Source organism: Daphnia pulex, chromosome 2 (genome assembly GCF_021134715.1).
Source record: "Daphnia pulex isolate KAP4 chromosome 2, ASM2113471v1".
NCBI lineage: Eukaryota > Metazoa > Arthropoda > Branchiopoda > Diplostraca > Daphniidae > Daphnia > Daphnia pulex.
In genome coordinates this window covers 8,853,297-8,913,546 of record NC_060018.1, presented here as the reverse complement: position 1 = coordinate 8,913,546, position 60,250 = coordinate 8,853,297, and the positions used below count along the sequence as shown (strand labels likewise).

Here is a 60,250-nt window from a genome sequence, read left to right as displayed (position 1 = left end):
TCAGTGTGTTTAATTCATCTCTTCTTCTTCTTCTCTTTATTCCCTGCTCAGATTGGAATGTCGATATGAACGTCTATTTAATATTACGTTACATCCGACTTGATCCCGCCCGCTAACAAAGAAAAATTCCCGTCCTACCCTTAAAGCATGATGTGCTTTCCTCCCTCGCGCCAGTAGTATACAATATATAAGGGAAAAGGCACCGTAATATATATATGGGATATAGCAGTATAGGCCTTTGGCTCTATGGCAACCAAACTATTTGAGGAGGGTCGTAGAGTACATTTTGAGGCTTCGGGAAAAAAGTTGAAGAATTTCACCGTTATGTGTTAAGCTAGTTAGCCTACTTTATAGACTTCGTGCAATGTTTTTTTTTGTGTGTGGTGTGTGTGTGGTGGAGAGGAAGCTGACATGCGACAATGTATGATTTTTTTTGTTATTCAATAACCTTTTCGTCCTACTTTTTTTTAAACTGTGTGTGAGAGTTTTTTTATTATTATTTCAAAAAAATGTTGTTGTCTGGCCATGGGGGGCCGTGTGTCTAACCTTTTGTGTCCGTTGTTATTATTATTTTTTTACAGGTCCAGTCTGCTTACTAATAGTGTTCCGGTGGTCTGCTGCTCCTGCAACATAGGACGAGCTTTTTTGTCTGGTTGGGTGGGCTGTCTAGTCTCTCCCTTTGTGTCCGGGACCTTTTGGCGAATTTGATCACGAATTGGGAGATGAAACAATAGATTTTTTGTTTTTTTCGTTTTATTTTTGGCTTGGACTGTACCGACTCCTTGATTGTGTTTTATGTTGTTGCTTTATTCTCTGGAAAATAAATTTTGGAAAAAAAAAAGAAAAATTCCGATCGTTACTAGTCTACCGTTTATTTAAAAAAAAAGGAGAATGGCACAGGAAAAGTGTACCTCCACGCCATCTAGCGGCGGGATTTCAACAGATGTACGAACGTTTGTTCACCTGCGTGCAAAACTTTTGTGGGGTGTGTACTCAACTGTCATTCACGGTCACTACTGTTCCCATATTTACTTTTCAGTGAACAAAAAGAAAATGATACATGACATATATCTTAATGCAACATGACACTTTCATGACTCATGTAGTACTAGTAGACAATTGAACTTTCCTCTTGTTTTTTTTTGCCTTTTCCTTTATCGGCGTTTGCCGATCTATTGCTGCCGCTTCCAAGCTGGATTTAACCAATGATGACGTAAATGCGTTCGACATCTGCAACAAGTTCTAAAGCTTAGAAGCGGGCGTGTATACATACACTGATATATATAAGCCTCTTGCATCCTTTTCTCTCGATTTTTGAAATTTTTCCTTTGGTAAAATTTTCAGCACCATCTATTGGAATACAATTATTTGGCCGATAGATGGCCTCAATTCCACGTGCTTCAAACGTCGTCTACATCACACATTCACACGCATCAGCCACTATTCGAGATTCTTTCACTAGTAATACTTGTTCGTAGTTTAATTCAGTGTGAATTTTGATTGACATCTTTTCAAGTTAATATAAAATGGCCAAGAGTTTAAGGAGCAAATGGAAGAGGAAGATGAGGGCCATTAAACGAGAAAAAATGGACGTCAAAGTGCTAACCCGAATGAATAAAATGCTGGTCGCTTCTGTGGCTGAGCAAAAGTTAGATGCACAGGAAGAAAAACTTATGCAGAAACGCAAGCTACAGAAAGAAGGTGTTGCTGAAGAAGTGATTGAGGCCAAACTTGCTGCTATTGACCCTCCTATTGGTAAAGCTCGTAAAAAGTTTCAGATATATTTCATTCAGTATATTTATTCGGACTTTGTCTTATTTAGATGCCACAGCGGTGTCCATGGAAGTTCAAGAGGAATCAGATTATGTGACCACAGATGAGGATGCAGAATCAGTAACATCAGACCACGGTAGACCCAGGAAACTTCAAAAGCCGAACATGAAAACCATGCGAAATGAGAAATATCAATTCCCTGTGTGGATGTCTACCAAGAAGATCAAGTACACAAAGAGGCTGCTTAAGAAGACTGAGAAGCGTACCAGCAAGGAAGCCAAGAAGATAAAGCAATGGAAGAGAGCTTGTGCATCATAGAACTGCATGCAGTTCAACAATGTATTTTTTGTTCACATTACACACACTTACACAAACATTCAACACATTAAAATCTGCGCTTCTGGACTAATTAATTCACCTTTTTAAGAAATATTATTCATTTTTCTTCTCTTCTGGTGCTTTCGGCTCAGCCGCAGCTATTTCTTCTTCTGCGGCCAGAGCCGGCTCTATGGCGTTGACAGATCCGTTTTGTTGTTGGTGAACTTCGAGCATCTCTTGAGAAACACCATACTCGTTCACTCTCGAAGGATCGACTCGGTAAATCCAACGTTGGTACAAGAAAATAAAGAAAATTATATCTATCGCAGGAAATGAAAAAGAAAATCATTAAAATAAGGGGTAAAGGAGAAATTATACAACTAAAAAAAGCTCACCATCACGCAGGCATCCAATTCTGTAAAGTGTGGGCATCTTGATTACGAAAGCGAAAATATCATCAATGAAAGTGTTGAGAGCCTTGTAAGTCATCATGCGCCACGGTAAATGAGCTACAGACTTGAGTTTATAGTTAATGAAGAGCTGAGGTGTCATCATAATGAATCCTAAAACAGATATGATAACATTAGCTTTTAATTTAATAAGGGTAAAATATTTAATGTCATACCAAACGTCAAGAGGAAGCCGTAAAGCATGGAGAGTACCCACGAGTACCAACCTTTGTGTTCCTCGTACACAAGCGAATATATAGCATACCCAATGAGAAGTGGATAAAGAGCCCATGACAGATATTTGAATGCAAGTGCATCATATTCCTTTGTGTGAGAGTGAACGTACGAACTTTTATCAGCAAAGCGAACAGGGAAGAATCCCCAGACGGGGTTCTCTCGATCGATCTTTACGTCGACCACCTTAATTTCAAGTCGATGAAATTAGTGATCCATTTAATCGATAACAATTCGACTTTTTAAAATTCATTTTACCTTGTGAATTTTCCAAACTTCTATCCCAAGACCGATGAAACAACTAATACGAATCATCATATTGGTTTCATTGTCTAGCACATACAGCAAAACAATTAAGGATTGAAATACGTTGAAGAAGACGGAACGAACTGAAAGACCCTCCAGTGATTCTCTTTGGCGCCAAAACTGAATGTCTACAAACGTTTTAAAATATTAGTTAAGGAATCGTCTGTTTCTGAATTATTTCTGACAAACCGTTTTTGAAAGCGAGAAACTCGAAAATACTGTGCACCACAGACACAATAAATGTCATGCCCAACAGGTATGGATTGGTGTCGAGCATGGCTTCTTTCAATGAATCTTGTTCTTCATCCATGACTTCATCATTTACTTCGCCATACAACAGAGATCCTAATGGTCCACCTTGTGCCCATTGATTCTTCATCGACTGTGCAGCGTAAACCTGCCACTTAATCATCGAAAGCGGCTGCCACGTTAAACGCAAAGGAATTGTCCTAGTTCAATAAAAAAAAATTACACTTGTAAAAAGGATACTTTGTTTTAACATTTAATAAAATCCTACTTGACAGTGGTATTGAATGGCTGGTAGTCTTTGACTAGGTTCCAATAATCATTGAAGTAAACTATAGGCTTATAATATTCCCCACTGTTTGAAAACTCAATAACTGTAAAAGGTCAAAGAAAAATTAAAAACGAACTTTGGAGTAAGGTTCAATATAGCTTACATTGATCAATTGGAGAAGGAATGGCTCCTTTGGTCCAAGCAGTATAGTCAAATATAATGTTAATAGTTAAATTTGGATGCCAATGTGATAAAATTTCTTCCTTGACAGTTTCGGCTTTCTGAAAACGCAAAAAGAATTAGATTAGAATTAGATAGAAGCATTTTTCAGTTGGCAAAATTGATTTGTACCATAATTTCTTCTTCAGTTGCTACAGTGGTCCCAGTCAACAAATTATGGGTTTTACCATATTTCCTTTTTTTAAGTCGGTTCATTTTCCTTGTTCTGTGCACTGTATAATCAGGTCTATAAGGTCCATTAACACCGCTAGGATCGGGGGAATCACCCGAACGGACGAGGAAGGTGTGTAGGTAAAAAGACCCGTTATTTTGAACCACTTCAGGAACAGGGATCTCAAGTTCCTGGGTAAATATTCCATTATTCTCTGGTCCACTATACCAGTCCCCATACATCAAGTTTGGCAGTGTCCACACATGCTGACTGGGATCATTAAAGTCTGGTAGGTTGGAGTCTTCTGATATATAAACACAAAGATCCTAAGATATGGATGAAAAATTGAAGTCACGCAAGTTGTAAATGAATTGGGCTGTGAAAGAATCCACATACAAAAGTTGTGCCATTGGCATAGATCTGGGTTGAGGCTGTTTTAACTGATTGGGGTATTCCGCCTGCCTTCTCCACAGGAACAGAGGGTCTTCTGAACATTGATGTGATGAAGTAGATGATCAGAGCTCGAACCATGAGTGATTTTGCTATAGCAAAGAAAGATTCTCCCCTGTGTGGTGGCGGAGGACCGGCTCCAGGGTTATTCTGGGATATTCGGATATAATTATTAGTAGCCGGATCAGATGCGATACCCATGGGACCCACAAGGTATGAATCATCTTATCTTTTTTGGGAAAAAAAACCCTATTTATGAAACGGAAATGTAAATACCACAGCATTATCCGCATTCGCAGCTGCTGCAATCTGTTGCTCTTCCATTTTGACTAATTTGTTCCGACAGAAAGGAAATCCGCAACAATGAAGAGATGACGGTTCTCTTCGGTCTTCGGTCGCTTTTAGTAGCAGAAGACTACAGACTACAGAATGACGTTTTTTTAGTCGATATTCTCGAAGTCTCGCGCGAGTAAAACGGGTTAAGCAACCGTCAAATTTGTTTCCAAGCATTTAATATTTAATAATGAAATGAAGTACTTTCTCAAAACTTGCATGAACTTTAATGAACTTTAGCCCAGAAATTGTTTAAGATGGTTTGGTTTCAACTAAGGAAATTAAGATTCAGATAAATTTAAAAGATAATTAAATTTAAAAGAGAGCTCCCGGTGTCACAGGTTGCGGAAACCTTGCGTAAGGCCTTCTAAAAAGAAGGTGAGTTGTTTTTGGTTGTTTCATGATGAAAAAAATTTTCAACTAAAAAGAGTAATCTTTTATATTGTTTAATGAGAAATGATTTACTTACTAGATTAAAAGTTTTAATTTCCTAAAAGTAAAATGAATCAATAATTCATTTTTTTTCATCAATTGCCCAGAGATGGATTACCCGTTACAGTGTTGAAGCAACCAAAACGTGTCGAAAACGCGTGTAAAAAATCTCCAGTCAAGAGTCATTATCATCCTCAGATCCGCTTCAGTTTTGAAATGGCCTCATCGTCGGTAGTAATCAAGAAAGAGAAAGTTGATGATCCAAGACCGGGACAATCTGCAAAACATGACGAACAAACCGAAGCCGAAATTGAAGCTCGAATGCTTGAACTTTTAAGGGAATTTCCAAAAGGAATTAATTACAAAATCCTAGAGACTGACATGCCCAATGTGGACAAGATAATTAAAGTTAATACTCTAAATCGACTGCTCAGTCAGGTAAACGTTTTAATGGAACTACCAATTTTCCATTAACCAACCTTGTTTTTTTGCTATTTAGGAGAAAGTGAATATGTTTCAAGCACCAGGAACGAAGGAATTGTTTTGGTGCCTCAAACAGCAACCTGCTAGTAAACTAAAGGGAGTTGACAGTGAGGAGAAAATTGTTATGAGGATTATTGAAGAGGCAGGAAACAAGGGAATTTGGAATAGAGACATACGCACCAAGTCTAGCTTGAATCAGACAACCCTCAACAAGATACTCAAAGCTCTTGAAGGGAAGAAATTAATCAAATCTGTCTCATCTGTTTCAGTAAGTTAAAGGAAGTTTTTTTTTTTTTCAAGTTTTTTTAATTTTGCTGTTTTTTTCTAGGCTGCAAAGAAAAAAGTTTACATGCTATTCAACTTACAACCTGACAGATCAGTAACAGGAGGTTCATGGTATTCAGACAATGAATTTGAATCAGAGCTGGTGGATATTCTCAATCAGCAGTGCTACAGGATATTGCAACAGAAATCTGAAGCAGCCAAACAAAAATCTGTAAGTACATTTTTTTAACTGACTAAAAATTGTTGAATCCTTTTAACGAACATTTGTGATTCCGAATCAGATGGACGGACCCTTTGTAGTGCGCAACTCTTCGTTTCTCTCTTCCAAAGAGATATGCCAAATTATTTCAGATATGAAAATTGTCAAGTTTAATTTAACCGTTGAAGATATCGAAACGATTCTCGATACGCTTATCTATGACGGTAAAATAGAAATGTGTACGATGTCCGATGGACAAGTCAAAACGTACAGAACTGTTGAAAAGCTCCTGTCCTCTGCTGGAATTGTTCGAATCCCCTGCGGAGTTTGTCCAGTAAAAAAAATCTTATTATGTTTAGTTCTCATCACTTTTATTAAGCAAACAATTTTATTAGGTCATTAAGATGTGCGGTACTGTAGGTGCGGTTCAACCGAAGAATTGCGTCTATTATGATCAATGGTTGGATTAAAAGAATGAAATTGATAGACACTACTTACACACATTGAACCAAGGGAGGATACTTTAAATTTAAGAGCAAAGTAAAATTTGTAACTAAAAAAAAACGGTGGAATAAATTATGTATTAAAACTGTCATCACATCTCATCCATTTCCTCGTCAAAGAGCTCTGGAAAATCACCCATACAGACATGAGCAGGTTTAACAAACGCTCCGTACTTGGCTGGGCATGTGAAGTAACGCGTACCTTCCACACTGCCATCATTTTTTCCAACAGGTTCATCATAATGAATACCTATCCACCATCCAGGCTTAAAACTAGTGTTTCCAATAAACTTGATCACTCCGCGACGACGTGCTTGCCCTGCCACGGTGACTTCGCATCTTTCATCGACTTTAAGAGCTTTTGCTACTTTTTCCTCTTCAGCCTCCTTAGTCTGTTGTTCTTCTGCCTTCTTTTTGACCTCATCTTCATTGTATTTTCCAAGCCGATTGCGTTCAAGAAATGCCTTAACTGAATCTAAAAAAGGGAAAAGAAACAGATGAATTTCAAGTTTCAAGTAAAGTGTAATAAATTCAACAGAAAACTTTTGATAACCAACCTGATCGTTTGGAGTAGTCTTCCTGACTCAATTCAAACTTTGCTACTTTAGAAACATCTTCAAATTCTCCTTTTTTAAGTTGGCTGTCATTCACCTAGATATTTTCATATGCAAATTATTTTAAGGTTTTATATTATGAAGATAATAAAATTATACATGAATTCTCATTCCATCATCTATGGGAAATGATCCAAGCAAAGAATTATCATTAGTTAATGCACAAACAAACTCCTTTTCTTTGTTATAGACTTCTAACATCATAGAGCCAGCATTAGCTCCAGTGACAAGTTCCAATTTCCCCTAGAAAAGTGATAAGAAGAAAAATAATTTAAATAAATATTAAACCATTACCAAGCTCCAATATAATGAATGCTGAATATACTTTCAGTTCTCCAATTGTAAGATTTTTTGGATATCTCTTCTCAACAGCAAAACTAGAGATACTGCTTGTAATTGCCACATTGACTGTGGACTGGGTGATTACTTCAAAGTTTGCCATTTTAACAGTATGCGAAATGAACACCGCCCTTTTTGACAACTAATTGACAGACAAACACTGAAAACGACAACATGAACACCGAAAAATTCGTCTGCATCTTTTGATCAGGAGGGTCGGACCTATTGCCATGCCGGTCCGACAGGACAATAGCCATAGAGGCGAGGGCTATTGCCCTGTCAGTGTTAATAACCCCATCTAGCGACGACTATTGCATTTTGCTTTGTGTATGTACATTTTTACTTTAGTCAAGGTCTATTGCACCTTCTTAAATTGATTGTATCGGCATGAAGAAGAATGACAGGAGAAACAACGGAATAGGCTAACAGACCAAAATCTGATATCATGCTGAAGCCTGGCTGGAACTAAACCGCTTGGCGGCGCTGTGCGGTGGTAGGGCAGTTTTGCAAAGCAGTGGGAACTGCGAAGGGAAATAAAAATTCAAATAGGCATTTCGAGAACATAAATTCACTTCTTCATAAAATAAATTCACTGAAGCTATGTTGAAAATTCAATAAAACTTTGCTACAGTAGCTAACTTCTACTAATGTTGTAAACACAAAAAGTAAAACTGCCCTACCACCAGTCGTTAATTCTACATTGTATTCATATGGATTCAGAAACGCTACCATTTTTTTTACTTTGATAGTTCATCTTTCTCATATGCTATTTGATTGTTTATTATGAAAAAAACATCCCTTCGGATACCTTGTTAATAACGCAGGTAGCTGACATCATGTCATGACATGTGTTTTTCGTAAATAAAAGCTTTTGTCATAAAATTGGTTTGTAATTTTACCCTATGCATCTGATTTAAACCAAAATCTAAAAGTTTTACCATTAAAGTTGTTCTTGATTCAGAAAGACTACCAATAGCCGTCGCTAGATGGGGGTTTTAGCACTGACAGGGTAATAGCTCTCTATGGCTATTGCCCTGTCGGACCGGCATGACAATAGATTTCACGGATCAGGAGTCAGGACTACTCTAATTGAGGACGAGATTCTTCGGTATTCCCTATGTCGGCTATGTAATCTTGTTTCCAGGAGAATCGGAATACGAATTAAAAAATAAGTATTAAATTAACTAATGTTCCTATAGCTAAAATTTATTTAATTAGAGATATTTAAATATATTTTTGGAATTAATGGAAACAATGGTGCCATCTAGAAAACAAACATCATAAGCTCTTGTAAGTTTGCAAGCAGATACCCATGCCAGAGCTATAGATGCCTGGTCGGTTCACGGCTGTGTTGGCTTCCCTATCCCGGTTTCAGGGTAAACGTAGTCCGATTTGGAAACTGGAATGAGCGCTCTAGTGAGTGTGTCAGCTACTTTTGAGAGCCTAGATGGCTCTGTTTCCAGTTTCCACTTAACAATTCTGACAGGCCCCGCCCTAAAATGTTTGAAAATCGGGGATACGTTTACCCTGAAACCGGGATGATCGCGTCATTTTTTCTCTTTCACGCTTTCAATGTTATTTCAAAAGCAAATGCAAACCAACATCTCACAGCAAGTGTGACTTCTATTGAGCAGCAATAAGGGGGGCACAAGATTCAATCAATTATATTATCTTAAACTTCGCCATCAGAGATATCCAATCTAATCCGTGTTCTGTTTCTATTTTTCAAAGATACGTCTTCTCCAACCACCAGAGTAAAACATTCCTCGTGACAAATTCGCTGGCAAAACTCATCACGTCCAACGACACGACCATGAGCTTCCTTCGACAGGATCACATTGGTCACCTTCAGAGTCACCGGCGGAGGCAGTTTAGTTCTACTGTCATTTTACGTAAAGAGAAGAGAGAAATTTCCACATACACAGTTTTTTAGAAATCGATCAGACACCGAAACATTTTCAAATGAAAGGATTTTAACTATTACCCTTCACTAACGAGGCGCCAAAAAACAATTTGATGGCATAGCTTTAAACAAATGTGTGTGTAAAAAATATGTTCTTCGTCTGAGTGTGTAGGGACGATTGATCTAAAATGTAAGAACAACAAAATTGTAAAAACGTATTAAATAAAAAAAATTATAAAAACTTACTTAAGAGTTGAACGTTTCTCTTAGGGAGGCGGGGGTAGCAACAGAAAAAGGTCAATGCATTTTTTTCTGAAATCTGGTCTTGACCTAGAGGGAATGCTACCCGCCACCCTCTAGAAAAAATGAGCTGATCCTACTACTACTACTACTACTACTACTACCCTACCATAACGTTTTCTTGTTTCCTGTTTGTGTGTTGACCTAATTTGAGAAGCGCGGAATTCATTTGAGTGTCTGGGAGTAGACTGGTAGTAATATTCTGCACTAGCTGCTACTACGTCAATGTCATTGGTAGCGTCTTATGAGTTGCTAAAAACCCCGAAACGTTCAGTCCCGACGTGGACACTAATAGTAGTGATTCCATCCATTTTAGGCCACGTACAAGACAGATTTGGTTGTATTTTTGCGGTTCTTGATCACGGTATAGTTGTATAGTCTATCGCGTCGTTTCCTGCATCACATCCTCACTTTTTCAAGGGAAAAAAATTCCTTTGATGCTACGGTAATAAGACAGGAAATTTTAAAATTTCAATTAGCATGCTGACTAAATATTTCCTCAGTCTCGTTAAATTCACTAACAATAAATTCCTAGTTATTTTCAATGTCATCAGTAACAAGTCTTCTAACGGAAAGGTGATCCTCAATGATGCAAACATTTTATGGAGCAAACAGATTCTACAACATCGAAAACATAAAATTTTTTAAATTTTCAGGGCAATGTAGCAGTAAACTTTAGTTTCTTACCCATCATCAGCATGAACGTTAATCAACGACGAATGTTGGACTTTTAAATTGTTTTCCAACTGTTGCACCACAAGATTAACGACTTGCGTTAACCCTTCTGGTATGTAGCAAGTGGATCGTTTTCAACACCCTTCGACATATAACTGTCGTCGTGTAGCTCGTCATTTACACACTTGTAAATATCCATCATAGACTCTAGACAAGGTGATTCTTTTTTGTCAGCAAAACTTTTAAATGCCCTTTGTCTTTTTCTAAAATACCATTTGTGGATACTTTGTACAACATTAGTAACAGAGCACTTCGTTTTTTCGTCCCAAATTATAAAAATTTTGTCGTTGATATCTTTCTCCTTCCCCTGAGAACACAGGGAAACACGTTTTTTAACTCCCTTTTTCTTTCATTTCCAAATTGTTTGTTTTTTTGTACAGCTGATTTTGTTTTTTTACCATGATATACTGGTGTGGTGTTTGTTTCGGGCCGTGTTTCCGCCTAGCCGTATAAAAGAGTTTTCCATTCTCTCCACGTATTTCAGAGAGATTTACTATTAATCACGGCGAAGCGAATACTATGGAAAAAGTACGAAAACTGATTAAAAATTAAAAAGAGATTGATTTGGTGTATGAATTGTCACTCAATACGTGCCCTACATTACAAAAAAATTTGTTTTTAAGGGTTTAGTTGTCGAACGGTACCTCGACCAAACTCGACGGGTAAGTATTTCGTCTGCGGTCAATATTACTTGATGATTTTTGCCTGTTATTGAGACAACACAATTGTTATTGCGTTTTCCTTCCAATATTGTTTCCAAGAATGGGAACGCTGACTAAAGCTTGGTTCCAGTATCATCAACCGATGAATTGCTTGGAGATAATCGCCATTATTCGGTTTTCCCTTTGACCACTCGAACTTCCTTGCTCACTCTTCCTGTTTTCCTCCGATGACGAAATTTTGTTTTTTAGCAGAACGTTTTCTCCCAGGAATAAGTGAGTGGGAGTTAAAACTTAGTTCACGCGTCCCAGAAAAAATTTGCCATCTTTTTTACGTAGCACTTATGATCTCTAGGAGGCGTTCCACCGACGACAGACGGCTGGAAGATCCGAGTTTGGTGCAAGATTCAGAAAATCTCTCCAAGTAATTAGTCGGAAATCTTCGGAATTTTAGCTGGAAAGCGTCAAGGGGCGACTATCAAATTGACCAGAAACTTCTTTTAACAGCGTCCTCAGCATCCTTCGGAAATCTCAAGCCGGCATTTTCGGTATCTTAAGGTTGATAAAGCTTCCGTTTGCTGATTTTACCAATTACTCATGGTATCCAAACAAATACGGCGCACTCGGAGCTTGGAATTTGGTTGAAAAATTCTCGAAATTTCTTATCCCTCTGAAGACTGCGAACTATCAAATTCTTGTTGTTGACCTCTTTTCCTTTTGCACCGAACAAATATCGAATCAGCACCTCTCTCCCACGAACGGTGGAAACAGTTAAGGAGATCAGAGGTCACCTGAGACAGGGATAGATCTAAATAGATCTATTTTGCCGTGACACAGCAAACAAATGGTAAGTCTTATTACCACTTTGTAATTCTCTATTTTTAAGTTGAAGTCTCTATCGGACCAAAACAGTCATAACAGTGTATAACTGGGTCGCTCTTTCAACGAATTTTCACGAATCCATGGATGGATGAATTTCTTTTTAGGGCTGCCGCTTTTTCTTATGCCACATTCTGTTAATTCTATTTCTCGACAATGGATTAAACTTAGTAATATTTAGTACCTGAGATGTATTCAAGATGAGATTAGAGTAGGACACATTAATAATACAGAAAATACTTCCGACAGAGACCAAAAACAAGAAGGAAAACGTCATGAAGGACGCTATGAATGCAACGACGGTAAGACGACGCAACGACGATCACTCATCACACATCACCACTTCATGAAGAGGTGGAATAGGAGATTGGTTTGTGTGACGCTAGATGTCGCAGAAACTCAACACACCTCCTCAAACCAAGCGATAGGTAAATAAGAATAACAAAAAAGATTTAGAGAAAGGGAACAACGCCGATTCGAGCCCTGATGAAGTTAAATTGGGGAGTCGGCAGGGGCTTCGTGAAAATATCGGCAAGTTGATGTTGAGTGTCGATATACATTATTTCAATGAAATGGGAAGCCTGCTTCTCTCTGATAAAATGAAACTTGACATCGATGTGCTTCGTTCGCTGATGATGACCCGGATTATGGACTAGACTTATGGCGCTCTGATTATCGCATAAAATACCTATAGGGCCAGGTGGTAGTTGTCCGATCTGACTAAGAAGGCGTTGAATCCAAATGTCTTCCTGGGTGGCGTTGCTGGCTGCCACGTATTCAGCCTCTGTTGTGGAGATTGCGGTACAGGATTGTCTTTTACTTCCCCAGGATATGGCGCCACTGAGGAGTAGAAAAATGTACCAGGATGTGGATCGACGGGTGTCCATGTCACCGGCGTAATCGAAATCAGTGTATCCGACCAGATTGGTGCGTCCTTCTCCTGAGAAAATAATTCCGTGTGTTGTAGTCACTGCTAGATATGACAGAATTCGCTTGACGGTGGCCCAATTAGCCTTGCCAGGATTCTTGCAGAAACGGTCGGCCTGGCCTACTGCGAAAGAAATATCGGGGCGAGTGCAGACAGAAGCGTAAGTGAGGAATCCAATCGCTTCGTCATATGGTGTGCTGGACATCATCTGGATGTCTTCAGGAGTAGAGGGAGACTTGGAGGAATCAAGCCTTGCGTTTGGATCCGCCGGAACGGTGATGGCATGACACTTTTCCATATGGAAGCGCTTTAGTACTCGAAGGATGTATTGCGGTTGAGATAACAGCAGCTTTTTCTTAGGTCGGTCACGGGATTTTTGAAGTCCAATGAAGAAATGAGCTGGACCTGAAGTCATAGAGAAGTGAGATTCTAGGTATGACAATATCTCGTCGTTTGTTGAGGACTTCGTGCTACACATGAGACCGTCGTCTGCCCAGACGGCAACGATAGTAAATTCTGAGGCCGTTTCATGATAATAGACGCAAGGGCTGCTGAGCTGCTTATGAATCCAAATTTAGTAATAAACGAATCAAATGTGATGTTCCACAATGGGTATCTTAAAACCATAGAGTCCTTTGTGTAGGCGACAAACTAGAGATTCGTTTCCACCAGCGATGAAACCTTCAGGTTGACTGACATAGAGCTCTTCCGTTACTTCGCCATGTAGGAATGCCGTCTGCACATCTAGTTTCATCATGTCAAGATCACGATGTGAAGCAATGGAGAGTATACAGCGGAGAGAATCGAGTTTAACCACTGGCGAGTACGTCTCCAAGTAGTCGACACCTGGTCGTTGGCTATAGCCTTTGGCCACGAAACAAGCCTTGTGACGTTTGATTTATCCATCTGGTCCTCGTTTAAGTGTGTATGTCCATCGACACCCAATTGCTGACCGGCCGGTTGGAAGGGAAACTAGAAAACCACGTTTTGTTAACCATAAGGGATTGATATTCTTTGTCCATGGCAGCTTTCCATTTCACTGAGTCGGGACCGGAGATGGCTGACTGAAAATTGATTGGTTCTTTTATCTCTTCTTCGGTCGCCAACTTGGCCCATAGTCGTTTAGGTTGTGGTTTTCTGCTGGAATGACGTGGTGGGACTGCGATAGGAGGGACCACAAAAGAGTTTTTGTCGAGTTCTTGTGAATCAAAGGAGTCTGGATGAGTCGGCTGGATAGTTTCGTTGAACAGAACATCGCGACTAATTTTGATTCTGCGGTTCGTTGCGTCCCATAGCCGGTACGCTTTCGTGGTGTCGCAATATCCAACGAATGTACACTTGATACTCTTTGGGTCTAGTTTGCTCCGATTGCAGTCTGGAATGTGCATATAAGCTTCACATCCAAAGATTCGTAAATGATCAAGTTTAGGTTTACGTCCGAACCATAATTCGTAGTGAGTGGCCGAAATACTGCTGGATAAAGTCCGGTTGAGAGTGTAGACTGCACAATTATAAGATTCCACCCACAGCTCCTGGAGAATATTCTTCATGTGTAGCATTGCACTCCTTTCTGCTTCGCCTATTGTGCGGTGATCACGCTCTTTTACGCCGTTTTGTTGCGGGGTGTGAGCTACGGTTGTTTCGTGACGAATGCATTTTTCGGTGAGCCAATTGACAAACTCTGTGCTGATGAATTCGCCGCCCCCATCTGATCGGATTGTATGAATGTTGTGATCCGCCTCGCTTTTCATTTTGCAAACAAATAGCTTGAAATGGTCGAAGACATCTGATTTCAACTTCAGAAAGTAGATTGCGCGATATCCTGAAAAATCGTCTTTGAATGTAACATAATATCTGGATCCGTTTGGTGAAGGTTGTTGCATAGGTCCACAGACATTAGTATGCACAAGTCGCCGATCTGCTTGGCTCGTTCGTGACCTTTCTTGAATGGTAGCAGGTGCATCTTTCCCAGGGCGCACCCCGAGCACACTTCGGTTGGGATTGAGTAATCATTCAGTCTTATGCCGTGCACCATGTCGCCGGATACCATCTTGACAATAGTCTTGTAGTTGGTGTGTGATAAACATTTGTGCCACACCGAGAGGGGTAACTTGTACTCTGGCGGTGCATGTGATGGTCTCGTTTCTGATGACGGGAACTGTTTTCATGTTGAGACGATATAGGTCCTTCCCACTGCGATTTCCTGTCATTACAAAAAATCCGTTTTTCGTAAATGACACCATCTGCTTCGTGAAATTAACGTCTATTCCACGGTCGGTGGTTGATGCTATGGATAATAAATTCGTACCAAGGCCTGGGACGTGAAAAACGTCGAGAAGTGTAGCATTTTGCTGAATACCGTTGATTTCCATAACTACACGAACATCTCCTTTTCCTCGTACAGTTAGTTTGACTCCACGGATTCCTTTAACAGTCCGGTGTGATAAGATCGTGGAGTAGTTGCTCATACAGGTATGGTCGTCACACATGTGGTGACTTGCTCCAGAATCTGCATACCAGGTTTCTTTTTCCATAGAGACTGAGCTGGCGCCAAATGCCACACCATTTTGATCTTCGTCGTCTTCATTTGACTTGTCCAAGGTCGCTGATTTAGCAAACTTAACTCTAGACGATATCTTAGATTTGTTCCTTTCGTCACGTTTGTGTTAGTTGCAGTCGATTGCAGAGTGATTATAATTTCTGCAGTATTCGCATTGAATGTCTGGATGATCGGCTTCTGCATTAATGCGTCTGGTGCAAGTTGATTCTGAGTGGTTGCATTTTCCGCAATATTCACACTCTTCTCGCTTTCGTTTTCTGTCTGCATTTTCTGATGGTCTATACGGTTTGTAATCAGGTCTTCCTGACCTAGCTTTAAAAGCTTGTGCTGGTTGTACGACTGGATTTGATGGTGGAGTGGAGCTGCTGTTCCTGTGTTCTTCGTTCATCAGTTTTGTGATGAGCTACGGAATTGTTTTTTCAGTTTCAGGGAGATTATCCCATACTGTTGTGAAGTGTCTTGTGACTTGAAGTGTTGACACGATTTTAGTCATGATCTGGGATTGTGACATTGAACTTCCAAGATCTTCGAGTTGTTGGGCAATACCTTCAATGGCTGTGATGTGAGACATCATATTGTTTCCTTTGACATATTGGTAGTGAAAGAAACGGGCCTGCAACACATGAGTGTTTGCTGAGGCATTTTGTAGATACTGGGCTGCGAGTTTTGTCCAAATGGCAAATGCAGTTTTGCAGTTGACGAATGCTTGTTTTTCTTTGGGAGTGATGGTAGACATAAGGATCATTCTAGCGTCAGTGTCTTGTTTCTTCCATTTCTTGATCTCTTTTAAGTTTGAGATGCTTCCGGAAACCATGTGAGGTTCTGGTTCCTTAGATCTTCCCTGTTAGGAAAAAGGTTACGTTTAGTACGATCTGAAAATGATAAAATATGATTCATTTTCAGTGTAAGTTACCTCTACGATTTCGAGTAACTCATGTTGTTCAAGGATTAGCCAGCAATTGTATTTCCACAATTGAAAATTCGTGCCATTGAATTGTTCGATATGGCTCAGCTTAGATTTCTCAGACAGGTCGGAAATTTGTTCAACCTGGGTCCATAACCTGTTAATTCTATTTCTCGACAATGGAATAAACTTAGTAATATTTAGTACCTGAGATGTATTCAAGATGAGATGAGAGGAGGGCACATTGATAATACAGAAAAGACTTCAGAAAAAGACCAAAGACAAGAAGGAAAACGTCGTGAAGGACGCTATGAATGCAGCGAAGGTAAGACGACGCAACGACGATCTAGATTACTTCATGAAGAGGTGGAATAGGAGATTGGTTTGTGTGACGTTAGATGTCGCAGAAACTAAACACATTCTTCCGTCTACCAGGGGACAGCCGGTTTGTAATTCCGTGTTTCTTTGTGAGGGATAGATTTTTCCAAACATTTCATAGCTGGGCATTCCACATGAAGTCAACCCATGACAGTGACGGCCATTTCGCCAATTTTAATTTTGTGTGTGTGTTTTATTGGTTATATACAGTCACGTTTTTATTTATTTTTTTTTTAAATTTTAGGTGTTGCTGCAGACGAAGCCGCGCGGTGGCGCGGGTGTTGCAGACGTTGGACTGTTGTCCATTATCACCACCAAGGTTTGGTTTGGGCTGTTGCTGTGCTTGGCTTTGTTGTTTGGGTGTGTTTTTTCAATGGCCTTGTGCCGGCGTTGTTGTTGTTGTTGTTGTTGTTTTTTTTTTTTAAATTAAGGTGAGTTGTGACGATGATTATTTGCTTTAGTGATTGTTTTGGTAATGGTTTTTGTTTTGTTGGCTTTGTTGGCTGTGTTTTTAGGGCTGAGGTCATAAGATGAGGTGGATTTTGGATGAGAGGTTGAATTGAACAAAGAGATCTCTGATTTCTATTTGTTTGAGTTTGCTGAGTGATGGGTTGAGGCATAGTAGATTGGTGCTGCACCAGGTAAGGTTGTTTTTCTGAAAGAATTCTTTAATTGGGATGTAATCTTCTGAATATTTTTCACAGGTGGTAAGGACATGGTTTGCGTGAAAAACAGCCATGTCGACACATTGGGTCAGTGTCCATGTCCAGCTTGCTCTTGAAGGCGTTCAGTCTGTTGTGGCCAGTCCTTAAGTGGTGGAGTGATGTGTTGATGAGTCTGTGTTGATGGTGCAGCCATTCGATGATGCCTAGTCTGCTTTTGAATGTGACAAAAGGTTTGCCGCATTTTTAAAAGTCGCTGAGAATTGCCAGTGACCATTTCTTATTGTATAGGGCTGTCATTTCGTTGGATGTGAGCGGATTACGGATTTGGTTTTGGAAAGGAATTTTTTCCTCGTTATTGGCAAGTTTACCCGCTGCCTCATTGCCTGTGATACCTACATGGCTTAAGATGGAGATGCTTTAAGGCTGAGAAGGAGATTCCAGATGTCCAGTTGGACTGGGTTGTGCACTATTTTGGTGGTTGCGTCTATGGCTTGTAGGGCAGCCTTGGAGTCACTGAAGATGTAAAGTTCGTCGGGTGTTGTGTTGTGTTGGTAGCCAGCTTCGAGAGCTTTTTTTATCCCGTGTAGTTCTGCGGTTTGGATGTTAGATCCGTGGGTGAGGTGCCAGGCTTCTTCTTTTTTCATGGCGGGGAAGGTGTAGGCACAGGATGCGGCTTCTTGGGTGACTGATCCGTCGGTGTATCCGATGATGGCGGTTGGTTTGATTTGTGCGAGCCAGTTGTTGAAAATTTATCGGGCTTTTTGGGAGTTGGCACTAGCTTCAGATTTTTTCATTGGAAACCAAAGTGTTCCATGCGGAGCTGTTGCCCAAGGCGGTGGCGGTTTGAGCTGAGTGGGGAGGTCTGCAGAGAATAGCCAGTTGCGACTGTTGCGTGTCTTCAGATCTTCGATTAGTAGTGTGAGGTTTGGGGTGCTGCGTGGTGGCCAAGTTTTGGGGTTTAGGTAGTGTTTTTGAACCTGCTGGTAATATGCGTGTTGCGGTTTGTGACTCAGCTTGATTAGGTAGCGTGCTGCTGGCCAGTGCATGCGGGTTTTTTTTGTTTCTAGCCCGAGGTCTGAGTAGAGAATTTCGATTGGAGTGGATCTGGTTGAGCCAAGGATTTGGCGGAGGATGGTGCGGGTCGTCACGTCGATTTTAGAGAGAGAGGAGTTGCTAGCTCCTCCATAGGCCATGATGTCATAGTCCACTTTGCTTCTGATGATGGTTTTATATAGGGTTGCTAGTGTGTGGGTGTTGGGGCTGTATTTGTGGTGGATGAGTAGGATAAATAGATTTTTCTTTTTTAGGCAGCTGGTGATGGCTCCATTGATGTGGGCGTGCCAGGATTGTTTTCGGTCGAAAGTAACTCCTAGGAATTTGTAGTTGCTGTTGGGGGTATGTACCTTCCGTGGATGAATAGTAGCGGGTTTGGGGGATTTTTTCGTGATCGAGAGAAGGTAAGGAGGGTGGATTTGTCGGCTAGGAATTCTAGGTCCCATTTTTTCCCCCATTTGTAAAGTTTGTCGAGGCATGGTTGGAGAATTTGCTCGGCTCTTCCTGGATCATTCGTTGTTGTCTAGACTGCTACATCATCTGCGTACGTTTTAGTGTTGATTTTTTGGGGAGGCGTTGGTAGGTCACTCATCATGACGTTGAAAAGGGTGGGGCTTAGTACAGCTCCTTGTGAGACACAATTAGTTAGGTTGCGGGGGTCTGAGAGCTGGTTGCCCACTCTGACTTTTGCAGTTCTTCCAGTGAGAAAAGATTTGATCCATTTTAGTATATTTCCATTAATGCCCAGATTACCTAGTTTGAATAGGCCGCCATTGGTTGAGGTGCGGGCGAACGCTTTTGCTATGTCAAGGAATACAGCATAGGCTGGGAGTTTGTTGCTGAATCCTGTCATGACGTCATTTTCAAGAGAGATGATTTGGTCGATGGTGCTTCTGTTTGGGCGGAATCCAGCTTGGGTTGGTTGGAGGAGGTTTCTTGTTTCTAGGTGCCAGTTGATCCGGTAGTTGAATATTCGTTCCATAATCTTGCTGAGGCAGGATGTGAGTGAGATGGGGCGGTATGAGAGAGGGTCGTCAGGCTGCTTGTTGGGTTTTAGTATTGGGATGATTGTGGCTTCTTTCCAGGCCTGTGGGGCGAATCCGTGGTGTAGGAGTAGATTGAAGAGGTGACGCATGTAGTCTCTGTTGTCGGGGGATAGGTTGGCCAGCATTTGGTTGTGGATGCTGTCAGGCCTTACCGCTTTGCTTTTTAGTTTTGTGAGGGCGCGATTGACTTCGTCTTTGGTGATGGTAGAGTTGAGTGGGTTTCTGTTGGTGGGATTTAGGGCTTTCTCTATCGATGTTTTTATCTCGTTCTTTGTTGACTGGTTAGCGTTTCTTTTGTCTAGGATGCTGTCGAAGAGGAGGTTGGCATTTTCCTTTGAGTCGGTGATTCTGTAGCCGGAGCTGGATAGGAAGTCTTGCCCGGCTGCGGAGTTGTTGAAGCTGCGTCCGGTCATCGTTTTGGTGAAGGCCCATAGTTCTTTTTGTCCTTTCCTCGGGTTGAGGTTGGGGATGAATTTTTCCCAGGCATTTCTTTTTGCGTTAATGATTACTCTTCGTTTTGTTGCTTCTTTTTTCCGCCAGGTCATCATTTTTTCGGTTGAGAAGGGGTTTGATCTCCAGTCAGCAAGTGCGCGGCGCGTTTCTTTGACGTGGGTGTTGCAGTCTGTGTTTCACCATGGTTTGGATTTTTCTAGGTTTACTCGGTGGGTGGGTTTTGTCATTTTGAAGAAGCTGTGGCTGGTTTCGATGAGAGTGTTGCTGAATAGGTCGTAGGCTTCTTGAGGGTGGTCCATGTCGACGAGTCTTTTGTTGTTGAGATTGGCCGCTATTGCAGCGTTCAATTCGTGCCAGTGGTCGTCGTTTAGTATCCATTTTGCGGGAGGGATGATTGGATCCTTTGGTGTGAGTCTTGTTTTGGTGATAACGGGAAGATGATCGCTGCCCAAGTATGGGCCAAGGGATATTGGGGCGTCGCAGGCGATTTCAGCTGTCGTGATCATGAGATCAATTGTTGAGGTTTTCCCTGTTGATGGGTTGATGTACGTGCATAGTGAGTGGGGGGCTATGAGCGTGGCTTGAGGTGATTGGAGGAGAGCGCTGTAAATTGATTTGCCGCTATTGTTTGGGGTGGTTTGGTGGCTCCAAGATTCATGGTGGGCGTTGAAGTCTCCACGTATCAGGAAGTAGTTGTCCTGGTCGATCAGCGTGCTGATTTCTTCTTTTGAGCAGTCTCCTTTGGGGGCAGTACGCGGAATACAGTAACGCTTGTTAATTTCTTGAGCAGGCAAATTGCTCTATGTTTTTTTATTTCAAATTGACGGAAGGTATACTGAAAATCTAACTATTCCCCATTTTTAAATCTATTTTCGCCTTTTAAGGAAAAGAACGAAAGAAACAAAAGGGATTAAAAAAGGGGGAATTGCTAGTAGTAGGCTGTACTCAGTGAGAAAAGAGTCAACATTTTGGTTGCACGATCTAGACGCCTGTTTTAAAGCATATAGGCCTTTCAACAAACGACACACTTGTGTTTCTTTTCCATCGTCGGAGAAGTCTTGGCTGTTCTCCTCTTCTAATTTGCCATGGAAAAAGGCAGTTTTTACGTCAAGTTGTGATATTTCCAAATCTTAGACAGCTACAATTGCTAGGATTGTTCTTATTGAATCGCATTGTACCACAGGGACATATGTTTCGTCAAAGTCTATTCCAGTTTTTTGCGAAAAACCTTTCGCAACAAAACGGGCTTTAAAAGCGCTGAATTTCATTTTAAGATTCTCTTATGAGTTTGTAAACCCAACGACTCTTGATGACTGATCTACCGTATGGTAGACTTGTGAGTGTGGAAGATTTGTAAGTACCCAAGTTCCATTTTTGATTAGTTGAGTTCTTCTTTCATAGCCCTCATCCAGTGTTTTGCTTCATTTGATTGTATCACTTAGTTGCAGCTAGAAGGTTCTTCAATATCCGGATGTGTGGCAGCATGCAGCGCGTATTGAACAGTATGGTTGAGAGACCTTCCACCATTCTCCTTGTGGTTTTCTAACCCATTGAGGATAAACCTTTTCGTTCCTAGTTTTGATGAATTTTAAGATCTCTAATTTCAAAGCCATGAAAAGGGTCAGATTCGTCATCTTGGGTTACTGGGTCTGTTACAGCGGTTAGAGGGAGGCTTTGTTCCTTCGTTGAACATTTAATTTGATCTGGAGAGTAAATCGGAGTATCAGCAGTAGACTCTTCATTAAAGATGGCATCGCGACTGATCTTGAGATTTCGCCGATTCCAGAAACGATGTGCTTTTAGAATTTCTGAATAACCAACAAAAAAACATTTCTCACTTTTTGGATCAAGCTTTTAACGATTGGATTCTGGGATATGGACGTAGGCTTCACAACCAAAAATCTTTAAATGACTCACATTTGGTTTAGTCTTGAACCAAGCTTCATACGGAGTACTTAAAATTGTTCTTAACATGACTCTGTTAAGAGTATAGAATGCACAGTTGATGGCTTCTGCCCATAGCTCAAGAGGCAACTTTTTTATATGAATGAGCCTGCCTGCTGATTATAATCGTTATATTTGCGCGTTCCGATACTCCATTTAATCGGGATTGTATGGAGCGCTACTCTCATGTTTGATTCCTTTCTGCGACAGCCATGAATTAAACTCTTTTCCTCCGTACTCTCCCCCATTATCCGAACGGAGCGTGTGGACGTTTTGTCCAATTTGAGAGTGTAGTCGAATAACGAATAGTTAAAACAGCTCCGATGCTTCTGATTTTTGTCGAATGAAATGAACCACAAGAAAACAACTAAAATCGTCCCTAAACAGAACGTAGTATCGGGAGTAGCCTAGTGATGGAACACTCATGAGACCGCATATGTCCGAGTGGATAAGTTCTCCAACACTGGTGGTTCGCTTTCGTTCATCAGTTGGAAAGGAAGAACAATGATTTTTCCATACGCACAACCTTCACAGATAGGAGATGACTCGGCAGCGTTGTTGATGTTGAGACCATCGATCATGTTGCTGTTTGCCATCTTATGAATATACCGATGGTTCACGTAGCATAGACGTTAGTGCCATGTTGATATTGACGTTGGAACTGATATTGAGAAAAGAGCTGTTGATGTTGGTACGGTAATCTTCAAATCTAGATGATAAAGATTTTTACCTAATCTGGCTCCCAATAAAACTATTGTGTCGCCACGAGAAAAGTAACTCCAGCACTGTCAAAGAAACTAGGCATCCACGAATTGTTGCAACTTTCTTATAGAGAAGAGATTGGCACCTAGCTGAGGGACAAAAAATACATCGTTCAGAGTAGTGGCATAGTCTATTTCCCGTTGTCTGGAGTTTCGATTTGTATTGAACCGTGACCGTGAACTTAAAGTGGCTGGTTTTTGGTTCTAATACCATGGGTCATGCGCCAGGAACCACTGCTTTGAAAGTAGAGAAGATGTTACGCTGATCTGACATGTGCTTCCTTGTGCCAGAGTCGGCAATACACTTTTTGATACCAGCATGTTCGAGAAAGGCATCAGAAGCAAAAGCATATTCCTCTTGAAGAGTTTTTACTGCACTACATGTAAAAGCATAATGATCTTCGTATTGTTGGTGATCCGTTTTTGCTAGTTGTTGAAGAAGCATCATAATCCTCCACCCCCACTCCCCTTTTCCATGAACCACCGCTTTTCTCGGAGAACAGATGTCGCCAGGAACGGCGACGGGGAAGCAGCGGGGACGGAAAAAAGAAGGATTGATGAAGAGCAGGGACAAACCGAGATCCGACGGAGAAAGAACAAAGATTAATTTGCTTCCTTTTTCTAAACTGAATTCTGAGTCTGTAGTCGCAGAAAAATAAAACTTGTCCGCTTAAAACCAACCAGTATCAGTTCTGAACATTTTGGTGCATCGACCGGGAAGACAAAGAACCCCACGGAGTCAGAACTATACTGGGAGAACTCAACCGCGTGGTCACCACGCGACGATCTCGTGCCTAGCACTTGATCCCCACCACTCAGATCCGAGAGCATCCCAGCCATCCTTCTAAAATCCAGTAGGGATGCCTGGGAAAAGACAACGAAGTTGTTGATCTACAGGAGGCAGACAGCGTGACAAGGCAAGAAGAAAACAACGTCGACAAACGGCAGCCAGAGAGAGAGACGTAGTGATTCGAATCCAGTTGGCTAATTTGGAAGAGGAAGATAGCTTCAACTCGAATCATGGCTCCGACTCATACCAAATTGACGAAACGCTACGCCCAGCCATTGACTCGACCATTCCAGCTGTATATATTTCAACGCCATTCTATTCCACGCCACGCTATTCCACGCCATCCTTCATCAAAAAATCACCTTCTTGAACAACAGGACGAGCAGTCAACCACCTTGCCACCTAATATATCATCATTGAACGAGTATGCGGTCGGACCACCGGCACGTAATCAAATCCTAAAATTTCCTATTCCGGAGCGTTCGGTCGTTTACCGGCCTGAATCTCCCCCTCTTCCACCTCAACCCCGGAGCGTGCGGTCGTTTACCGGCCTGAATCGCCTCTCTCATCGACCTCCGATCGTTCGGTCGTTTGCCGGCCTGAATTATCACCCCACTATTTCTTCTCCCCAACGTGCGAGGGTTCGGTTGTTTACCGGCATGAGACACCGCGCCCATTGCCTTAACTCATTCGTCAGGCCCAACAGTATTCAGCCGTACAACTGCCAGAATTAATAGCAAGCCTACCCTCCACTCCAACTCACGAGGAAACGCCAGAGAAAAAATCACTCGAACGACAGGCGAGAGAAGTGTCCCGATCCCTGTCATCTGCCATCCGAAACCGCAAAACAAAGAGAAACTGCCTTCTATTAACTGCTAATTTTTCCTCAAAACGACTACCCGTGCGTCCAACCAACAAGTACAGCCAGTCCCAAATTTCAACGCTACTCCAATGGGTCTACCTAATCAAGCTCCAGCCACTCCCTATAACCGTGCTATAGTCTCCGGACCGCCTGCAACGACAAGATCGACCCCAGTGACTCAGCGCAACGTTACGTTTACAACCGAGACAAACTTCAACCGTCCGCGGCCATCAACGACGACAGCGACTTCCGTCTATCAGCAAAATAACTTCCCAGACACGCAACCAGCACCAACCACATCATCGTCCGACTATTTTACAACCCTGGGCGCTTCAAATTACCCCACGCAACCAAACTCTACGAATTTCTTTTCACTGCCCGACGACAGACCAGCATCGTACGGCTTCCAACAACCCGATATGTGGATTACTAATTTACGCGTCCCGAACCTCAACCAGCCTGCTCCGCATTCAGTTCAACCGAGAGCACCACAAATGTCGATCCAGACTTTTTCTGGCGACCCGCAAGATTGACCGTCATTTATCACGGGCTTCAAGATACTTATACATGACGCCTGCGCTTCAGATGCAGAAAGTCTTTATCATCTACGCAATAGCCTACGCCAAGATGTTCGCGACCGTATCGGTGATGCACTTTTACACCCAGGCCTCTAACAACACGCCCTGAAAGAACTTCATCGAAAATATGGCAACCCCTAATTAGTAGCCCAGGCTTGTAACGAAAAACTAATGGCGCTCTCGGCCTTTAAAGAAGACGATTACAAAGCACTGCAGAAATTCGGCGCCAAGGTACGAGGGGTAGTGTGCACGTTGAAGTACGGCGGTTACGATTCTCAACTGGGATGCTTTGCCATCATCCAACAACTTGCTGCTAAACTTCCCATCAGCCTCCGCAAGAGTTGGGGAAAGAAGAGCTGGAGTCTCCAGCCGAGACTCCCAACGCTTGTCGACTTTGACGATTGGCTAGATGAGTCGTACATGGAAGAGTCGAGAGCGCAAACATCGGCACCGAGGGATAGTAGCAGAGACAAACAGTATCGTGATCGTCACGCCGTCTTCAATATATCTCCCGATGAAACAAACGTAGCAAATGGCTGTCCAGCAGGATGTAAAGAATCCCATCAACTCGATCACTGCCAACGCTTCAAGGACTTAACTCCCGAAAAACGAGCTCAGCTCATCAAAGGAAAAAGACTTTGCTTTCGATGTCTAAAGGGAGGCCATCGAAGTATTGAGTGCGGCCAAGACAAGAACTGTCCGATTTAAGGCTGCAAATACCGGCACCACGTCCTCCTCCATGGGGCCCCAGTAATGTGGGGATCTAACCCAAGACAGCACCAACAACGAAACAGAGAAAGATATACAATATCCTAGTTTTGTGGCTTCACCTACCCAATCGATGATTACACCTTCTAACCAATAGTTCCAATCATTGTACGCGCCAACGGAAAGGAATTCAAGACTTACGGACTTCTCGCCCGCGTAGCAGAGTTACTCTTATTCGCGACGACGTCTCCACGTACCTATCGCTAAAAGGGGAATGGAGCAGATAAAAATTTGGTACCTTACACGCTCAAGACCCCCTCATCAGGACAAGAAAGGTGCGATTCACAATAACCGCATTGAATCGTTGCGAAGAATTCGACGTCGACGAAGCCTACTTCATTGAAAAGCTCAACATTCACAGACGCAGCATCCGAAGACCGCACTCTACGAATGGCCTCATCTCAAAGATATCAAGCTACAAGAAATCGACGGCGGCGAAGTCACTATATTGATAGGAATGGAACTAACCGACGCCCACGACGTCGTTGAATCAAGAAGAGAAAACCAATGGAAAAATGCACCCATGGCGCTCTCCACTCCCTTTGGTTGGTGTGTTGTAGGAAAATTGGACAAGATAAATCCTTCTAGACAACACAATACTAACAACGTTTTCACTCTCACTATTGAAGAAAATGAAGATCATTTCAAGAAGGTCGTTGAAGCCTTTATCACCGGTGATATGATAGGCACACACCCGAACGTTAAGGTTCCAGTCCCGCAAAACGACGTGATAGCGCTCCAGAAAATTGAATTGTCAAAAAGATATGATGGTGAGAGGTATGACATCGGCCTGCCCTTCAAATCGGCAGAACCACACCTGCCAGATAATTACTCGGCAGTATTCCGACGGCTTCGCTCACTCGAAGATAAATTCAGATCCGACCCCCCTTTCGCTCTAAATACGCATCGATTATGGCAGAGTACGTCGCCTTAGGACACGCCAGGAAGATTTCAAAAGCCAAGGTGGACGCCACTCCACCAGGAAAGTTCTTTTATCTTCCCCATCACGGTGTAGTAAACCCACAAAAGCCGGACAAGGTCAGGATAGTATTCGACGCATCAGCAAGATTTAACGGAGTTTCCCTGAACGACCGGCTGCTCAAAGGGCCAGACCTGCTGACCAGCCTTGTCGGTCTACTGATGCGCTTCCGACGAGCTAAATTTCCAGTGACGGCAGATATTGAGAAAATGTTCCACCAAGTAAAAGTTTTTTTCCGGTGACCGACCAGCCTTAAGATATCTATGGAGATAACCCGGATCGCTGGAACAGCCAAATATTATGGAAATGTAAGTGCAAATATTTGGCATCGTATCATCACCTACCATCTGTTCATACGCACTACGGCGCACCGGAGCAGATAATGAAGAAGATTTTCCTGGAGTCACCAACAGGATCGTCAACTATTTTTACGTCGACAACAATGACATGGAGTCATTCGACGATCAAGCCGAAGCCATGTACGTCAGTAAACAACTCAGAGAATGGCTCCTTTGCGGAGGATTTAAACTCACCCAATGGTCTTCCGCCTACAAAACGATCCTCTCTTCACTACCAGAACCGCTGTTATCAAAACCTACCCTTAATTTGGACATGGACGACCTCCCGACGGAGCGAACGCTTCTCACCTGGAACTGTCAAAGTGACGCATTCGAACTCCAAGTAAAGGTTCCAACAATAAGAACAACTGCAAGAGACTTGTTACGTTCAGCAGCCAGCGTCTTCGATCCGTTGGGCTTCCTTGCTCCGGTGATGTTCATATCAAAGCAGCTGCTACGAGATGCCTGGGAAAGATCAACAACATGCGACGAAATTCTGGATCGCAGCATCATAATCCGCTGGGAAGAATGGAATTAATCACTTGAATCCCTGAGTCAAATCAACCTTCAGCGCTGCTACAAGTCCACCAATGAAAACCGACTGCAATCGAACTTCATGCATTTTCCGACGCCTCAAAAAAGGGTTACGGAGCTGTGGTCTATATTAGGACTGGATTTCAAAGCAGAGTCGAGGTAGCTTTCGTCATTGCCAAGTCCAGAATTTCCCCCGAAGGGCTAATTACCATCCCACGACTCGAGCTGAACGGCGCCCTTGTCGCATATCGATTGATTAACACGGTGAAGGCCGAGCTCGACGCTACGATCAACAACGTAACTATTTGGACCGACTCAACTACCTTCTTGAGATGTTAACTTTTAACTTCAGAACACTGCCGCTATCACTCCTACGTCGCCAACAGAGTAGGAGAGATGCTAGAAACGAAAAATGCTAACGACTGGAGATACGTTCCTATTAAAGAAAATCCCGCCGATGATTGCTGCGGGGGAGTTTCACCGAAACAAATGACTGAACAACACCGCTGGTTCCAGGGGCCAGACTTCCTGAAAAAAACCACGAGAAAACTGGCCCACATTCCCTATAGATCCCTACGTAACCTCTGCAAACGAGGTGGATCTGGAAGTCAAGAAAGACGATAACGTTGAATCTCGAATCTGGGTGAGCCTGTCAGGAGAACCCGAAACCAATCGGTTCGAAGCCCTAGAGGAAAGAAGATCCTCGGTCAATTTAATCGTACGAACCACCGCCTACGTTCAACGGCTCTTCTCTTCAACATGTTTCACCAAGCTAGACACGAAAAACCTAATTATCATCCTCCCTCCACTGTACTGTCTACAAAGGAAATCTCAGTGGCAAAGCAATTTCTTGTTAAACTATCGCAGCAGGCTCACTTTTCTCAAGAAATAAATTGCATCATGGATCGGTGCCCCATTCCACCAGACTCAAAAATCGCGCAGCTGTCGCCTTTTCTACACCACGACGGAATTCTTCGTGTCGGTGGGCGAATCCAAAGGGCAGAAGCTCCGTATTCAGTGAGACATCCGATCCTTCTCCATCCTAAACATAGGTTTGCAACTCTTTTTATTCAAAAACTGCACAACGACCTGGCCCATGCGACAGCGGAGTTTATGTTGAGCAATTTACGCTCGACGTATTCGGTGCTAAAAGGTAGATCAACAATAAAATCCATCATCTACCTACTCTGTCGTCGAAGAAACGCAAAACCTGTAGCCCCTTCATGGCCGCGCTGCCTGCCTGCCGCCTCAAGGCCCACAATCCCGCATTTACACATACTGGAGTCGACATTTTCGGCCCCATAACTGTAAAAATGTTTTGACGTCAGCCTTAACGTTATGGTATCATATTTACTTGTATGACGACTCGTGCGGTTCATCTCGAGATGATGGAATCTATGGAGATGGACTCCTTCCTACGAGCTTACAGTCAATTTGTCGTTCACAAAGGCAAACCAACCCTCTTTTACAGTGATAACGGTACGAAATTTACGTCGGCCGTGAAAGAAATTAGCGACGGAATAGGAAGTTGGAATAAGGCGGAATTCATCAGTAAGGAGGCAACGAAGCAGACAACCTGGCGTTTCAACCCCCCTTATGCTCCTCACTTCGGAGGCGCGTGGGAGAGGCTCATCCGCTAAGCTAAAACCGCCCTTACCGCCGTCCTGCACGGGCAAACGACCACAGACGAAGTATTGAGGACCGCAATCACTTTAGTCGAATGCCTACTTAACAGCAGACCGTTAACGCATGTTAGCGTCGACCAACACGATCCAGAAGCCCTGACGCCGTACCACTTGTTAATTGGAAGAGCTAATCCAAACGTGCCACTGAATATCGTCGACGAACGTGACGTTAACTGTCGTTTACGCTACAGAGCGGCACTGGCCTTAGCCAAACAGTTTTGGCATCGCTGGCTTCGGGAAAATTCCCCCCCCCCCCCCAGATTGAACGACGGAAATGGCTGGAGCACAGGCCAAACCTCAAGATCGGCGATATCGTCATTGTGCTTTATTCCAAATAAGCGGAAGGGCATTGGCCACTGGGAAAAATTACGCATGTTTTTACAAGTACTGATGGCGCCGTGCACTCGGCGATAGTGGCCACTCAACATGGAGAGTACCACAAGGCGGTCGTGAAACTATGTCTCCTGGAAGAAGAAGAAAAGCGGAATGTTTTCTCTTCAGAAAACAGGGTCGGCCGTGTTGAAGAAGCATCATAATTCTCCAACCCCCCCCCTCTTTCCATTAACCACCGCCTTTCTCGGGGAACAGATGGCGTCAGAAACGGCGACGGGGAAGCAGCGGGGACGGAAGAAAGAAGGATTGATGAAGAACAGGGACAAACCGAGATCCGACGGAAAAAGAACAAAGATTAATTTGCGTCCTTTTTCCAAACTGAATTTTGAGTCTGTAGTCGCAGAAAAATAAAACTTGTCCGCTTAAAACCAACCAGTATCAGCTCTGAACACTAGTTGTGCTTGATTTTTAGCCTTTTCATCAGCGATTCGCATTCAGCAGCTTGCTTCATTGTGGCCTGGCTTTTGACAATATGGATAACTGCACTTGATTCTCGGCTTACTATTTTTCTTGATAGTAAACTTATTTTTGCTGAAAGATGGTTGTTGGCGAGTAAAGAAAGCTGCATCTGCCTCTTCTTGCACTCCATACATTTTATTTAGAGTCTCTTCTTCAAGTAAGCGAGCTTTAAGACTGGCTTTGTTCTTTTTGTCATCTTGAAGATTGTCCCAGAGAGAAACAAAATGGCGAAAACTGGAAGGCAACGTTCATATGATTTTTTTCACAATTTGCAAGTCACTAACACCTGCTTCAAGATCTTCTAAATTGTTTGCCATGGTATCGATTTCTGTTACATGAGACACATGAAATGATTACCTTGAACGGAAACACACGTGCGCCATGTGGGCGCTACCTCAGACGACTAAATTGGTTTGAGGATCGAAGTGTTCTTTGCTATTTAGATATACGACTGACCGTCATGGCCACCAACGAAATAGGCATAGCAATAAATCGCTAAGAACAGCAACACCAACGTCTAAAGAAAAAAACAGACATAAAAGGTCTCAGGAAACATGTTTGGAATGTGTTTTGACTCTTACCGCATCACCGCTTGGACATTGGCACAACCAACTTCCATTCGCCCGTTTGCGGATCGCTCGACCGAGGTGATAGCGTTGGAGGAACTGACTGAGTGCTGCGAAGTTTCTTTTCGATTGCAATGCAGCCACTCTCGGGTATGTCGGAATCCATCTAGAATCATACAGAATAAAAAATAATGCGCTTTTAAGTCTCTTTATCGAAAACAATTAATTTTCTACCAAGAGTTATCTTGAGATAATCTTCGAATTTACTTCGTTCGTATATATTCTACATAGGCTGCGATACTGTATCGCATCACCGCATAGTCTTGCCATACTGTGAATAACTCTGCAAAATGAATTAAAATAACATAACATTCGAAATGGCCACATTATAAGACAAATCAATATGGGAATGGCATGTGTTGGTGTTAGGATTGCAGCTCTCAGCTGACGAGAGTTCAGTGGCGTCGTCTCGTCCACCTACGGCATAGATTCAGTTGTTGTACACGGCGCAACCCAACTGCTTTTTTCTTGTACGACAACGACAACGACATTGGAGCAACCAAAGTCCATTTGTTCTGACGTGGATCATATTTTTCCACTGGAAATGAATAAATTTTAATAATAGCATTGTCGACAGGAAAATCAAGAGAAGAGATTAATTACTAGTTTTAAGAGGAATCTGGCCATCTGACCCACTCACACGTATCCACCCAGGACGGCAACAGCTACAACTAATCGACGAGTGTTCATAGAGGCGATTTTACTCCATTTATTTTCTTTTGGATCGTAGCGTTCAACATAGTTAAGACAACTGACGCCATCCTGGCCCCAACGGCATACATATAACCATAGAGAACAGCTACACCGACACACGTGCGCCATGTGGGCGCTACCTCAGACGACTAAATTGGTTTGAGGATCGAAGTGTTCTTTGCTATTTAGATATACGACTGACCGTCATGGCCACCAACGACATAGGCATAGCAATAAATCGCTAAGAACAGCAACACCAACGTCTAAAGAAAAAAACAGACATAAAAGGTCTCAGGAAACATGTTTGGAATGTGTTTTGACTCTTACCGCATCACCGCTTGGACATTGGCACAACCAACTTCCATTCGCCCGTGCTCGACCGAGGTGATAGCGTTGGAAGAACTGACTGAGTGCTGCGAAGTTTCTTTTCGATTGCAATGCAGCCACTCTCGGGTATGTCGGAATCCATCTAGAATCATACAGAATAAAAAATAATGCGCTTTTAAGTCTCTTTATCGAAAACAATTAATTTTCTACCAAGAGTTATCTTGAGATAATCTTCGAATTTACTTCGTTCGTATATATTCTACACTACAGGCTGCGATACTGTATCGCATCACCGCATAGTCTTGCCATACTGTGAATAACTCTGCAAAATGAATTAAAATAACATAACATTCGAAATGGCCACATTATAAGACAAATCAATATGGGACTGGCATGTGTTGGTGTTAGGATTGCAGCTCTCAGCTGACGAGAGTTCAGTGGCGTCGTCTCGTCCACCTACGGCATAGATTCAGTTGTTGTACACGGCGCAACCCAACTGCTTTTTTCTTGTACGACAACGACAACGACATTGGAGCAACCAAAGTCCATTTGTTCTGACGTGGATCATATTTTTCCACTGGAAATGAATAAATTTTAATAATAGCATTGTCGACAGGAAAATCAAGAGAAGAGATTAATTACTAGTTTTAAGAGGAATCTGGCCATCTGACCCACTCACACGTATCCACCCAGGACGGCAACAGCTACAACTAATCGACGAGTGTTCATAGAGGCGACTTTACTCCATTTATTTTCTTTTGGATCGTAGCGTTCAACATAGTTAAGACAACTGACGCCATCCTGGCCCCAACGGCATACATATAACCATAGAGAACAGCTACACCGACACACGTGCGCCATGTGGGCGCTACCTCAGACGACTAAATTGGTTTGAGGATCGAAGTGTTCTTTGCTATTTAGATATACGACTGACCGTCATGGCCACCAACGACATAGGCATAGCAATAAATCGCTAAGAACAGCAACACCAACGTCTAAAGAAAAAAACAGACATAAAAGGTCTCAGGAAACATGTTTGGAATGTGTTTTGACTCTTACCGCATCACCGCTTGGACATTGGCACAACCAACTTCCATTCGCCCGTTTGCGGATCGCTCGACCGAGGTGATAGCGTTGGAGGAACTGACTGAGTGCTGCGAAGTTTCTTTTCGATTGCAATGCAGCCACTCTCGGGTATGTCGGAATCCATCTAGAATCATACAGAATAAAAAATAATGCGCTTTTAAGTCTCTTTATCGAAAACAATTAATTTTCTACCAAGAGTTATCTTGAGATAATCTTCGAATTTACTTCGTTCGTATATATTCTACACTACAGGCTGCGATACTGTATCGCATCACCGCATAGTCTTGCCATACTGTGAATAACTCTGCAAAATGAATTAAAATAACATAACATTCGAAATGGCCACATTATAAGACAAATCAACGAAGACCTACATTCATGCAAATCTTGAGTTTCCGCTTCAATTTGTGGCCTTATCAGATCTGTGCACTGTGCCTAACTTATCCTTGATTTTTTTTAGAGTTCTGGTCTGATGGGGTAACAATAAGGACAGCAGCCACTAAATTATAATAAGTGTTTAGCATTAGAACTTTTATTCAAGAAGTAAAATGTATGTTAAAAGAGAGTAACCTAACTAACCTACTTCTTTGATTTCTTCAAGCAGTGTAAGGGCTTTCTCATATTTTGGAGGATCCTCTTCTTTCAGCAAATACCAAAAGGCTTTGTGTGCAGTTTCTTTTGTTGTTTTCTAAATACTGAAAGTGTCAAATATTATTTCACATTGAACATATAAAATGTTTTAACCGATGTAGAACGTTTAAACGACGCACACCTCTAGTAAACACAAAGACACAGCAGAGAGCCACAGACTGTCAACAGACAACTAATAATGATGTTGTGGTGGTCCTAAGTCAGAAAAAGCTAACGACTAAATCCGCATAAAAATAAATAAAATTTAGTATTACCAAATGAATCTAAACTTACCTAAACGCTGAGATAAATTACCCTAAGTTTACACAAAAAGTTTGAAGAAAATCGATGCAGTAGTTTAGTTTTCTATAAATTTATTCTGATTCTGAATTAAAGGTTCTGGAAGCCTGGCCAGAACAGCGTACACTCCCCCACATCCCTCCCCCTCCTACACACCCAGACACCCGCATTTACTTTAATGCCTTCTGGTAGTACAAGTACTACCCTCAGGGATAACACTGAAGCATTATTTAATTAAAACGTTAACAGAATTTGTTATTAAATATTTAGATCTGATTTAATCTAGATTGCGACGAATCGCACAGTCACTTTTTCTACTGAGGAAAGTCGATTCTTATCTACTAGTCTATGAGAGTCGACTAGTCCATTTGAGTGTGCCTTTTTGATAGCTAGTTTGTAATTATTATTGTATTAAATCGTTTGAATCCAGGGTTTAGATATAAAAACGTTTGCAAAATACTTTTATTCTTAATTTTTGTGTGTATAGTTGTACAATGTGGTACAACTTGTTATTCTCAACGCTATATAAGTAATTGATCGCCCCGCCCCCCCTCCCCGCAGTTAAATACATATGCGTGTGTTCATATTTCGCTTATTCTGACTTTAAATTTTGATTCAGCAAAAAAAGTTGACTTAGAATTGTAATTTTCATTAATTTTCGTGGTTCAGCCGCATAGTAGCGTGCGTGAAAATCAAAATACGTTCGCAGTTGAATACACATGCGTATGTTCATATTACGCTTATTCTCTTGAGATTGAAGTTTTGAAATTTTAAAATGGGAATAGCATCAGTCACTGCTATATCATGCGGTCACATGTTGCATTACACAAAGCTATGTTTGTGGGGAGCTACCATACGGCTCATGCTTACCCTCATTTCACACATGTCAACAGTAGCCTTATGGTCAGCGACCCTTGCTGCCATGCCAAATGTCCGGGGTTCAAAACTCGGTTGGACTAATTCGATTTTTAATAAATTAAATTTAAAAAGCTTCCGGAGTTGATGGAAGTGGAAAATCGGAGTAACAAAGTACCGAGGATCGAATCACGACCAAGTAAAAAAATAAATTTTTAAAAAATTTAAATTTTTAAATTTTAAAAAGACAATAGCACCTGTCACTGCTATATCGTGCGGTCACATGTTCAATTGCATAAGTCAATGTCTTAGGTAATGGACGGCAAGCTATCATATGGCTCATGCTTTCCGTTTCGATATGTCACTGGTAGTCTATTGGTCACCAACCCGGATTGATGTTTCAAAGGATCGAGGTTCGTATCCCGGTCAAGTCGGTTAGGAAAACTAAGTTCAATTTTTGAAAAATTTAACTTGAAAAGCTTCCGGAGTTGGTAGATTGGAAGATAGATTGGTGAAGATAGGTATCTTCCACTTCCATTAACTCCGGTATCATGGTAACTCATGGTAACTCATCTGCATGGTATATCATGCATCATGGTAACTCTTCACGACCGCGAAAATATCGTGATGACTGTGGAGAGGACAATGGAAGAAAGTAGAAATGACGAAGAGCTTTTTAAGTTAAATTTCTCAAAAATAGAATTTGATTTCATTTTGTGTGATTGTTTCGACCGGGATTCGAACCTCGGTCCTTTAGCATGGCAACTCGGATTGCTGTCCATTAGACTACTGTTGAGATGTATGGTCGAAGGGAATGCATGAACCGTATGGTAGCTAGCCATCGATAAGCTAAGACATTGGCTAATGAAATGCAACATGTGACCGCATGATATAGAAGTGACTGATGCAGTTGTCTTTATAAAATTTCAAAATTCAATTATTATGAAATATCTATTTCGACTTGTCGTTCCTCAAGAGAATGATATAGCAGTGACTGATGCTATTCCCATTTTAAAATTTCAAAACTTCAATTTTTTTGAAAATCACTTTTCGACTTGGCCGAGATTCGAACCTCGGCCCTTCGACATATCAGCCCGGGAAACATGGGCTAGTATAGTATGGCCCAGGCCGCCCAGGTATACCCCCCTTCACTGACCCCTCTCCCATGGGTACGCGCCACCCCCTCCCCCGCTCGACCCCCTTTCTGGCCGGCGTGGGCTGCGCGTCAGCCCCGTAAAACTCGAAACTTTGAACGCGTTTTACGGGCACTTCCGTTCATTTGCACACCCTAAACCATGTATGAAAAATGATCAGCGTAAAAAGATCTACACCCCTGTATTAATCGTTTTTCGATAGCAGAAAACTTGTCTTGCTAGGGAAGAGCCAAAAAAAATGTTATGCCCTTAGTTTCCGGAAGAATGTAATAGGCAGAAATCGAGAAAGAGATGAAAAGCATATTTCCGCATGTTTCTATCCAAACATTAAATACAAATTCAATTCCAAAAAACCTAATATGATATGGCGCGGCGTAAGGGTAAGGCGTGACTTTGGTGCGGCGGAGGCTTCGCCCCGCCACCCCACGTCACACCGGATCTTGTTAAAATTAAATGTAAGTAACTACCTATCAGCACTTCTTTTACTGGAGATTGATAGCGTTCGGTGATAACATACAGTGACTTCTATTCTATCCTACAATATTACTCCAACAGGATGATAATTCTGAAAAGAAAAATAAGACAAGCTAGAGATGGTCCAACAATCAACGGCGGTACTATATGCTTTTTCTTCGATCCTGGGTCATTCTGGTCATATTCAATAGAGACGATGCTGTCTCCTACAGGAGTATTAGAACTAAAATTTTGATAATTAAAAAAATATGACATTTAGTTGGTTATTCAGCTGCATGTATTAAAATTTTTCTTGTTAACCTTCGACTTTCTTCCATCAGAACTGTGGGTAATCTAGTCGAAGAAGCTTCACTGTTCGATAGACTGGCTAAAGACGGTCCAACAATGAACGATGGCACGCTTTTTCTTCAAATTTGCGGCGTTTTCGTCATATTCTATAGAGACGCTGCTGTCCCAAAAGAGTTCCAGAACTAAAAGTGTTATTAATTACAATCAGTAAATTATCCAGCATGATGCCTTATCATTTGTCTTGTTAACCTGTGACTATCTTCAATCGTAACTGTGGGTCGTCGAAGAAGCATCAATATTCGATAGACAGGCTACAGATGGCCCAACAATCAACGAAAGATATGGCACTCAGACGTTTTTTTTCGTTCTCATATTCAGTAGAGACAATACTGTCTTCTATAGGAGTATCAGAACTAAAAATAAGTGTTAAAAGAGTCCGTGAAACAACTAAATTCATGACTTATTAGTTGTCAAATTACCTTCTAGCTTCTACTGGTTTCAGTGACTAGTAGGTTTTTACAGGTTCTCCCATAAGTTCGTTTAACTGATGACAGCGTTAGCTGCGAAACGCCAGCTGGGACTGGGAGATCCTGTTGAAATCGATTAACGATAATTAGACAAATTATTATTGAAAAAAAATAACTATAGAAATAATACCCAATCGACTTTCAAATCTCTTAAACGCTGAGACCTTTTTTTCAGAACTAGGTAGTGAGTTCTTAATTGGAGTAGCTACTTCAATTTGAAGCGGTACAACCCGCGGGCGGTGGCCTACATATTTATGGAAGCGAGTGTACTACTACTTTGACTATCAATTTTATTTTATCATACGGGCTTCAAGTCGATTGTCACGTTACGTTTATATCCCTGTCAGCTGTCACATGTCTCTGTATCATCGTCTGCTGTAACAGCTATTGAAATTCTGTCAAAAAGTAACAAGAACTCCGTTTGATCAAACGCCTTAATGGATATCAGCCAAATTTTCAGAAAAGATGTAAAATATCCTCAGCTACGTAGTAGAGTTATTGAAATGTAATAAAAATGTTGATTACAATCAATAATTGCAAAAAACTAGTGCATCCATCTTTGTAGTGTTACGATAACTGCAAAAAGCCATCTGTTTAGTGTTACGAGAACTGAGGGTGCCCATGTAAAAACCATACCAATGTAAACCATACTGCAAACGAAACTTTGACCAGTAACCCTTCGGGTAATTGCCACGATACGCCTATACTTCCTCTCTGATCTCTCATATCGTGGCAATAACACGAATTTTGTCTATTGTCACGACATGCGTTTTCGTACTAAGTTCCACAGAAGATGTTTAGGAAAACTACTAAATAGGGTAAAACTACATGTGCATAATTCCCGCATCATTTTTCTTGTCAATTATCCCGTGAAACTCAACCTTTGTTGTAATCTCCAAATAAAAAATTATCCTCTCGACGGAGAATCGAACGCCATGCTATCGCATGGTGGCATTCATCGCTGCCCATTCGGCTATCACTGCTGGACAATTTCTTTAAAAAGCTTGACATAAATAACCTAACCTAACCTAACCTAACTTAACCTAACCTAACCTAACCTAACCTAACATGCGTGAATGTCTAATTTAAAAAAAAATTATGTCGTGGCAATAGACAAATTTCATGTTATTGCCACGATATGAGAGTTCAGAGAGGAAGTATAGGCGTATCGTGGCGTGTCGTGGCAATAGACAATTTTATGAGTCATAGTTTCGACCGTATTGCCACGACATCATGTCGTGGCAATAGATTTGGTAACCCTTTTTCGGGTAACACGACATTAAATAAGAACTTTGGGTGTTTGGTTGATAGATGGTATATGAGTCAAGTCGACTTTATTCCCCTTCTCCGAAAATTAAAATAAAACTTAAATCTTTTTTCATTCTAAGTTTCGTTACAAATGCTTTACGTAGTTGGAATCGCCTTTGAAAGCTCTATTTAACGGTCTATTTTTACTGAATGTTTCTGTAAAAAAGCCCACCTGACAGCCTTTAACACGGCGAGATTGGACTGAGTCCTTAATAATTAATATAAAGTAGTCCAAGGTAGTGGTGAGTGCCCGGGTGTGGGAGCAGGAAATTTATATGAGGTAAAAAAATTTAAAATATGATCAGCTAGTAAACATTTATTTTTTTTTACGCGTTCATGCACACCGTGTTTTCTCATACTCTTGCAAATATTCTGAGACACTTGGTAGTGCCACTAAACGCTTATTATTACCGTCAATATTTAAAATACCGTCTAGAAGTAATGAGCTTAAGTTTAGAGGAGATAACTCAGAGACAAGGAAAAAGGTGATAAAAGTTGTGTCTAGCGGAGTTAAGCAAACTGCAATCGTTTCGAGAATTGAACGTTTTATTGTTTGGTGTTTTGTGAATATAAAGAAAATGTCTTCGATAATAGTTGAGAGGGAACCAAGAATATAGCATTTTGAAAGCTTCACCCAACAAAATATAGTTCGACCAAAAATGTCTCACTGATCAGGACAGGGTGTTGTACGAAGATAGCCTTTGCCAGACGGTAAGGTTTGTTGTTCCACCCCTGCGGGAAAGAGTTCAGCTAAATCCTCGTCTTTAACCGTGGGCAATACCATACAATATGTCCCATGCTGTTCACATTTTTCGGAAGATAAACAATGGTTAATTTTCCAAACATAGTCATAAAACATACCATATCATAAAACAATTTTTAATCGTACTTTCCAGTCAGCCGGAGTAGCAACTTTATACTTGGCCGTAAGCTGCACAGAATCAATCACGCGTAAAATTTCGCTGTAATAAAAAATCAACATGACCTTATTAATAAATGAATACATAATTTCAAATATTTTAACAGTAGCTTTAGTCTTTACTCAAAGTTGCGGCCAGTTGTAGCAGGATAGAGCAAGGATAGTTTCAGTCTTTTGTCAGGTCCAAGAAGGAATACAGCACGACAAGTCAAAGGCATTCCAGTGGCATCTTTTTCATCTGGATCAATCATTCCAAATTGTATAGCTAACTCTCTTTTTTCATCAGCAATTATTGGGAAAGTAAATTTGTCCACTTTGGAATGTGCTCTAATATCTTCTATCCATTTCAAGTGAGATTCAACACCATCACATGAAAGAGCAATCAGCTTAACATTTCTTTCTTCAAATTGGTCTTGAAGCTGGGCAAATCTACCAAGCTCTGTAGTACAGACAGGTGTAAAATCAGCAGGATGGGAAAAAAGAAGGCCCCAGCTGTTGAAAAATTAAAATTATTGCAAATTTAAATACTCAATGTATAATATGCTCTAATTTTACGAATCTCCAAGCCACTCATGAAATTGGACTTGTCCTTGAGTAGTTTCAGCTTCAAAGTCAGGGAATACGTCTCCCAAATTTACCATTTTAAATAAATAGCTGTATTTAAAAAAGACTTTAGATTTACTCACATTTTGAAACAGATGTCATTATGACACAATATTTGGGATTTAATTAATTTTTCTTTACCTAATTGTTAGCCGTAAATTAAAGTTCGATACAGCGATAAGGATAAGTGATCGAAATAGTGTAGACGTGTGAAAAGGAAATGAATGAAAAGGAAAATTTAGGAACACTAAACAGGCTGTGTTGCGTTGTGATCGTTGTGACAGAGACTACGAATGTAAAGACTGAAGTCGGTCCCATAAGCCTGAGAGGAACAGCTTGGGCGATGCCTGAGCTTGTCGCTAGGGCGCAGGTCAATAGAGCTGGAGAATGTTTTTAGGTATTTTCCCCGTTTCCCTACTGATTACGTTCTTCACACACACGGGATTTGCGAATGTTCTATTAGGTGGAATTTTTTGAAAATTGCTCCATTATTATCCATTGCCCTTCACGATGACCCGTGAATTATTTCATAATATTTGAAGAATTTGAGGGTTAGTTTTTCCAAGACCGGTTTTTGAAATGGACGGTGGGCGGGCTGTCCTGCCCGAGCTCTGGTGAAAAGCCGGCGACCCTCAACTAACCCTCAAATTCTTCAAAAATTATGAAATAATTCACGGGTCATCGTGAAGGGCAATGGATAATAATAATAGAACATTCGCAAATCCCGTGTGTGTGAAGCACGTAATCAGTAGGGAAACGGGGCCTATTCTCCAGCTCTATTGACCTGCGCCCTAGCGGCAAGCTCAGGCATCGCCCAAGCTGTTCCTCTCAGGCTTATGGGACCGACTTCAGTCTTTACATTCGTAGTTTCTGATAATACGGATAATATATGGAGAGACGTTGTCGACTCGTTGGATCGTCGCTGTATTTTCTGTTTTCTGTTATTTTTTTATTAACCTAACCCAGCAGCAAATGACCTTCAGAGACGTTGCCACAATGCTTTCATTAGGCATTCATTTATAATTAGTTCACTGACGGCATGCTGACGCAGTGACATTAAATCTAAGAACGACGCACGTATAAACCTTTAAAATAATAACAAAGACAACCATGAACCATCGTATTAATGGATCGCGTCACCGATCAAATTTAACAGACCACGAAATCACTAGATTAGTAGATTCGTTCGTAGCTTATTAATGTTCTATGCGTGCAGTTACTTCATTGCACAAAACCTGCTTTTAACAATCCAAAACAAATGGTAGATAATAAATTTATATTTTTTGCTTATTAACTGTAACCACTAAGTGCTGTAGTAGAAGAGAAACACAAAAACAAGACATTCTGCATTAACTTATCAAGATCAGTAAATGGGGAAGCTGAAATTTATATTAAAAATATCGGTGCTACGTGTTTTACGTTCGATTTTGTGACTATGTCAGTGATAAACTTCAAGCCAAATTGCAAACCTATAGGCAAAACTATAAGGCCGATGAGGTAAACAAAGTATGAATAAGGTGGAGTGGAACCAATTGGGCAGATCCAAATTCCATGTCTGTATCCATCCCTCCAATGATGAGTCCAAGTAGCAGTAACAATAATTACAGACATTTTGAGAAGACAGATGGAATGAATTCTGATGGAAAGTAAGGCCAATAGTAGAGCAACAACTGTAAACAGACTTGTGCAATGTAAAACTGGTCTGTGAGGCAGAGATGTAGCTTCCTGTAGAAAATGGGATTTACTCAGATTAAAAAACTTAAACTGGAATTTGTATGAATATTTACTTCAAGACTGGTAGTTCCAACAGCCAAAAAATGATCAATATCAATTGCAGAAGCCATTGATCCACATATAATAATGGCAACAAAATTAATTCTTTTATTGAATGACACATTGTCTACATAATTCCACGAAAGTGATGCTATAAGGAAATGAGTGGCACTATCAGTTATGCATTTAAGTAGTAACGATATGTAGGGGTACATGTACTGGGTGATAGTATCCCCAGCTATAGCTGTAACTGGTATTACAAAAAGGTTAATCCTTTTATAATGCTTCATTTTCTTCATTTTACTCTTCATTTTTCCCGACACAAAATTTAACGGAATTCTTATGGAAAACTGGTTGCCATATCAATTAAGTTTAAACAAAAATTACGTCTCACTTTAAGGCATAATATATACAGATAGCAAAGCAAATTGGGCACTTCTGTTTACGATTTCCCGATTTAATTTTTCTTTATTAATAATGGTTAGAGACGGTATATTATATTTGTTTTGCTGGTTTGTTTTGAAAAGACGGGAAGTTGCCATATTGCCCCTAAAGGCTAAATTATACTATCTTTATTTTATTCGTAAAATAATTTTGATACATGTCAATTTAAACTTCTTTAAAAATTGTAATTATTTTAATTAAATTTTTGGAAGTTAGATATTAACGATTTCTGACTTTATATCTTTTTATTTGTTTCTGACTTCATTGCGCGATTGCATCTATTTTGAAATTATGCAACGTTTTAACAATAGGCTTCTCCAAAAAACTGCACTGAAAGTTTTCCGAGAAAACAAACCTGGATGCGAATTTAAAGATTTTAAAACAACGTTCCAAGACAGAAACAAAAATGGTTAGTTAATTTGAAACAAAAACGCTTCCTGCTGTTGGAATTGATAAGTTAATGTATTTTTCCTATACCACATTTTTAGTCTCACACGATCTTACTAGTCCAGCCCGGACCCAAGCCGGAGACGAGAACGTATTCTGATTATGAATCAGTAAACGAATGTATGGAAGGTGTTTGTAAAATCTACGAAGAGCATTTAAAAAGACTGAATCCAAACACTCCTAGCATCACATATGATATCAGCCAATTGTTTGACTTCATTGATCAGTTGACCGATCTCTCCTGCCTAGTGTAAGGGCTCATTTTATATTATTGAAAAGACACCTTTTGAATTAATGATTAACCCTTAAAAAAATATAATTTTCAATTATTTATTTCATTTCATTGATTTAAATTCTTAAAGGGAACTAATTCCATGTTTATTTTTATTTCAGGTACCAGAAGATCAGCAATACTTATGCTCCATACAATAAGGACTGGATTAAAGAAAAAATCTACATTTTGTTGAGACGTCAAGCAGCTAAAGCTCCTTAATGGGAAATTTCATTCATCTTTCCGTTTATACTTCTGTTTTTCTCTTAACCCCGAAATTGTGACGTTCAATAAAATGTTTCTGACAAAGAGGCAGAACAATCTTAAAACTGTAAATGTGTTGGAAATTGCAATGATTAATTTTATTTCTCCAACTTGTTTTGAAACAGGTTAAACCTCTTTTATCACATTTTATAATATTAAGCTAAGGCCTAAGGCACGGATATGCGTCATTCGGACGTCATTTTCGTCATTCAGTCTAAGGGTCTAAATAAATGAATGTCGCAAATCCTACCAAGTACAAGTAAATAAATATGTTAATTGTTTTTTTTATTTGTATGATGATGTTTTGTTGAACTTTATTACTTAGGCAGAGATCATTTAAAGGGGATGTCCATGAAATAATTCTCTAGAAACAGTGAAACTTACATGGAAGACCATCTAGAAAGCTTAAAGAGAGTAATGAAACATCTGTTGTGTCGGCTGCAATGGTGTGTGCTGTACATGTGTGCATCGTGCATCCAGCTTATTTATAGGTATAAAATTGAGCAAGTTTAATTTACTTCCTATAAGAAGCAACCAATTCAACATGGAACGATTTCTCGTAATGAAGTCGCTGAAATTATTTAGTCGTGCAATATCGACAGTTTCAAAACCAGAGACAATCACAATGCCAAGAAAATGGCACAAAAAAATGGTAAAAGATTTAAACGAAAGACAAGAACAGGATAAATTGAATAAATCTTACAAAGGAAATCTCAAGGTTGGTTCACAAATTTAAAAATGTTATGAATTTGTTCACTTTGATTTAATTTATTTATTCTTAGGTATGTATAGTTTCTTGCAAAGATGCCAATTTAAACCATTATTCAGGACAATCTTATGGGTATTATAAATTGTTGATTGAATGTAAATAAAATAGTATGTTTATTCTTAGTTATCTCCATGTTGCAGGAAATTTGATAAAGTTCCTTTGACATCAAGAAGTTGGGGTCATCGTAAAACAAATGGAGATCACTTTGTCATCAACAGTCAAGGGCCAAATCCTTCTATACTTAGAGATGAAGAAAGTGATTTCAGCAAACTTCTTATCAGTGAATTACTTACTGAAAACTTGACAAAGATGGGTTGCACTAAACCTACTGTTGTACAGAAGTTAGCAATTAAATCAGGTTATAAATTATGATATATTAAGTTTTATATGTGATAATAACTTTTTTTCGTTCAGTTTACAGAGGTGAAAACACATTGATAGCTGCCGAAACAGGCAGTGGAAAAACCCTTAGCTATCTAGCTCCAGTCATCCAAAAGATTTTGGACTACAAAATGTCAAAAAATGTTGTTGAAGGATCTTCAGCAAAGCCACTTAACGCCCCTTTGGGTCTTGTAATAACCCCAGGTCGAGAATTGTGTGAGCAAATCAGTAAGGTTTGTCAGTCTTTAATCGAAAATCTACCTATCAAAGCACAGTGCGTCACTGGAGGACGACTCAAAAGAGACATGTTGAACGCCGAATTCGCAGAGGTTGACATATTATTTTCCACCATTGGCGCCATCAGCAAGTTGACAACCAACCACATTGTCCGTCTGGATCAGCTGAAGCATTTGGTGCTTGATGAAGCCGACACTCTACTAGACGATTCTTTTAATGAGAAAGTTTCCCACTTTCTCCGCAAATGTCCACTGCAAATTACTCGTCCGACTGAGGGAGTGTACCAAGGTGTACAGGTGATGATGGCCAGCGCAACAATTCCTCGCAGCGCCGAAGAAATTTTGTCCCAGGTCATTCCTTTCAGCAGTTTCAACAAAGTTACCACCCAACAACTCCACCGTCTCTTGCCTCATGTTCCACAAAAATTCGTTCGGATCTCTCATTTAGATAAGCCGGCTCGTCTCTTGGAACTAGTTAAGAAGGATGTTTCGCGGAATCTTCCCGTTATCGTTTTTAGTAACAGATCGGACCGTTGCGACTGGGTGTCAATGTTTTTGAATGAAAACGGAGTTTCATGTGTCAATCTCAACGGTAACATGGCGCAACATTTCCGGGTTGGCCGATTCGAAGAATTTCTGACTGGCAAACAAATGGTGCTCAGCTGTACAGACGTTGTGTCCCGCGGATTAGACACTACAAATGCCCACCATGTAGTCAATTACGACGTTCCAAATAATATCAGCGACTATATCCACCGATGCGGCCGCGTTGGACGCGTGGGCCGCCCTTCCACTGGAATAGTGACCACTTTCGTTTGCCATCCAACTGAAGCTGAACTCGTACAGAAAATCGAATATGCAGCGCGAAAAACCCACGAAGACGAACTACCAAACGTCAACGCAAACATTAAGCGTCTCATTAATAGCCAAGTGTTGAAAAAACACGATAAATCTTTGCTTGTCTGATTTTTAGATTGAATTAAGCGTTTATCCGATGAATACATTGTGATGTTTTTCAACAGATATCTTGTTTGTTTCTCTTTTTTTTCGTTTGCTCTGGTATTATTCCGTTTTTTTTAAAATTATTATTATTATTAATATTATTCGTTTGCTCTGGTTTTATTTCAACAAAATTCGTTTTCTATGTGAAAAGGTCTTCGTTAGATGTCTCTTCTCATTTCATTGGACAAGGTCCGAAGTCTTCTGCTCGCTGCTCAGTCACGACCGTCACACACGTGTGCATCAGTCTTCGTTTAGACGTTAACCTAGGGCGTACCAAAATACTTTAGAATTTTTAAGTTCGTGGTTGGTATCTATTTAGTTTGAGAGATACTTTTTTTAAATGCATTTAAAACATTTATTGGATAATTTAGATGGCGAAACGAATGATTGTTGATTGCGACGCCGGAATGGATGATGCGAGTGCTTTGTTTTTAGCGACCAAAGCTCATAAAGTTGGAGTCGTCGAGCTTGTTGCCATAACAACGACGCACGGGAACACCACCCTGTATATACGTTTAAAAGCTATTTTTATTCTTTTTCGTTCGTACGCAAATATTCTTGAACTATTTTCGTTCATCACAGTAATAATGTTGTAAAAAATGTATCGAGGACTTTAGCAGCTGCAAACCTGAATCAAGTGAGAATTTATATATTTTAACAACTTAAGTGTATATGTTTACATGTGTTAGGTGATATTTTCAACGTGGTCAGATTCCGATTTATAAGGGTGCGCACACGTCCCTTGTTGAACCCATTGACCTGGACGATCCATATCACGGGAACGATGGATTCGGTGACAGCAATCACGACGAGGAACCTGATCTGCGGAACGTCCAGCAAGAACACGCTGTAAATGCTCTCGTTCGTATGGTTAGGGAGAATCCAAGTAAACAAAATAGGTTATTGTGCTCATACTGCACTGGACAGTTTCAACCAAATTTCAACAATTTTATTTTTTTTTTTTTTTTTCTTTTTACAGATGAAATTTCACTCGTCGCTTTGGGTCCACTTACTAATTTAGCGTTAGCTATGCGTCTCGATGATCAATTTGCTTCCAACTTGAAGGAATTATACATAATGGGGGGCAATGTTGAGGGTAAGGTTGTGCGGAGATGCGTACCCGAGTTACAAGAATAATTCTGAAATCAATTCGAATGAACAGGAATCGGCAATATCACCGTGTCTGCTGAATTTAATTTCCATTGCGATCCAGAGGCCGCATACGTCGTTTTACAGAACACCAAATGCCCGACTTACATTGCTTCCTGGGAACTCTGCTTACACAGGGCAAAGCTGGATTGGGTATGGGAAATCGTTCTTCAATTTTGTTGATCAATTATAATTTGTATTTACAATTTTTTAGGATTGGCGGATGAATGTTTACGGAAAAGTAGATAGTCCTCAGTGTCGGCTGATGAATAAGATCGAAGCGCAATCTATCGCCCAGAAATACTTCGACACTTATATGTAAATCAATGATAAGCAAGCCTTCTTAATCGAATTCGGTATTAGCTTTTTGTTGTTTGTTTGTTTATTTTAGTGTTTGCGATCAGCTGGCCGTGGCTGCCGTCATCGACCCCCGTTATGTGACACAAAAATCGCTCCATTACGCCACGGTTGAACTGAGTGGGAACTTCACTCGCGGGCAAATGGTCGTCGATTATGGGAAAAAGATTGTCGGAAAGACACCCAACGTGTACTTGATAGATCGCGTGGATATCGAACTCTTCAAGAAAATGATGCTTTGGTCCCTGGACGCCCCCAGTGTCGATTACACGCCACCACCAGCAACTGAGTGAACGATGTGCCACTGTCTTTTAACATCATTTCAAATTTATTCTGTATACTGTTACAATATATGAGTATCAGACCGAATAGCCTATCGAAACTATCTTGCAATCGTAAGATGCAAGATAGTAGATCGTTGTGCACTTACGATTACACTATTCTTGTCCTTCGAGAGAAGATGGTAGTTGAATGCAGTATAGCCGTCATATTGACTGTCGTGAGCCACAGACATCTGAATCACACCAAGCAACGAATTGGGTAATTGAAATTAAATCTGTATGGTTGTGCGCAACAGGTGGCGATTGTGTACAACGAGAGCTCTTTTGTTATATTGAAGTTCCGTTCGCTTTCAGATTAATGGGTTCCGCTCTTTCTTGATGAAGAAGTAGGTTACCGGTAGTCAATGCTGACATTGTGGCCTTGATTATTCTAAATAGGAATTTGCCATACTTAGTCTTCAACACTGGAACCGGTCGGTGCAAACAAAATCTTAAATGAAATATGGCCTGCCTATGAACAAGCAAAATTTTGTAAACAGCTAGGTGAAGGACAGCAGGGCTTGTCCTTTGTTACTAAAGTTCCTGATTGACTAATGGAATGCACTTGACAGGAAATCCAGGAGAAAACACACACACACACACACAAAATGAGCTGACTCTTGGAGAGAAAAAAAAAGAGTCTAAGCTATATGTTCATATAGCTTCCTATAGCTATGGTGAAGTAAAGGACCAAACAAATCAGCTTTTCTCAAGATTATTGTAATCCATTTTAGAAGGATTTTTAGCTTTCGGTGGACATAACATAGTGTATAGCGCGTTTCACTAGTAGCTAGTAGTAGCAGTGGGAAAGTAAAACCTTTTTGGTATACACGCACTGGCCGCCATCACTACATAGCTACATTTATATGATAAGATCTCTATGGTAACTGGTTGCCAGTTGCCTGGATTGCTGGCTTATTGGGGGAACTATACTATAGGCTCCATTGTTGATTACATTTCCCAAGACATTTTCAGGATTCTATTTTTTTTCTTCTGATATGTGCGGGTTGTCTGCAGATGGTGTAAGCTCTTTAGAAGCTGACTGGGCAATTTGTGGCAAGTGAAATTCTACACCTATAAAGGTGGCTGGCGTTTGAACCAAGAGACACTTTTTGCTGTTCCACAAGAGTTGTTTGTTGGTCGCTTCCGTAGTAATTACATATATTGAGTCATGTCGCAACCAACCGTTGCAATTATGAATAACGGGGAAGAAAAAACAGACAACCATGCACGTCCGCAGAGTCGGCAACGATATCCAAAGTAAATATTGCATTGCGCCCGTTGATCCTTTTTGGCACGGATCATCAACCTACACTCCTACAGCTGCTGTGGTTCACTGTGCCACGATTGACTCGACAGTTTCCGAAGTGATTTTTCAATATTAATCCGCGGTTGTGTGTGTTATCCGATGTTCTTCCTTTTCCCCCCAAAACTGTTCCGCACCCAGCGACACGAAACAGTGGGGGCAGACAGATAATAAATGTTTTATGCCGGTCATAAGTCATTTCGTGAAATATAGATATTTATTTCTTCTCTGCTGTGTATAGACGCTAGATGCCTCCAACAGCAATACTATAGATGAAGGAGGGGGAAAAAAGGAGCTTAAAGCTAAAAGGAATGTCGTCGTTTTGTTTCCCGTGGATTGACAGTCGTGTCGCCTTGGAACGCGGAACGTGATGAATGTCGTTTTTTTTCTTATTCTTTCCCGTGTGTCGTCTACAGCTATAGGTTTTTTTTTTCTTTCTTTTTCTTTTTTGGCTTTTGCCTATTTTCTTATTAAGCCGTTTTCTTCTTTTCATTTTGTCCTTTTTCTGCCTCTGTCTTGGTTGCTGTTCCTTCCGTCCAAGCATCGCGATTCGCTGTTCTGGAGCGAATAATAACGCGTCGGCTGTTGCGGACGTCAAGCAATAAATCGTTCGTGACAACAGCGGAAAACTCCCGCAACCATTAATATTTATCGGCGCGTCTCTTTTCTCTCCCCCCCCCCTCCTCCCCTCCACCCTCAGAAAAAGAAAAGGGTGGTGGCGAGATGGTGCGGTGGGAGGTATATAGAGGCTAAAATGGATAAATAGGGAGGAAGAACTAGATGGATGTAGTTGTGATTCCGGCTCCAACAAGAAAAAGAAGAAGAAAGAAAAAGAGGGGAAGAAAAAAAAAAAATAATTCCGCGGTCGGTGGCGCGCGCGTTCATTCTTCCGGAACGCCGGAACGAAATGGCTGAAAGCTCTGAAAAGCTGAAAACCAGCGTCAGCCGTTGGTGGTTGGCTGCTGGCTGGCTCAAATCCTTCACTTATTTTACAGCACATCCTTGATGGAACGACAGGCAACATCAGCATTCAGCAATCTCAGCGCGGTCCTCAAAGAGTTAGGCCCGGTTCTCGTTGTCAATAGATACAAGGCGTAATGATCTGATGACGAGCTCAAAAGAACATCGTCATTCATCAATGTCCCAACCGAAAACATTCATCCTTCCAACGTGATGCCCTCCCACCACCATCACCACCATCACCTCCTACATACTCTTATTTTATATTATTTTTTTTTTTTACTTTGTACGTGTATTTATCGATTAGGTGCACTCCATGTGTGCGGTCGTTTCAATAATCCTTTATTCCTCTCTTGCCAAGCAGATTGGCAGCCAAAATTTGTTATATAAATTTTACTATTAATGCCCGCGCGATAAATACCAATGAATCTGAATTTTAAATTCCGTTTTTATCAAGTCGCCTTTCGACGGTATACTGTGTGACTCGAGCGCAAGTATCATTACAAGTCGAAGACGTTATGAGGGTGCAAATGACCTTTCATTAACCCTTTTTCACATTCATCCAACATATTGGATGGCCCTTCTCACGGACCCATCCTGCATGGAGAGGCCTGCTCACGAGCGAACCTCTAGGGCTCTTTGATGAATGTGAACTCATTACAGGCCCTTTTGCTTTGATAAACGGATCGAGTGAGGGAATTAAACAAAACAAAACAAAAAGAAAAAGAAAAATGAAATTTCCGGGTAACAGATTGTTGAATCAGAAAACTTCTCCGTCAGCCCAGAAGGTCTCGAAAGGTAATACGCCAGGAAGGCAACACGACACAAGAAAAAGACGAAGAAGACGGACGACAAAGGAGATGAAGAAGAAAAGGTGCAGCAAGACAAATGAGAGGCCATTAAGAAAGCCCGAAAGAGCTCGCAGGGATGGCCGTGAATTATTCCAAAGTCGCTTTCCTCATTTATATCTATGAAGTGTTTTTGAAGAAAGAAGAAGAAGAAGAAAAAGAAGGAAAAACAAAACAGAATGGCCGTGTTGTTGAGGAATGCGACCCTAAACTTATTTTCAACTCGGCTGCTGGTTGCATCAAATAAGGGAAATCCGTACGATTCGAATAGAAATAGCCACCGATTTCAATTCTTTTTTCCGTTTGGTCTTTATATTTCGCTCAAAATGGTAATGGAACGAGACCCGAGTAAACAAGGTAAACATTCCCATTGCAGGATATGTTCACTATAGACTTGTGTACACAATCCGTGCCATAGAAATGTTTCGACTATATATTCAGCCCATTCTATTTGGCATCTTTCTTCTATCAAAAATACGCCAGATTTATTCCTTTTTTTCTCTTGTTTTGTTTTTGTTTGGTTTTTTGTCTATTGTGAATGACTCGTACTGCGATTAGCTATAATGCAATCCACGTCGTTTGTTATTACCTATTAACATTATCAAACCTGATTTTTAGTTTTGAAAGAAAGGGAATTGCTTATCCTTATATTGCGAAGAAAAGTAAATGTAATGGCTATCAAGTGAAGTTGCGGGTAAAAGTACGAACGATCACAAACCGCAAAGGGCGGACGAACGTGGAAGTATAAGAAATCGTAAATCACGTACACTACACCGAGTCACCTCTCTCTCTCTCTCTCTGTATGAAAGATGATACTCTTTTCTCCATGACGACCATCTCCAGCAGCAGCACTGTGATAGAGGAGGTGGAAAGCAAGTACTTGGGAAATCATTCATCAAGAAGAGACGCCATTACTCCATCCATTAACGGTAAAAAAATTTCAAAAATATCATAGAAATAGTATACGTATAGAAGTATATATATTCGCTTGGTGTTTATTTTATTAGTTTTTTTTTTTCGCTGGCGTGATAAATCATCCCGTATAGCTAGTTGCTGTGCGTATACACTTTTGGGGGAAAATTACACAGTTTGTGATGGGGGCTGCAGCTGGAGTGGTTAAGAGGGATCAAGGGAATAAAGCCAGACACACACACACATATATATAGAAAGTGGGCGTAGGAGAAAACAACAAATGAAATTCGTAAAAAAGAAAAAAAACAGGGAAAAGCGACGATCGCAATGCCCTCCCACACACCAGCCCCCGGAAAAAGTTCAAAGATGAAAAAGAATCCTTAGCAGTGGTGGGCCATCATCTTCTTCGGTTGCCATCCGATCGATTGGGCGAAATCAATGGATCAACAGTAGCAGAATAAAAAGAGGAGGCGTATATATATATATTCCGGTGTAGTAGAAATGAAGAAGCCTTACTGTTGGGAAAAGCAGCAGCCCGCCCTTTTAATGACGTCGAAGTCCTTGCAGTGCATTTTTTTTTTCGGGGGGGTGGGGGGGGGGCGGCTGATTGAGGTCCCGACTTTAGTGACTCGGCGTTCACCGCTGAGGCGACACACCATCAGTAAGACTTTGAACCGATCGATGGCACGCGAAACCCCGCGCCCTAAACGGCCCAAAAGTTCATGCCGACCAATCCCCAAGGTACGGATTTGTAACCGACATTTTCTTTTTTCTTTTTTTTTTTTTTTAGTTCGCCCAACCCACCCCTCACACCCAACGACCTATTTTAGTCTGCGTAATAATAATAATAACAGAGAGATCATCTTCTTCGGCCATCATTTAATAGCCGTAGTGCTGTACACGTCTTGATGGACGGGCGCAAAGTCAAAAGTTCTTGGGCTGGCCCGTCACCACCACCACCACCACGGCGACCCCTCTCTTGCCCTCTCTTCTCTTTCTTGTTGTTTGTTATTATTCCGTCCGCAACTCTCCCCCCAAAAGTTTAAGGGCTTTTCTTCTTTCTTCTTCTTTATGTAACTCTATGAATAATTCAAATGATTTGGACTCCCAAAAGACGCGCGGAGGCCAATAGCTGCTGTTGTAGCAGCAGCTAAAGAAAAAGAGTGTCGTCGCTGGTTGCCTGACTGATGGCCCCATCGCCCTTGAACTTTTCCTCTTGTCACAGGCCAAAAAGGACGAAGGGAATCTACACAACAACATTGGACACCCCCCTCCAATAGACACACACACGGGCGGGACAAATGGAATACATGCAGTCCCCAACGAGGAAAGATCGAACCAGATAAACGACTCAGAGCTCCTGGGTTCTCTTACTGCTGGCCCAGCTCCTCTCTATAGCATCTTGTCTACACCTCCTCGACTAACAAATTCTGGCCGTTTTTGATCTGCTAGTCTTACGCGCCACTTTCTACAACGGGGAAAAGTTGGAATTTTTCGCCAGTTTTTTTTTTTTTTTTCCCCTCAAACGGTTGACGTGCAATCACCGGGGACCGGCGTGATAATGGTGAGGGTTGTGTGTACAGCGGACGGATAATAGACGGACAAAATCCACAAGAGAGAGCCAATAAATATCGCTAAGAGTATATATACGATCCAAGCAGAGACCGATCCATCACAACCAAAGTATACTATACAATTTCTATTATGTATGAATGCGTTAAACACATAGGGACGGGACACGGAGAGTTAGACGAAGAATTTTTAATGAATAGGTTCGGTGTTGCTGTGTATATACCGGTTCGGGCATGTTGTTGAATTTAATTTTTAAAAAAAGAAAGAGAATCAAAAGGGAATAATCATTCAAGAAAAAATAAAAGTAAAATTGGTATTTTCTGTAGAAATAAAAGAAATGAGGGAAACGACGACGTAACTGTATAGCGCGGTAGGCGTAACCGATCCTCGGGTCTCTTTTCTTTTCTTCTCTCTTTGGCGTTTTGTTTGAGCAACGCCGAATGAATAGCCCGAGAGCTTCTTTGCTGCTTCGCCGGCCGTTCGTGTGTCGTGTGTGAAGAAGAAAAAAATATATTTTTCCCCCCCATCATACTGATAGGTTCTTTTCGTTTCGTTTTTTTTTTTTTTCTTCTTTCTCTAGAAAAGTTCGTGACGGAGCGGGATTTTCTGTTTATTCATAAGAAACTTTTCTCTTCTTTGACATAACAGGGGAGAATCTCAGCCTCCACCAAAGTGGGAGAGAGAGTGCCCAAGTCATCATCGACACTGCCGTACACTATCACCACCACTACAACTATATAACCGCACCACTTTGGCTTTGCTATTTAAGAAAATAATGCCGGGCTTTATTTCTTCTTCTTCTTCTTCTCCCTCGTCCGCTTTTCCTTGTGTTATTATATATATCAAAGTTTGGCCAGGAGCCGGATGGTGTTGACAGGTCAGACAATTTCCTTAGCCAAAAAGGAGAGCAAAAAAAAAAGAAAATAAATAAAAAAAAAAATAAAAAAGAGAAGGAAAGCCAACAGCCAATAGATGTGTGTATGTACACATTGAGTTGTAATGTCTATAAGAAAAAGGCCGAAAAAAACGCCGTCGGTGATAGATCAGTAATGAGCCTGTTTATAAAGGCGTCGCCAACAGAGTAGAGCGCCCATACATCGCAACGACAGCTGGTGATGAGATATGGATAGAACGCGTGAACTGACGTCAGCCCTTCATCACGCACTCAGGATTAAAGAAAAGAGAAGCTAATGGCCAAGAAAGGATAAAGTAATACGTACCTAGTAACTTTATTCGATGAAATCGTAATGTTTTGTCTCAAGAAAAAATAAAATAATAATTTAAGATGGAAGTGAAGGAAATGGTTCTTTGAATATTGATTCCCTCTCTGGGTCGTGCTGAATGTCTTTGGGATGGTGGAAATAAAAGAGGGAAATGCCAGCGGTCAATAGAAGTATATATACTGTACAACATATATGTGCGTGTGCGTGTGTGTGTATACGAGTTGTTTGGCCTTTGTCCAGTCCAGAGTCCAGAAGAATGTGATATGTAGACGGAGGCCGCCGTAAGTGAGAGAAAAGAGGGCCACGATAAAAGCCCCAGATAAAAGGAATGCTCATATCTATCAGAATGTTTCCTCTTGTGTGTTTCTCTCCCTTTACGTTTCTTCTCCTTTCTCATCATTGTTCTTTGCCTTCGTTGGACGATGAAAGAGAAAGAAGACCGGAATTGCGTCCGGAAGATGTAGACATTATATACCCCATAGGCTATATAGCTAGGCTAGCAGCTAGCAGCTAGCTCTCTTCTCTCTCTCTTGTATTACTTGTTCTATATATCGTCGCTGCCTGCTGGTATGTATACGTGTAGACCCCCTCGCGTCTCATGAATTCAAATCTGACCCACACTTGCATATTGTTTCGTGTGTGTCATGCAGGATATGCGAGTCCCTTCCAATGTATCCGGTTTCTCACTCCGTGTCTATCGCTTTAATTTTGTTGTTGTTACCGGCAATTCTTGTCTGTCAAACGTTCAGGTTATATCGGACGTTGTACTGGGAAGGGCTTCGATTCAGCAACAACTCATCTTTCGGATCGCTAGGACAATCCTGGGGCAATCCTTTAGAAAGAGAAGTCACAACCCTAACAAGTAAATACGACGAATTGTTGGATAAGAAATGAGGAAAAAGATATTAGTTACGTTGTTATTTGTTTTTGCTTCAGATGTTGCAGGAACAACAACCAACAGACAGAGAAATGCTCACCAGCTTGGAGATATTATGAAAAACTACGGCACTCTCATCGAAACTCGTCTTTTTTTTCTCTCTCTTCTTCTTCTTCTTCTTCTTCTTTCAGAGCTCGCAGATATATCAGTTTTTGTCTCGAGGGCAATATGTAGCAACAGCCGTTCTTCTCTCTCTCGCTCTCTCTCTCTCTCTCTCTAGTCTTTTGCTATTGCTCGCAATCCGCGGCTAATATTGTTTATTTTATCCGCCCCACTATGAAAAGAGAAAGAGACTGGGGGAAGAAGAAGAAAAAAGAGTAGTAGGAATAATAAATAAAATAAAGCATCAAAGGCAAAAATATACTATGGAGAAAGAAAAGAAAGAAGAAGAAGAAATCTTTATCCTCATATAAACAACGTGCTGCACTTTTTTGCGCTGGATGCAACGAGCGACGAGAGGCTCTCTTATATTTACCGTCTAAAGTACAAGGCGTAATGCGATTGCGCCACCTTTGTGAAAAACTTGTCATACGGGACTCCGGCAAAGTAAAGAAAAGCGCCAGATTCCAATCGATGAATTTCCCTTTTTTATTTCTTCCTCCCTCTCGTCTTTTGTTGTCGGCAGCAGTTCAGTTCGGCGCGTATTTATGCAGACATGGTGCACGGCCCCATTTCAAATCTCTTTTTCAACAACAGTTTTGTTCGCAACAACAACAACAAAGGAAACTATTAGATCGCTTTCTGGGGGGGGGGGGGGATCCCTGCAGCTGATAGGTCCATTACAAAGAGAGTCATATTGATACGTTGACAGCCTCATCATCATCTCCCCCGAAAAAAGAATAGAAAAGAAAAACAACAGAAAAAAAAAAAAAAACACTTTCGATTTTTCAATCGCCGGATCATTCCGCCGATAAACGGTGGAGCTCTACGTATATGAAAGAGATAGCGCGCAGGGACTAATAATAATATTACGCTCTTACATGTATGTATATAAACTGAGCTATAGAGAGAGAGAGAGAGGGAGATAAAGTTCAAGTGGCTCATATTGTGGGAAAAGCAAAGTTTCATTGGGCCTATCGATTTCCCACATCGAGCTCTTAAACATCAGAGAATCGGTGACGCATATCTCTATATACTGCTATACACTCTTATACCGTACTCTCTTGAACGAAACGATATTGCCGGGGCGCGTCTGTATTTGATGGATATTTTGAGTTGTAGATTCTGTGGTGGGGAAAGAGAAAGAGGTCGTATAGAAGGCAAATGGTCCTGTGTAGCCGGCCGCCCTATAAAAGAGACACAGCGACTCATTAATCTGTAAGTTGATGGATCGATGATTCGCGAGAGGGACGACGGCGAGAGTATATACGAGTATATAGGGCCCGTGCCTATATAGACGTAACACGGATGTATAGGAGATACAACAGCCAAACTCTCGCTGCTGCTGATCGCATTAAGAAAGAAGAGCAAGGGCAGAGCAGCGAGTCGAGCTCCAGTGGGCTGTGTGTGCGGGAGGTACGGGACGTATTTTGGAACTGGCGGACGAGTAGCAGAGAGTGCGCCATTCGCGACTGATGGGCGAAGACGGAAAGGCTTAAGTACTAAATACTATACTACGATCAAGACTACGATAGATATATACAGTACATCAACACAACTTTTCTTTCTCGAGTCTCCTTTGTATGAGACTTGTTCTCCCTATAGTGACTCTATACATAAAAGAATCTCAAACTCAATTGAAAAATGGCTGGTGCAAGGCAGCTCGGTCGATGGCGATCTCAAGATGAATTTTTCACTGTGTGCTTCTCCTGGCTGCTGCTGCTGCTGCTCACTCGGCAATTGTATCTGACACGATCCAGCTCTCAACGCGGATACTCTGCTGACTCGACTCCGTCCCCCTTCTTCCTTTTTTTTGTGTTCTCCTCAATTGTTTTCTGCCCAGCCATCAACTTCAACAGAGTTGTATCCATTCTTCTATATTTTTATTTTTATTTTTTTTTACTTATTTTTTTTTCCCCGGTAATAATTAAAAGAAAAATGAGCCCAAGAGGAAATGTATAAATCACACAGAGAGACGCAGTGTTATAATATATTAAGATTTCCTCATTCATTCCCGGGTGAAGTAGCCCATGTAATATGGATGCTGTTATAAATAGAGGATGCAACCCTTGATGGATGGCCTAATGAAGCAATCTACGAGCTTTCTTAATCAGATCGCGCATCTGATGACTGTGATCTCTCAGATGGACCACCCGTGATAGTCTCCAAAAAAGAATAGCTTTATTTATTTCCTCGGCGTTGTATCTTGTCTTGTGTAGTATGCCTATAATAATACAGGCGAGGGTGATTATATGATTCAAGATGTCTTTCCGGTTATCATCGTTGCCTTGTTTAACAGCTGCTTCCTCCACTAATCACAAGAAAGAATAATAAGAAAAGAGTGTAGTCGAGTGTTAGGGCGTCAAAATGAAAACTAAATGGGTTGTAGCCCACTTTTGCAACCGATTTCTCATTGCCCTCAACAACCGGTAGGACTCCCGCCTTAACCTCTTCATCTTTTAAAATGAAAATGAGTTTTTTTTTCTTCTTCTTCTTCTTCTTCTTCTGGTTAACAAATGAGTTTTCACACCTCAGGGGCATACACATAAGTCCAGCAGCAGCCAGTCCAGGGGAGTTGAGAGAAAATCATAAAAACGTCATATCCAACTAGCCAGCTGACTGCTGACTTTAGAAGACTTCATTAGTTCTTCTACGCTTGATAATGGGCCAAAGGGTTCTTTTTATTTTTTGGGGGTTGCAAAGTAAAAAAAAGTAAAAAAAAAAAACTGGAAAATAAAAGAAGATAAGGAATAATGAAGGAAACGTCAAAAGAGCGGAGGGAGGGTTGACCATCGGAGCGTACAGTAATTTACTGCTGTACAGGAACTATCTTGTCGACGACGTGTCTTTGCGCATTTCAGGTAACACAATGCCCTGCTGGGGTTGTTATTCATTCTTCTTACTTTTGGTTTCTTGTATTGTTGCTTTGTTCTTATCTACGTGTGTGTGTGATATGCCCGGAGGGACGTGGAAGTATAACAACAGATCGAGTTTAAACTCCGAAAAGGTGAGAGTCAATTAATGTGAAAACACGCCACACTGCCACACCGGTGGAGGGAAAAAGAAATAACGAAATATGTTACTTGAACTGTGGGAGAAAAGGAAATATCACCATTATGTCGTGACCATCATTTTCGTGTTTCCCTTTATTTCTATCCCCCCCCCCCCCCACTACCTACTGACAAAAGCTCTCGCCATTGCGGTTCATTCGTTTTGAAGGTTTTCTCACATGACGTCAATCAGAGAAAACCCCGGAATGCGCCGCTCGTTTGTTCACCTATTGAAAGACACGACCGTATACGTATACTATACAGCTAGCTCCAGAGAAAATAAAGTATAGAGGCATAAAAAGGCGCTCATCATCTTTAATTAACGATCTGCGGATACAGAACCACCCAACTGAACTTGTTATCTCTTTTGGGGTTCTGATCGACCTCTTCCGGTTTCCTCGAGCTCAACTTTAGAATAATAATATCGGCTGGCCGTCCAGGTGATGTCTTGATTTCCTGGGCAAAGCCGCTCATTATATCTGCATTCCCCCTTGTGTACTGTCCATCACACAACACACATGTGCAATGTCGGTCAGGTATAAAGACCTTTTCATACGTCACAAAAGCGGACAGGTGTTGGCGGCTGACGTCATTTTCAATGAGACCGGCTCTTTTCTTCCGGATCATTAAAGTATCATCACCGTCCGGCCCGGTCTTTCTCTCTGTGTGCTGCGCTGCCGCCTATAATAGCCCCCCTTAGAGACAGTTCTTCTTTCTCCCTTCATCTTTTGTCGAAAATTTATCATCTTGTAGATATTTTTCTTTTCCCCCGTCCCTGTGCGCTGTACTACTACATGCATGAAATGTGTCCAGGTGGTTCCGCCACATTGGTCATCGTGACTCGATACATAGTTGCTGCACTGCCTCTGCGGCCCTCCCAGTCAAAAGAAGATATCCGAAATGGAGGGGGGGGGGGGGGGGGGATGGGAAGAAGAAGATGAAAGAAGAAGCAAAAGATAACTCCCTTTCCCGCGCTCGGGAATCTTTTTTAAAAAGTCAAAGAGGCTCCGAAAAAAATAAAATAAAAAAGAATTTTCAAATTTTTCACTGCAAAGAAGAGGGGATCGAACCGAGTCGCCAAAGTCTATTCATTTGATTTGTGACGTGCAGCATTACTGTATCTATTTTTAATGACGGCCGGTTCGGTTGTCGTTGGCGCTGCTGGACGCGTGAGCTGCAGTGTGAGCTGCTGTGAGCGCCATCTGAATGACAAATCGTGTCTCGAGTGTGTGTCTTCGCCTTTTGTTGGTCCCATTGAGGAATCAAAGAAGAGACTGGCGGCCGGGAGTTATATTGCATCATCATCCACTCGATTTCCATTTCGTGTACTACGTCTATTGTGAAGTCGATGTAAATTTAGAAGAAGATCCGCACCAACGCCATCACCATTTATTTACACAAGTCCGACATACACAAGTCCTCCATTCTCTACTCTTTACTCTTGTCCAGCGGTCGTGACAGGTGTATCGGGATACAGAATCGTAGCGTGACACTTTTTTTTATATTTGGGAAAAAATTTCTCTTTCTCTCGAATTTCGAGTGTTTATTTCATATCTAGCTATATTGAAAAGATCAAGAAAGAAAGAAAAAAGTGTACGTCGCAAACGGAAAAATCTCTCCCGTGGCCCCATGGTCGACGGAGCATCGGGCGGGATTACGTGTCGTCGTCGTCGACCGAAGAATGAAAAATAAAGAGAAACATAAATCCGTGGACTTGTCGAGTGTTGTATATTTTGTATTTATTATTTTCCTCTTTTTCTTCTCCTTCTCCTTCTGCTTGGCCTTTACTGTTGTCACGGTGTTACATTCATCAAGATATGAGAAAAAAGAGGAGGACAAATAAAAAAGACGACGAAGAACCAAGAACGACGAAGAAGAAAGTTATTTTGTCAAAAGTTGTTTGAAGAGGAGGGAAATAGAGTTGGCGGTGGTTAAGGTTTCTTCGAGTAGGTACGCATAC

The 60,250-nt window shown here is 41.2% G+C and overlaps 11 protein-coding genes and 2 long non-coding RNA genes across 23 annotated transcripts; 7 read left to right on the top strand and 6 right to left on the bottom strand.

Moving 5' to 3' along the window:
- Window positions 1–1,394: 1,394 nt before the first annotated feature.
- On the top strand, window positions 1,395–2,149 carry LOC124209257 (protein LLP homolog). The gene is made up of 2 exons (XM_046607187.1): window positions 1,395–1,755; window positions 1,823–2,149. Exons 1-2 carry the CDS (start codon window positions 1,527–1,529, stop codon window positions 2,089–2,091), a joined length of 498 nt encoding a protein of 165 aa, XP_046463143.1. The 5' UTR covers window positions 1,395–1,526; the 3' UTR covers window positions 2,092–2,149.
- On the bottom strand, window positions 2,079–5,340 carry LOC124209187 (cleft lip and palate transmembrane protein 1 homolog). Its single transcript, XM_046607110.1, has 11 exons — window positions 5,241–5,340; window positions 4,715–4,860; window positions 4,385–4,588; window positions 3,949–4,314; window positions 3,761–3,878; window positions 3,598–3,700; window positions 3,270–3,529; window positions 3,033–3,208; window positions 2,717–2,960; window positions 2,487–2,654; window positions 2,079–2,411 (listed from the first exon to the last, which is right to left on the bottom strand). Exons 2-11 carry the CDS (start codon window positions 4,760–4,762, stop codon window positions 2,206–2,208), a joined length of 1,893 nt encoding a protein of 630 aa, XP_046463066.1. The 5' UTR covers window positions 4,763–4,860; window positions 5,241–5,340; the 3' UTR covers window positions 2,079–2,205.
- Window positions 5,341–5,419: 79 nt separating this feature from the next.
- Window positions 5,420–6,765, top strand: LOC124209233 (DNA-directed RNA polymerase III subunit RPC6-like). The gene is made up of 5 exons (XM_046607150.1): window positions 5,420–5,641; window positions 5,703–5,954; window positions 6,015–6,182; window positions 6,253–6,504; window positions 6,566–6,765. The coding sequence occupies exons 1-5, from the start codon at window positions 5,420–5,422 to the stop codon at window positions 6,638–6,640; spliced, it is 969 nt and encodes a 322-aa protein (XP_046463106.1). The 3' UTR covers window positions 6,641–6,765.
- Window positions 6,733–7,825, bottom strand: LOC124209240 (tubulin-folding cofactor B-like). The gene is made up of 4 exons (XM_046607161.1): window positions 7,613–7,825; window positions 7,387–7,530; window positions 7,231–7,324; window positions 6,733–7,148 (listed from the first exon to the last, which is right to left on the bottom strand). Exons 1-4 carry the CDS (start codon window positions 7,727–7,729, stop codon window positions 6,766–6,768), a joined length of 738 nt encoding a protein of 245 aa, XP_046463117.1. The 5' UTR covers window positions 7,730–7,825; the 3' UTR covers window positions 6,733–6,765.
- Window positions 7,826–25,195: 17,370 nt separating this feature from the next.
- Window positions 25,196–25,732, top strand: LOC124202267. Its single transcript, XM_046598576.1, has one exon. The coding sequence runs from the start codon at window positions 25,196–25,198 to the stop codon at window positions 25,730–25,732; it is 537 nt and encodes a 178-aa protein (XP_046454532.1).
- Window positions 25,733–27,218: 1,486 nt separating this feature from the next.
- LOC124202258 lies at window positions 27,219–27,647 on the top strand. The gene has a single exon (XM_046598565.1). The coding sequence runs from the start codon at window positions 27,219–27,221 to the stop codon at window positions 27,645–27,647; it is 429 nt and encodes a 142-aa protein (XP_046454521.1).
- A 2,901-nt stretch (window positions 27,648–30,548) lies between these two features.
- Window positions 30,549–33,964, bottom strand: LOC124188949. 9 transcript variants are annotated; one of them, XR_006872544.1, is made up of 13 exons: window positions 33,837–33,963; window positions 33,685–33,758; window positions 33,492–33,607; window positions 33,287–33,411; window positions 33,105–33,216; window positions 32,886–33,036; window positions 32,469–32,821; window positions 32,037–32,403; window positions 31,827–31,968; window positions 31,410–31,762; window positions 30,981–31,344; window positions 30,762–30,912; window positions 30,560–30,697 (listed from the first exon to the last, which is right to left on the bottom strand). It is a non-coding gene; the product is annotated as an uncharacterized LOC124188949 (long non-coding RNA). The 9 variants fall into 9 exon arrangements; XR_006872543.1 differs by having other exon boundaries at window positions 33,492–33,600; window positions 33,657–33,964; XR_006872546.1 differs by having other exon boundaries at window positions 33,496–33,600; window positions 33,657–33,964.
- Window positions 33,965–36,016: 2,052 nt separating this feature from the next.
- On the bottom strand, window positions 36,017–37,500 carry LOC124188950. The gene is made up of 5 exons (XR_006872547.1): window positions 37,271–37,500; window positions 37,093–37,203; window positions 36,863–37,026; window positions 36,626–36,795; window positions 36,017–36,548 (listed from the first exon to the last, which is right to left on the bottom strand). It is a non-coding gene; the product is annotated as an uncharacterized LOC124188950 (long non-coding RNA).
- Window positions 37,501–38,976: 1,476 nt separating this feature from the next.
- On the bottom strand, window positions 38,977–40,298 carry LOC124188945 (peroxiredoxin-6-like). Of its 2 annotated transcripts, none has more exons than XM_046581884.1 (5): window positions 40,112–40,298; window positions 39,923–40,021; window positions 39,491–39,859; window positions 39,338–39,410; window positions 38,977–39,247 (listed from the first exon to the last, which is right to left on the bottom strand). In XM_046581884.1, exons 2-5 carry the CDS (start codon window positions 40,006–40,008, stop codon window positions 39,113–39,115), a joined length of 663 nt encoding a protein of 220 aa, XP_046437840.1. In that variant the 5' UTR covers window positions 40,009–40,021; window positions 40,112–40,298; the 3' UTR covers window positions 38,977–39,112. The 2 variants fall into 2 exon arrangements, with proteins under 2 accessions (XP_046437840.1, XP_046437841.1); XM_046581885.1 differs by having other exon boundaries at window positions 39,923–40,037; window positions 40,112–40,272.
- Window positions 40,299–41,232: 934 nt separating this feature from the next.
- LOC124188946 (transmembrane protein 267-like) lies at window positions 41,233–42,283 on the bottom strand. Its single transcript, XM_046581886.1, has 2 exons — window positions 41,758–42,283; window positions 41,233–41,695 (listed from the first exon to the last, which is right to left on the bottom strand). Exons 1-2 carry the CDS (start codon window positions 42,052–42,054, stop codon window positions 41,357–41,359), a joined length of 636 nt encoding a protein of 211 aa, XP_046437842.1. The 5' UTR covers window positions 42,055–42,283; the 3' UTR covers window positions 41,233–41,356.
- A 209-nt stretch (window positions 42,284–42,492) lies between these two features.
- Window positions 42,493–43,241, top strand: LOC124188948 (enhancer of rudimentary homolog). Its single transcript, XM_046581887.1, has 3 exons — window positions 42,493–42,596; window positions 42,676–42,884; window positions 43,028–43,241. The coding sequence occupies exons 1-3, from the start codon at window positions 42,594–42,596 to the stop codon at window positions 43,125–43,127; spliced, it is 312 nt and encodes a 103-aa protein (XP_046437843.1). The 5' UTR covers window positions 42,493–42,593; the 3' UTR covers window positions 43,128–43,241.
- A 99-nt stretch (window positions 43,242–43,340) lies between these two features.
- LOC124188943 (probable ATP-dependent RNA helicase DDX28) lies at window positions 43,341–45,578 on the top strand. Its single transcript, XM_046581881.1, has 5 exons — window positions 43,341–43,428; window positions 43,495–43,887; window positions 43,952–44,010; window positions 44,079–44,296; window positions 44,353–45,578. Exons 2-5 carry the CDS (start codon window positions 43,714–43,716, stop codon window positions 45,519–45,521), a joined length of 1,620 nt encoding a protein of 539 aa, XP_046437837.1. The 5' UTR covers window positions 43,341–43,428; window positions 43,495–43,713; the 3' UTR covers window positions 45,522–45,578.
- Window positions 45,579–45,737: 159 nt separating this feature from the next.
- LOC124188944 (inosine-uridine preferring nucleoside hydrolase-like) lies at window positions 45,738–47,432 on the top strand. 2 transcript variants are annotated; one of them, XM_046581882.1, is made up of 8 exons: window positions 45,738–45,860; window positions 45,929–46,062; window positions 46,140–46,194; window positions 46,269–46,443; window positions 46,537–46,653; window positions 46,720–46,859; window positions 46,921–47,024; window positions 47,098–47,432. In XM_046581882.1, exons 2-8 carry the CDS (start codon window positions 45,929–45,931, stop codon window positions 47,354–47,356), a joined length of 984 nt encoding a protein of 327 aa, XP_046437838.1. In that variant the 5' UTR covers window positions 45,738–45,860; the 3' UTR covers window positions 47,357–47,432. The 2 variants fall into 2 exon arrangements, with proteins under 2 accessions (XP_046437838.1, XP_046437839.1); XM_046581883.1 differs by having other exon boundaries at window positions 45,769–45,853.
- Window positions 47,433–60,250: the final 12,818 nt, after the last annotated feature.

Bases quoted from the DNA above. Each gene is read 5' to 3' on its own strand.
- LOC124202267 (XM_046598576.1), top strand. From the start codon at position 25,196: ATGGCGCTCTCGGCCTTTAAAGAAGACGATTACAAAGCACTGCAGAAA.
- LOC124188948 (XM_046581887.1), top strand. The intron at 42,885-43,027 runs GTAAGGGCTCAT...TTTTTATTTCAG, and splicing joins ACCGATCTCTCCTGCCTAGT to GTACCAGAAGATCAGCAATA.
- LOC124188943 (XM_046581881.1), top strand. From the start codon at position 43,714: ATGGAACGATTTCTCGTAATGAAGTCGCTGAAATTATTTAGTCGTGCA. The intron at 44,011-44,078 runs GTATTATAAATT...TCCATGTTGCAG, and splicing joins TATTCAGGACAATCTTATGG to GAAATTTGATAAAGTTCCTT. The intron at 44,297-44,352 runs GTTATAAATTAT...TTTTTCGTTCAG, and splicing joins GAAGTTAGCAATTAAATCAG to TTTACAGAGGTGAAAACACA.
- LOC124209257 (XM_046607187.1), top strand. From the start codon at position 1,527: ATGGCCAAGAGTTTAAGGAGCAAATGGAAGAGGAAGATGAGGGCCATT. The intron at 1,756-1,822 runs GTAAAGCTCGTA...TGTCTTATTTAG, and splicing joins TGCTATTGACCCTCCTATTG to ATGCCACAGCGGTGTCCATG.
- LOC124188946 (XM_046581886.1), bottom strand. From the start codon at position 42,054: ATGAAGAGTAAAATGAAGAAAATGAAGCATTATAAAAGGATTAACCTT. The intron at 41,696-41,757 runs GTAAATATTCAT...CATTTTCTACAG, and splicing joins TTGGAACTACCAGTCTTGAA to GAAGCTACATCTCTGCCTCA.
- LOC124202258 (XM_046598565.1), top strand. From the start codon at position 27,219: ATGGAGTCATTCGACGATCAAGCCGAAGCCATGTACGTCAGTAAACAA.
- LOC124209187 (XM_046607110.1), bottom strand. From the start codon at position 4,762: ATGGAAGAGCAACAGATTGCAGCAGCTGCGAATGCGGATAATGCTGTG. The intron at 4,589-4,714 runs GTATTTACATTT...CGAATATCCCAG, and splicing joins CGAATGCGGATAATGCTGTG to AATAACCCTGGAGCCGGTCC. The intron at 4,315-4,384 runs GTATGTGGATTC...TCCATATCTTAG, and splicing joins ATGCCAATGGCACAACTTTT to GATCTTTGTGTTTATATATC.
- LOC124188945 (XM_046581884.1), bottom strand. From the start codon at position 40,008: ATGGTAAATTTGGGAGACGTATTCCCTGACTTTGAAGCTGAAACTACT. The intron at 39,411-39,490 runs GTAAAGACTAAA...TTTTTATTACAG, and splicing joins ACAACTGGCCGCAACTTTGA to CGAAATTTTACGCGTGATTG. The intron at 39,248-39,337 runs GTACGATTAAAA...AAATGTGAACAG, and splicing joins CTACTCCGGCTGACTGGAAA to CATGGGACATATTGTATGGT.
- LOC124209233 (XM_046607150.1), top strand. From the start codon at position 5,420: ATGGCCTCATCGTCGGTAGTAATCAAGAAAGAGAAAGTTGATGATCCA. The intron at 5,642-5,702 runs GTAAACGTTTTA...TTTGCTATTTAG, and splicing joins TAAATCGACTGCTCAGTCAG to GAGAAAGTGAATATGTTTCA. The intron at 5,955-6,014 runs GTAAGTTAAAGG...GTTTTTTTCTAG, and splicing joins AATCTGTCTCATCTGTTTCA to GCTGCAAAGAAAAAAGTTTA.
- LOC124188944 (XM_046581882.1), top strand. From the start codon at position 45,929: ATGGCGAAACGAATGATTGTTGATTGCGACGCCGGAATGGATGATGCG. The intron at 46,860-46,920 runs GTATGGGAAATC...ACAATTTTTTAG, and splicing joins ACAGGGCAAAGCTGGATTGG to GATTGGCGGATGAATGTTTA. The intron at 47,025-47,097 runs GTAAATCAATGA...TGTTTATTTTAG, and splicing joins AAATACTTCGACACTTATAT to TGTTTGCGATCAGCTGGCCG.
- LOC124209240 (XM_046607161.1), bottom strand. From the start codon at position 7,729: ATGGCAAACTTTGAAGTAATCACCCAGTCCACAGTCAATGTGGCAATT. The intron at 7,325-7,386 runs GTATAATTTTAT...GAAAATATCTAG, and splicing joins ATGATGGAATGAGAATTCAT to GTGAATGACAGCCAACTTAA. The intron at 7,149-7,230 runs GTTGGTTATCAA...TCCCTTTTTTAG, and splicing joins AGACTACTCCAAACGATCAG to ATTCAGTTAAGGCATTTCTT.